Below are 70,311 nucleotides of genomic sequence, written 5' to 3'. Positions count from 1 at the left end.
GCAGTGCCCCCTTTCAGCCCTGCGATGCTGCGGGGAGCTGGGCCTGTGGCTTGTGCCAGCTCTCAGACCTGCTTTCTCACTTCAAGGGAGCTTTAGGGCCAGCGTGGCATCCACACCTTAGGCCTACCAGGACAGCTGGCACCCAGAGGAGCTGCAGATGAGAACTCCATTCCCACCCTGTCTCGGGTCACAGCCAGTAACTAAACTGCTGGCTGCAGAGGGCCAGGCTGGGACCTCCCCAGTCTGAGCCGGCTGCAGAGGGCTGGTTGGCTGGTGCCCTTTTCTCAGAATCAGTGTTTTGCGGGACCACATCGATTTCACCCCATGTGGTCGGGGGCAGGACAGGGCTGTGGGTTCGAGTCCTTTCACTTTGCCTGTCATCAGCCACCCAAACAGCCCCTGAAATCACTCCCAGGGGACACAGAGGAGCTGAGCCCATGGCAGTGTTTATAACTCCAGCCACAAGGGCCAGGTCGAATGTGTGTGGGGGGTGTGTCTGTGTGAGAGAGAGACTACCACACAACTCCATGTTAACTGCCGATAATGGGCCACATCCATCCTGACTGAACAGACCTTGTCAGCTCTGGCCCTCCCCTTGACTGAGACCCCTCTTTAAAACCTCCTCCAGAACTCCCACTCATGCATCCGACCACGTGGGTCTTTGCCCACGAAAGCTTATGCACCAAAATATCTGTTCGCCTATAAGGTGCCACAGGACTTCTTGCTGTTTTTGCAGATACAGACTAACTTGGCCGCCTCTCTGATACTTGCCACAGCTGGGGCCCCTTTGATGATGTTTCAGGCTGTATGGACCCCCCACTCCTCCCCCTGCAAATGTCAGCAGATCACCGAGAATAGCAATAGGGACAGTGAATGCATCCTGGCCGCTTTCATAGTGCCGCTGATGGCCCAGCCGTGAGCATTGAGCACTCAGTTCTCAGCTCCAGCCATGTTCAGAGCCCCAGGACTCTCTGTGTTTGGAAGCTGCTTCCTGCAGAGCTGCGAAGGGCTGCATGGAGCAGTGCCTGAGGCAGCCGGCCCACCGCAGGCGACCCCCAGCTTCGCCACCTGTGCGGCGGCAGGAGGAGGATGTGATGATTGGCAGCTCCCTTCTCCCAGCCCCCCTCAGGAGCGACTGCCAGGGGGTGTCCTGCAGAGCCAGAGGAGAGGATAGAGCTGGCACCTGGCCAGTTGCCTGAGGGGGTTTCTTGGGTGAGTGTTGTGCACAGGGTTGGCCTTAGGAAAAATGGCAAATTTGCATTTTGATGCCCTCAGCCCCCATCTTCATGGTGCCCCCCCATTGCCCAGGTCCCCATAGGCTCCCCACACTCCCCCCCACATCTCTGCACCTCCCTCACAGGGCCCCACCCCTGCACTGTGCCCCTTCACTCCTACCCCTTGCACCTCCGGCTCCCCAACTCCTGCAGCCATGTGGGGAAACTGACCCACCTGGACACACACGGCAGCTGGCACTGCTGCTTGACCCTACCCTGGACGGCTGCTCCTGCACCTCAGGCAGCCCTGGGGGTGCCTCAGTACAGCCCAGGTGGGGAAGTGACCTGGGTGCAGGGAGCCTGGGGGCCGTATTCTGGGGGCGGGCGAGAGGGCTTATTTCCAGGTGGTGGTTACATTATTTTAAGATCTGTCAATTACAATGTGGAGGGGGACTTGGTATCATTTTGGGCACCACCAAAAATTAGACAAACCGGCCACCCTGGCTGCATCATCCCAGCCGTCAGCGCTGAACCCCAGTGGCTTCCCTGGGTGCCAAGCTGGAGAGCAGCTCCCTTGCCCAGCCGCCTGTGTGGGCAATGCTGGAGCCCTCTCTCCCTTCTTCTTCCCTGGTGCCCGCCTGGTCGCTGGACCAGGGCTGGTAGGAGCTGCTCTGGCTCCAGCGCTGTCCTCTTCCCCCATGTCCTTCGCCCCTCGCTGCACCCCACGGCGCTGTGCCCCATTCGCAGCACTGCTCTCTGGGGCTCTCCAGCTGCCACGTGGGTAATGTGCTCCCTCACATGCTCAGTACAGCCCCTAGCACAGCTGTGCCCCTGGGGATGTCATCACTGCCTGCCTCTGCAAGGAGAAGGAGTCAGTCACCCAGGGAAGGAGGCACCTCGCAGCTGGGAGGGAGGGACGGGCAGCCAGGTGTCTCTGATTGAAAGCTCTCTTTGACTTAGAAAAAAAAAATCTCTGTACAAGCAGATACGAAATTCCCAATTCATCTACAGCAAGACACAGGTCCTGCCCCAGCTGGGACCGGGGCCCCGCTGTGCCTGGCACTGCCCAGACACAGCCAGAGACAGTCTGGGATGGGCTGGAACCCCCTTGGGCTGTCACTTGGTGTACCGAGGCACCTCTGTGTCTGCTTCGCCTGACAGCCTGGGCATCAGCCTCGTGGAGTTCAGCTCTTCAGCCTGCATCAGCTGATGCACATGGACACGGCCACAGCCCCAGGCTGCAGAAACAGACGGAAAGCAGGACAACACCTCTACAGGAGCCGAATCCTCGCTAACCCCGTCTTATGCTGCACAGACATTGATACGGTGTACGCTCATGAAATTCCCCCTCTGTCTTGACATAAACAAAGCCAGACACAAGGAGCCTGGACTCCCGCAGGTAGTAATTCCTTACACTCGGTTTATTACGAAGCAAAAGTGATTTTATTCAGTAGAACGTGGTAAGATTGAATTGGCCATGAGTGGCAGCAGACACAACAAAGGAAGCAACGGTGCTAAATAAACAAACATGCAAGAAAAGGTTCATGCACTGCAGAAAGTGGTAACAGAGAGGAAGCTGTGCTAGTCTATACACTATCAAAACAAAAAGCAGTCAAGTAGCACTTTAAAGACTAGCAAAATGGTTTATTAGGTGAGCTTTCGTGGGACAGACCCACTCCATGTAAGATCTCACCCTACATGCGGTTCCAATGATCTTCACTGGCTGGCACCCTCCAGCCTGGGCCCAGCCCCTTCCGCCAGTTCCGCCTTCATTGTTTCCAGCCATCACCTTGGGTGGAGTAGTGGGGAGACCTGATGACCAGGGTTACCTCCTCTTCACTCTTCCATGGGATTTGCATAAGGCTGGGGTCCTTTCTTCGTGAGTTTGATCCTGTTCCAGCTTCTCATGGGAAAGTACAAACTCCCCGATGGATTCCAGTATCAGGTGACAAGGTCACAGGTCTCCGTAGCCATACATCCCAGGCTGACCCACACGCATCTTGCACTGAGCACAACTCCGTTATGATGTAATGCCCTCAGGAGCATATTTTCAGAACCCTTTGGCACGTCCATCACACATCCCGTGTCCTGGGTCACTCACAGTCCAAAGGCACCAGACGGACAAAAGCCAGGCAGGTCAGTGGAGAAAGACTGAGCCCAGCCTCAGCGAGATCCTGTGGCAGTGAGTTCCACAGGCAAATGTTGGGATTATGCGAAGCACCATTCCCTCAGTTCCAGCTCAATGGGTACCTGTCGGCTCCATCATGTCCCCTTGTCCTTGTGCTGAGGAGCCAGGTGGGGAGATGTGTTTGCCCCTCAACCACACTCTCTGCTTTGTTTCCAGCCCATGATGCTGTCTGTGTTCTCCAGAAGAGAGAGCGAAAGGCAGAGGCTCGGGTGTGCCAGCCAGGCCCTGTACAACGCCCTGCAAGGTTGTGTCTTGGCCACCCATGTGCTGCTTCATGTACTCAACCAGCACCTTGACACCAGCATGTCCTTGGAACTGGTGGAGTCAGCGTGGGGCAGAGCCTGGAGTGCCTGCTGAGGGTGGTGTGGGAGATGCCTGCTGTGCGAGGTGAGAAAACCCCTCTCTAGAGCCCAGGAAGACACGCTTGGGATGACTCCATATGGGGTAACCCCAAGGTCTTAACACTCCCTCAGGACAGAGCTTGAAAACAAAGAGGGAGAAATTAAGCTGCAATCCAATAACTGATCTTTCAGTCTTAGGCATTGGTATCCACAGACCCTTCTCTAGGACACAGGAATCTAATCATTGCCTTTAAACGTATCCGGGTACAACCCCCTTACTGTAATACATTGACACCCCTTAATGTAACTAGATTTACCCATTAACTTGGGGCACAATGGTGGTACCATCAAAACAACACTATCCATCGTGCTATCATGCTCAAGGAGGAGGGAGAAAACTTGTTCTTCTTGGCCTCTGAGGTTAGAACAAGAGGCAATGGGCTTAAACTGCAGCAAGGGAGGTTTAGGTTGGACATTAGGAAAAAGTTCCTAACTGTCAGGGTGGTCAAACAGTGGAATAAATTGCCAAGGGAGGTTGTGGAATCTCCATCGCTGGAAATATTTAAGAACAGTTTAGATAAATGCCTATCAGGGATGGTCTAGACAGTACTTGGTCCTGCCATGAGGGCAGGGGGCTGGACTTGATGACCTCTCAAGGTCCCTTCCAGCCCTGGCACTCTGTGATTCTATGCGGTCATTACCTGTCCCTCAACTTGGGTGGGAATGTACCTGGTGCTAAGCTGGTATCTATGGGGCAGGGATGGGGAGCGCATGGTACTAAGCAGGATGTGTTTATGTGAAGCACTAAGTGCCTGGCTCTGGGTGCTTTTAGGCTCTGTGACCTATCAGCTCTGTCTCTTCCTGCTTTCCTGTGGGCAGAACCTACCTAGCCCAGTTTTTGCTTTAACCTACTGCTGTTCAGTCTCAAGGCCTTTAGCTTTGCTGTATGTTACCAAAGCACTGACTGTTGTCCTCGGCCTTTAGGCTCACACCAAGCCTCTCATTACTACAAGTGGATCCATCTTTTGATCCACTCTGTCAACCAAAGGGCCTCCGGAGCTTCTCCACAGCTTTTTTGTCAGCAGCTTCTGTCAACAAAACACATTTTGTGTGTAGATGCTCTGTGAGTTTTGTCTACAGCATTCCAGTTTTTGTCTACAAAGCTCTCTGGTGCAGGCGTAACCTTACTGAATTCCTTAAACCCTGCTCAGAATTAAACAGCTCTGTCTCTCTCCTCTGGCCACGCCGAAGAAAGACCCCTCGGCAGGTAACTGCTTCAGTTCAAAAGACCCCTCTCCCTTCCCATTGGCTCACCTCTCTGCTTGCCAATAGAGAACCCCCTCTCTCTGGATTTAACCCTTCACAGGCATTCTCCCAGCAGCCTGGTTCTGCTGAAGAAACTGCTCATTTTTCCTAGGTCACAGGCGGAATCGGTGGCAAATTTGACACCAGTTCTCCGGGATCTCTGAAAACCAAGGCTGGCTGTCATCAAGGTCTATAGCACAATAAGGATGTTACTGAATACTGCCCAGCACACTACAGCCTGCACACCAATGACCGTGATGTCAAGCTGGCACCCCCTGCTGTCATCGACAAGTACGTGCAGTCCCTGATGCTGGCCATCCGGTGTCCCTCCCGGCTGGGAGCTGCCTGGTGTCAGGGTGAGGAATTACCACCAGCTGCCCCCCCCGGCCCAGGACTGGGAATACCACCAGGGAGGTGGGAAGGGATTGTTATCTGCTATCCAGGACCGGCTATTGATTATTACTGACACTGTCGTTGTTCAGGATTGAGGCTTGTATCCAACAGGGTACAAAGGATTATTGTCTATTAAATTATTGATCTTCCAGTCTATGGATCATTAATTACCTGGTATTTATTGCCCATTGCCTATGACAATGATTCTTATAATGAATGCAAAGTGATTATATGTCAGTCATCCTTTGTTCCTGACTCAGGTCAATATTAATAAGAAACTATCAGTTACTGATTATCACCCACGCTGTGTCACTGACAGTGATCATTACTAAAAATGATCATGAATTATGTCTGTGAACGTTCACATTAGTTATGGGCTATCAATCATACTGATTGCTATTGATTAGAAACAATCACATAATCGTAGAACATAGAACTGGAAGAGACCTCAAGAGGTCATTGAATCCAATCCCCTGTCCTCCCAGCAGAACCCAGCACCATCTACCATTTCCCAGCAGACACCCATCCAACCTGTTTTTAAATATCTCCCGATAGAGATTCCACAGCCTCCCTAGGCAATTTATTCCACCCTGACAGTTAAGATGTTGTTCCAAACGTCTAATTTTAACTCCCTTGCAGCAATTTAAGCCCATTGCCCCTTGTCCTACCACCAGAAGTTCAGGAGAACATTCTTCTCTCCTTCTTGTAACACCCTTTCAGGTACTGCTATCATATCCCCTCTCAGTCTTCTCTTTTCCAAACTAAACAAACCCAGTTCTTTCAGTCTTCCCTTATAGGTCATGTCCTCTAGACTTGTAATAATTTTCATTGCTTTTCTGTGGACGTTCTCTGATTTCTCTACATATTCCTTGAAATGTGGGGCCCAGAGCTGCACACAGGACTCCAATGGAGCCCTAATCAGCACAAAGTAGAGAGGAAGAATTACTTGTTGCGTCTTGTTTATGACACCCCGTTAATGCACCCCACAATGTTTGCCTTTTTGAAACAGCAGCACACCGTCAACACATTTATTTATCTACCAGCTGATGGGCCCAACCTTGTTTGGGTCTTTAACTGAAGTACGTTTTTGAAAGTAAATGAAAAATGTATGCTCTTTTTTCCAATGCCACTACTTTTCAAAACTGCAGACAAACGAAGGCTGGAGTGAGCGTTTGGGGGTAAAGAAGAGGGGCCAGGGATGGCTTAGGGCAGACAGTTGGGAGGGTGTGTGGCGGGTTCAAGGCAGGGGAGGGGCTCAAGGCTGGGATGGGGGTGTAGAAGTCAAAGCAGGTGCAGGAGTTGAGGCAAGGGTCTCAGGACAGGGGGCTGGGAGGTGTCGGGGGGCTTTACTCAGGCCACACGTGGCGATGAGGGTGGCACTAAACCAGTGACAGCTCCTCAGAGGGGGCCAGAGCCTTGCTCCCTGGCCAGTGGTTCCTCCTGGCACAGAGGAATCTGGGGTGTAGGCTTGTCGGCCGGGGGCTGAGGCTCTGTGGGCTGGACCTGGCAGGCACTGGGGGGACAGCCCCCAGCCTGCTGCTGCCCCTGAGGCCTGCAGCTGCTCCAGAAGGTAGTGGCCATCCCATCTGCATCCTGTTGAGTGGCAGATGAGCTCTGCATATTGACCCCCACCTCCAGCTGGTCCGCCCAGCCCTGCACTGGTCTTGGGGGCGGAAATGCTTTGGGGTTACTCCTACTTCAGCAGCCCCTCCGTCCTTCGGCCTGTTTGGTGGGGCACTCCAGGGGCTGGCTAGGCTTGGGGGGCTGCCCCCCACATCCATTGCCCCCTGCAGCCTACAGGCTATCTGGTGGGGGCGCCAGTCTCCAGGGGATGCCCCTCCCAGTTGACCCTTCATGGTCTGCATGCTGTCTGGGGGCTGCTCCTCTCCAGCAGTTCCCCCTCCCCCCGTAACCTATGGGATCTCCATGGGGGCAGGGACAAGCTCTGGGTTTGGGTCAGGGGAGATACTTACCCAGTCTTCATAACAGGCAAAATAGTGGAGTCCCAGCCCTGCTGGTATCTCTCTTGGTGCTGCTGCTGCCCCCAGTGGCCATGCTCAGTATCACATCCCTCTGTGTGTATCCCTCCCTTTCTCCTCCCTCTGCCCCCTCCCTTTCTGTGTTCCAGAAAACAGCTCCATTCCCAGCACATCCCATTATCCAGGCATAAACAAACTCTGACCTTGGTTTAATTTAGGGTAAGAGGAAGCTGCTCACCAGATTTCGTAGCTCTGATGGTTTAAGAGTTCTTGAACAAGCGTAGCACCAACAGAGACAGACAGACAGACTCTAAAATATAAGATAGATAGACAGACATATAGATAAGATACATAGACAGACAGACAGAAGGGGGTGGAAGGGGATGAATGGATGGATAGAAAGATCCCCCTAGATTCCCTTTTGCAATATTCCTTCCTAGACAGTCCCTTCTCATTTCGTACGTGTGCAACTGATTGTTCCTCGCTGAGTGCAGTACTTTTCATTTGTCCTTATTGATTTTCACTCTCTTTACCTCAGACCATTTCTCCAGTTTGTCCAGATCATTTTGAATTCTGACCCTGTCCTCCAAGTCACTGCAGCCCCTTCCAGCTTGATATCATCTGCAAACATAATAAATGTCTTCTCTATGCCAGTATCTAAAGCGTTGATGAAGATATTGAATGGAACTGGCCCCAAAATTGATCCCCGAGGAACCCCACTCACTACGTCCTTCCAGTTTGACTGTGAACCGTTCAAATCACGCTCTGAGACCATTTATCCAACCACTTATGCACCCACCTTATAACAATCCCATATATGTTGTATTGCCATAGTCATTTGATAAGAAGGTCATTCAAGACTGCGTCAAATCCTTTACTAAAATCCAGGTGCACCACATCCATGGCTTCTCCTTTATTCCTAAGGTTTCTTACCCTATCAAAGAAAGCTACCAGGTAGGTTAAACATGATTTGTTCTTGACAGATCCATGTTGACTGTTACTTATCATATTATCTTCCAGGTGTCTGCAGATGGATTTCTCTGTTATTATTTTGCTGGCACAGACGTGAAGCTGACTTCTCTGTAGTTTCCTGGCTTGTCCTTGGTTCCCTTTTTATAGATGGGCACTAAATTTGCCCTTTTCCAGTCTTCTGGAATCTTTCTTGTCTTCAGATATCACCTCAATCTTCATTCCATTGCAGCCAGCGGCTCCTCTGCCCTCCCGCCCACGGCGGCTCCTGGCACGGCGATGCACAAACCACCCAAAGTGGCTCCCCACGCAGCACCTTGCCCAGAGCATATTGGAACCTCCTGCATGTTTGATCCCAGGGCTGCTGGATATCAAAGAGTTTATTGTATTTCGGGATGCATTTCATCAGGCCCTGGAGACTTGAAGACATCTAACCTTTCTATGTAATTTTTAACTTGTTCAATGTGCTATTTGGTACAGCTATTGAAATGGTCCACTAATAAATAGCAATAGATTATCCACACATTGATTATTCTTAATTAGAAACAATTTGCTTTTAATTAAGATTGCTAACAGTGCATCTCCATTATCAACTAACTGCTGCATTGATCACTATTAGACACTATTTCATATTAATTTTGGTTGGTAATATTGCCCATTAATAACCAAGGGTCCATTTTATTGATCACAATACATTAGAAATTGTTTTGTTAATTGTATCAATTAATGTCACCCATTCATTATGGATTACTGATTATCCATTACTTTATATTAATTAGAAGCAGCTATTAATTATAAATATTAATAGTTCCCATTAGAAACTATGTGCTCTTAATCATGGCAGTTAATGTTGCCCATTAATTATTGAAAATAAATTATCCATTACATTGGTCAATTTTAATTAGAAGTAAGAACATAAGAATGGCCATTACTGTGTCAGCCCAAAGGTCGATCTAGCTCAGTGTCCTGTCTGTCGACAGTGGCCAGTGCCAGGTGCTCCAGAGGGGGTGGACCGACAAGAGTGATAAAGCAACTTGTCTCCTGCCATCCATCTCCAGCCTCTGACAAACAGAGGCCAGGGACACCATTCCTACCCCCTGGCTAATAGCCTTTTACAGACCTAATCTCCAACAATTTATCTCGCTCTTCTTTGAACTCTCTTATAGTCGTGGCCTTCACAGCCTCCTCTGGCGAGGAGTTCCACAGGTTGACTGTGCGCTGTGTGAAAAAGAACTTTTTTTTATTAGTTTTAAACCTGCTGCCCATTAATTAATTACCATGTAAGTAGTTAACAGCAACTGGCAATCGATTAATACCAGGAGGAGGGGGGAGGGATTTGCCCTCTGTTGTGGCAGACACAGCCAGCCCTGTTAAGGGTGAAAAAGGAGGTGAGGGCCCTCTAAGCTGCGCCTTCAAAACAAGCTCCTCCCATCAGAGAATAAGAGTCCAACTGTTTATATTCCCAGGGTGTGGCTCTGGAGTCAGGGTTGGCCGGGGGAGCCCCCCCCCCCCAGCAAGGGCTCTCTACAGACTCAGGCAGCGACAATGACATTGGGGCAGTGACCCTCTAGGCCTGTGTACCTGCCCTGCGGGTTCCTTTGCCCCCAGATATGCCCTGGCTGGAGGGTCTCAGCCCAGCCCTATCCCTGCAGGCCGGGCACAGTGGGAATTTTGTGTAGTATTGTTCTTTGTCACTGTATTGCTGGGGAGTACTGGTCAGGTGAAATCTGCAGGGTGTGGGGGAGTGGGGGCACTGGCTGAGGGTGCAAGGCTGGGGGGATGCGGTTGTTGCAGAGCTGAGGGAGGAGGCCACACACGAACCCCAGGTGTTCAGGACCAGAATTGGATCCTGTTGGGTGGGGCAAATTGGGGCTCTGCGGGGGGGGAGGGGGCACAGCGAGGTTCTGGGATGGCTGTGTAATCTTGGGGGGCCTGCCCCACTTCAGGGGGACAGAGCGAGATCTTGCGGGGGAGCTGCCCCACTGCAGGGGGGAACAGCGGGATCATGGGGGGCTGCCCCATGGCAGGGGCACAGAGAAAGATCTTGGGGGGAGCTGCCCCATAGCAGGGGGACACAGCGGGATCATGGGGGGCTGCCCCACTGCAGGGGCGCAGAGCGAGATCTTGCGGGGGAGCTGCCCCATAGCAGGGGGGCACAGCGTGATTTTGCCGCCGGGAGCCCGATGCGGGTCTCCCGGAAAGCCGGGGCCTTGCACGCGGATATGCAAATAAGCTCATTAGCTCAGCCCCAGGCGGCGCACGGGGGGCAGCGTAACGTGGAGAGGAGGTGACGTCATCACGCGCGCGGGTGTCCGGGGAATGGAGCGCGTGAGCCAGGTATGCGCTGCAGGGCCCCCGCCCCGCCTCTGCGAGTTCCCCCCACTGACCGTCCCCCGGGACCCCGCCTGACCTCTCATTGCAGCCTCCCCGTCCCTCCCACCAACCCCCAGCCCCTCCCCTTGCCAGCCTCCCCTTAACCCGCCTGCACCCCTCTTGCAGCCTCTTCCCCCAACACCCCCAGTCCCTCCCCTAGCAGCCTCTCTCCACCCCCTCCCCACCCCCAGCCCCACCCATTGCAAACTTCCGCCCCCTCGCCTGACGCCTCCTGTGGCCTCTCCCCAGAAAATGTCCGGCCTCCAGCTCAACCTGGGCCCGCTGAAGGAGCCGCTGGGGTTCATCAAGGTCCTGGAGTGGGTGAGTGCTGGGGGAGGGGTGCAGGTGAGGGGAGTGTGCAGAAGCCGGGGGGGTTGGGTTGCAGGAGTGGTAGTACATGGGGTAGTGGCTGCAGGTGAGGGTTGTGTGTGGGGGTGTGGGTCAGCAGTGGGGTGCTGGGTTCCAGGGCTGGAGGGTTACCGGGTGCTGGTGGAGGGGCAAGGGGTATGGGGGTGGTGCTGGTGGTTGTGAGTAGAGGCTGTGGGTGAGGGGTGTGTGTGTAGGGGGTGGGGAGGAGGTGCTGAGTGCAGGGAGGGGCTAGAGCAAAGGATGGGGGGCACTGGGTGCATGTGAACACGTGGGAATTTGGGCATGTCTGTAGTAGCTGGAGGGGGGCAGGGCAGAGGCGAGGGGACAGTGGGAGGTTGGGTGCGTGGGAATTAGCGAGGGGTGGGGGTGCCAGTGATTGGGGTATTGTCTGCAGGTGATGGGGGCGTGTGTGCATGCAGAGGTGGGGAGGGGTTGCTGGATGTGGGGGGGGAGTGAGGAGCAGTGTGGTGCTGACAAGGACAGGTGGTCCAAGGGTTTTGGGCACATGGGAAGTGGTGGGCATAGGGGGTACCAATGTTCGGGGTGGGGGCTGGGGCCATGGGGCAGGGGTGTGGGTGGGGCAGACAGCAAGACGGGGAATAGGGAGGGCAGGGGGTCAGGGTGCGGCGGGGGTGACCCATGAGGTGGGGAGAAGCGAGGGAAGCTGTCACTCCATTCTGTCAACACCAGCAGGATCACGACCTGGATGTGGCCATTGCTAGTTCTTGCTATGAGTCGCTTGCAGATGTCTTCTGGATTTGGGGCATAAACCCCTGCGTTGCCCAGGGCCAGTCACCATGAGATTGGGGCCCGGTCCTGCTAGCCACTGCACATATACACAGTGAGAGACCCACCTTCCCCTGGCTGGGATCAGAGCCCCACTGTGCCAGGGAGCGACCGAACACACACACACACACACACACACACACACACACACACACACACACACACACACACACACACACACACACACACACACACACACACACACACACACACACACACACACACACACACACCTTGCTACAAAGAGCTCCCTGTGCGAATAGACAAGGAGACTGAGGCACGCTGCGACAAAGGGAGTTATCTAAGGTCAATCAGCATGTCTGTGGCAGAGTCAAGGATAGAACCCAGGAGTCCTGGCTGCCAGACCCCCCTCCTCACTCCAACCACTAGATTTCACTCTCCTTCCTGAGCTGGGGAATAAACCCAGGCCTGGCTCCCTGCCCTGCCAATTTCTAACCCATTAACCCACATTTTGCCGGACAGAGGACTTTTTTGAGCACTCTCCAGAGACTTCAGCTCATTCCCCTGTGCACTGATGCTAGTGTGCCATTTACACAAGTGCTGGCTGTGCACGGACGTGACTTTGGGGCTGTACTGCCTTCCCTGAGCTGGGTAGAGAACCCAGGTGTGTCCTGCCTCTCATTCCAACCCCTTCTCTGCTGGGCCATGCCAGCCTGTCCTTGTGTACCTTCATTAGTGCCAGCCTGAGGACTGCAGAGAGGAGTTGGCGATCGCAAAGGGGGCCACAGAGCTGGCTTAGATTTGCTGGGGCCGAAGCCCTGGAGCTGGAGTTTGGTCCCCCTGCCCAGAGAGGTGGGGCTTGGGCCCCCTGACTCAGGGCAGTGGGGCTGAGACAGGCTCATGCTTTGGTCCCCTTCCTGGCTTTGTGAAATAACTTTTGGTTGCAGTGCAAAAAAGTTTGAAAGCCAGTGGGGAGTTATCGGGGGGAGGGGAAGCACAAAGGGTCACCTGCCCCCAAACCCTGGGAGGGGAGGGGCAAGGAACAGATGACGTGGGTCATCCTGGGCCCCGCACCCTCGAGGGATGGCTGTGCCCGAGGCTGGGGATGACGCAGGAGGAGTCACGTAGCTGGCAGCACCCTTGTGCCCTGCCAGCAGTCACCTATGACCCCTGCTGTAGTGGGAGTTGTGGCTGTTGGTGGATTGCTGGTGGTTTACTACGACTGGGTGTTAAAGCAGCAGAGCTGGTCAAGGGCAGTGCTGGGGCTGGTGGCAGGGAGTAGCTGGGCTCTTCCACCACTGTGGTCATTTGCTGTGAACCCCAGATACGGGCTGGGTTCCCTCGTTATTTCCATCCATGGATGGAATAAATTTTATGGACTTGAAGTATGTGCTGATGTGCACCACCCATAGAAACACAGTCTGCTGGCTGTGGGTGCTCGTTAATCAGCTGGGCAGCACCTGAACCTCTTGGGCAGCTGCCCAAGCACTCGGCTTACAGGGAACACCATCTAGGAGCTGGGGTTCCCGGGGTCTAGTCCCAGTTCTGGGGAGTGGGGTGCACAGGGACAGTTTTCAATCTTTCCTCCCCAGTTTGCCATCTTAAGTGTTTTAAAACATCCCCAAAACCCCCAGATTGTCCCTGGAGGTCGTCCAATTGAGGCCAAAGCTGGGTGATTTTCCTGCTGCCCCCCGAGTTAAGAACATAACAGCCTGAACTGGGTCAGACCAAAAGTCCATACAGCCCAGGGTCCTTTCTCTTGCCAGTGACCAGTGCCAGTTGTTCTCCCCCATCCACTGATGTTGGTGCGTTCCCCAAGGCTGAGAACACGTCCCTGTTATGCTAGGGGCTGTACAGACCCTGGAATAGAAAGACACACTTCTTCCTGGAGCCTTCCTCTAGCCTGAGATTGCCTGTCTACATCCCAAATCGTTTGCCAGTGGCCGGTGCCAGTTGTTCTTCCCCATCCAATGATGATGGTGCGTTACCCAAGACCGAGAACACGTCCCTGTTACGCTAGGTGCTGTACAGACCCTGGAACAGAAAAACACACTTCTTCCCAGAGCCTGCCTGTAGCCTGAGATTGCCCATCTGCATCCCAAACCATTTGCCTGCCCACCATATCTCTGCTCACTGATTTGACAGCTTTGGGGCTTTTCGATCATGAAATTGTAGCCTCTTTAGAGGTCTGTGCAGCATTCAGCAGGGGAGGGGGTTTCCCTACCCATTTCTCCTGGGTTATTTTCTGCCTTGGTGCTGGGAGTCAAAATACATGTCACATAGACCTGGATGAGACCTTAAGAGGTCATGAAGTCCAGTCCCCTGCCCTCACAGAGGACCTATCACCATCCTGAAAGATTTTTTTTTTTTTAATCTAACCTGCTCCAGAACCTTGAAAGGCCACTTCAAGGATTGAACTCACAACCCTGTGGCTGTGTCTACACTTGCATTCCTCTTTCGAAAGATGTATGCAAATGAGGTCAATTGAAAATGCAAATGAGGTATAAATTTGCACATCTGACACCTTATTTGCATATTCTTATTTCAAAATAGCTTCTTTCGAAAGAAGAAAACCAGTGTAGACACTGCTCTTTCGAGAGTAAACCCCATCTTCGAAAGAATGCTTCTTCCCTTTTTCTGATGGGAAGAAGGAGTCTTTCGAAGACAGGGTTTGCTTTTGAAAGAGCCCCGTCTACACTGGTTTTCTTTGTTTGAAAGAAGCTATTTTGAAATAAGAATATGCAAATTTGTACCGAATTTCCCTTTTTGATTTACCTCATTTGCATACCTCTTTCAAAAGAAGAATACAAGTGTAGACGCAGCCTGTGCCAGCAAGGCCAGTGCTCTAACCACTAAGCTGTCCCTTCCCCAGCTAGCTGCTGTGTTCTCCCAGGGCCTGATGGCAGCTGAGAGCGATGTTATATCCATGCACGGAACGACTTTTGTTATGTGGGAGACACAGGACGATATGTCTGGCACGTCCACCTCCGTATTGCTACTCACAGCAGAATTCATTCCGCACACGGCCGGGGTGGGGCAGAGGGGATGAGAGAAGGGGCTGGGGGTGAGGGTTCTTGAGTGGGTTCGGGGATGAGCGATCTGGGGTGCAGGTTGCCTTTTGGGGGTGAAGTCTGCCCCAGCCATCTCTTGCCACCGCAGCTCTGGGCCAGATGAGATGTGCTTCTGACCTGGCTTCAGCAGCTCTAGTGGGGCCACGCTGGGGGGTGTCACTCCACGGCTGCGGCATGGGCTGGGCTGGGTGAGGGTCAGAGTGCCTCTACCCCAGCAGTGGCAAACCCTCAGCTCCTGCAGGAATCTTAACGGGCAGCGTAGAGGGAACTGGGCCTGAGAGGGACAGTTGGCTTCAGTTCCCTGTCTGTCTCCTGCCGCGTTGGAGCCGCTGCACACTCAGGAGGAAGGGGAAAGGCCCCCATGAGGTAGAAAAGTTGCATGTCAGGTCTGGGCCAATCGCCCCTTTGGGGCGTCCGGGGAAGAGGAGCAGAGCCAGACCTGCTGCTCTGAGCAGCGCCGGCCTCGTCCAAGCCACCGTCGGCCTCCCCGAATCCTGAGACTGGTGTAAAAACTCACACGAGTGACTCGCAGCGAGGCTGAATCCCTGGGACTGGGTGTTTTCAAGGGGAAGGTTGGGGCTGTCTCCTGACTCCTGGAGCTGGAGATTTGTGACCACGCAGCTCCCGCCCCCCCACGCAGAGAATGGTGTTGGGAATGTCGCTGGAGGGGGCAGAGTTGTCATTTTGCTGATCGCAGCCCTCCATCCTCCCCCGTCATAACTGAGCTGAGTCGAGGGTGTCTGTGTAGCGCTCGGCAGGGCAGGAATCCCGTTATCTGCCAGGGCTGGGAGCTGCGAGTCAAGGGAGGGCAGGGCCATGAGACCACCTGGCTGAGCAAAGCCCCTGTATGGAAGGCAGCAGCTGGGCTCACCGTGCTCTCAGGGCCCCCGACTCCGCCCTGCTCTGCCCAGCCTGCTGGAAATAAGAGCCAGCAATGTCCAGTCACTACCGTGCCTGGTCTGTTCAGCGCCCACCGTGATCCCGCCTGTATTTCCCCCCCCGAGCGGAATGAATTTTGTGACGTGCAACGCACGCCTTCACATTGGTGCTTGTCACAAAAGTCATGTGGTGGGGGTGGGGCCTGGGGTGCGGCGTGTGCGAGGGGGCTCAGGCTGGGAGCAGAGGACTGGGGAGCCGGGGGTGTGAGGGCTCTGGGATGGAGTCAGGGCTGAGAGGTTTGGGGCACAAGGAGGTGGTGCTGAATCTGAGGGCTCAGGAGTGGGGCAGGGGATTGGGATGCAGGGGTGTGAGGGCTCTGGCTGGGGGTGTGGGCTCTGGGGTGGAGTCAGGGCTGAGGGGCTTAGGGTGGGTCAGATTTGGGGTGTGGGGATGAGGGGCTTGGGGTGCAGGAGGGAGCTCCACACTGGAGAGGGGCTCAGAGCTGGGAGCTGGGGTACAAGCTCTGGCTGGGGGTGTGGGCTTTGGGGTGGGATGAGGGATGTGGGGTTTGGGGTGCAAGGCAGGTGGCTCTGAGTGGGGGGGGGCCTCAGGCTGGGGGAGGGGGTTTGGGCTTGGGCTTTCCTGGGCAGCAGCGCAGCATGGCAGGGACGAACAAGAGGCTCCACAGCCCTGTGGTCCCCCACCCAGAGCCGGCCTGTCCGCCCTGGCCACTCCCCTGCTGGGAGCATGGAGATCTTCCAGCTGTGGGAGGGGCCCCTCTCCCCGCCCACTGCTGCTCCCTCTGCCTGGGCCCAGCTGGCCCCCGCGGAGCTGTGCAATAGAGGGTGTGCAGCCTGGGCTGTGTGGAGACTGGGCCAAGCCCTGGCTCAGTCCTCCAGCCTGGGGCAGATCGTTTAGTCTGGTCCCTGCCTCGGTTTCCCCAGCAGCCAATAGCTGTACTGCAGACATGATGCTAGGCCCTGAACGCGTACAGCCAGAGGAGACCTGTCCCTGTCCAGCGGGGACCGGGCTGTCGGACAAAGGCCAGATCAGTGCCTAGACTGGGATCTTCCTCTGCTAACTGGCGCTGCTGGCTTCCGGCCCCAGAATGCTGGCATCTCTGGGTGCAGCTGGAAACCGTGCCCATGGGAAATCTGCGCTGTCTTCGCCTGTCTCTGCCCCACTGGGCTGGGCACAGCGGCTAGGAATGCCCCAGCTGCTGCTTAACGTGCTCCAGAAGGAAAAGACATTTGACTTTTTCCCACAGTGGAAAGTGGTCAAAATCCTCCCTCCCCCAGTGGAAAAATTGGGGCTCAGCCAGGGGAGGGGGTGTTGTTACAACACAGGGCATTTTTGGCAGGCAGGCCGTTTGCAACCCTCAAACGTTTGCATCATCAAACGCTCCCCGCCCATTGTGATCTGGGTTGGTTGCCAGCTTTTAGTGGCTGCTGCTTCCACTCTGCACTGGGTGTGAGAGGGGTGATGTGTCTGTCTTGGAGAGGCGAGGGGGAGAAGGAGATGGGTGGGGGTTGGGATTGGCCTCCCCAACCTTATGTGATAAAAATCCACTGGCCTTGTGCTTTCCCTTGCTCTGAGCCCCCTGTAAGCGCAGCTTCTCCTCTGGACTGGATTGTTCCGCCCAAAGCTGGGTGCAAAGGGGAGATGGAGGGGTCCGCACCTGGCATGGCAGGTCCCTGATCTCACTCAGGGATGGTCTGTGCCCTGTCCGGCATGACAGGGTCCCCCCCAATGTCGCTCGCGTGATCTGTGCTGTGTCTGACGTGGCGGGGTCCCCGAATGTCTTTCGGGGTGGTCTGCACAGTGCCAGGCGTGGTGGGGTCCCCCGATATCACTCAGGGACAGTGTGTGCGGTTTATGGCCTGGCGGGGTCCCCCCATCTTACTCCAGGATGGTCTGTGCAGTGCCTAGTATGGTGGGGACCCCCAAGGTCACTCATGGACGGTCTGTGTGGGGTATGGTCTTGTGGGGTCCCCCCAGTGTCACTCAGGGATGGTCTGTGCGGTGTACGGTGGCGTCCCCCCGATGTCGCTCAGGGACCGTGTATGCGGTGCCTGGCCTGGCGTGGTGTGGCGGGGTCCCCGATGTCACTCAGGGACAGTCAGCATGGTGCCCGGCATGGCGGGGTCCCCCCGGTGTCACTCAGGGATTGTCTTTGCGGTGCCCGGCCTGGCAGGGTCCCCACTCCATGTGCCATCCAACGTGATGCTCCCCCGACCTCCGGCAGGACGCAGGTGTGTGTCCGGCTCCCAGCATGACATTCCCCCACGCACCCAGTTGGGATCTGTGTAGTGCTGCGCCCGCTGCAGGGTGACCTAGCTACTAGCCTGGAAAGAACTACTGCTGAAAGCCTCCCGCCGGCTGGGATCACGGAGCCTGGCGCATGTCACAGCAGAGGCGTCTCTGTAATTGCTTCACTCAGCTTCCCTGGCTCTTAGCCAGGCCCAGTGTGGGTGAGGTCCCAGCCAGCTAAGCCATCCCACTCCCCGGCCACCACTGGCACATGGTACCAGGTTCAGCTTCGCAAGCTTTCTTAAGGGGGATGACGGCTGGCGGCTCCCCCACCGAGAGGGCCAAAGACTGACGCTGCTGTGTGCTCACGCCGCCTGGATTTGGCATCCGCTGCTCCTGTAGCAGCTATATCTGGCTCTGACCTTCGAGGCCCAGAGCCAGATCCCCCGGCCTTCTGTCCTGGGAGTACACACACAGGGTGATGATATGTTCACTTGGATTGCATTGCTCCTCCACTCTGGGGTGTCTGACAGCTGTGCAGGCAGGCTCTGGGAGAGTCAGAATGCTTTTCCTGGGGAAAATTTGGAAGTTGTTTCCAAAGACTTTTGTCTTGAGAATTTCATGGGAGAACCTGGTTGATTTTCCTGCTCCATGAGGTTCTGCTGTGGAGCACAGCCTGTGTTAAAAACGTTTGGATGTTGTTAAAAATCCAGTTAGCCAGACATGAAGGTGTTTAGTTTTCAAAAAAAGTGAACGAAAGTGTTTCCCAAGATCAGTTTTTTTGTGACTCAGACTAAGATTAACGAACGGATGTCATTTCCCCAAGCCACAAACGTTCTGTTCGCTGCAAAAAATGAAAAAATAAACCGAACAGTGCAAACATGCAGCTAAACCAATAACTTTTTAGGAGAAAACGTTTTCCTGAGAGCAGATTTTGGCAGAAAGGGTGGTTTTGAAAAGTAAAACTCAATTTGTAAAGCGAAAACAAGAACATTTTTAGTGCAAACCGCAAACCTTCACCTCAAAGTGCAAATTATGGGGTAAAAATGTTTTTTTTTTTTTAAATTAATAATGTTTACCGAGAATGGTTTTCAGTTGGAAGTTCCGATTTTAGAAACACTCAATTTTTTAAACACTAATGTGTTTACTTTTTGTTTTTGTTTTTGTGTGTAGACTAAACCCGACCATTTTTGTGACATGTTTGGTGGGGGAAGGTGTTAGATTTTTTTTTTGCGAACAAAATAAAAACTTTACGTTTTCCATAGTACTGAGAAGTTTCAGAGGGGTAGCCATGTTAGCCTTGTAACTTGAAAAACAACAAGCAGTCCTCCGGCACCTTAAAGATTAACACATTTATTAGATCATGAGCTTTAGTTGGCAAAACCCACTTCGTCACATGAGTTGGAATGGAATTTACAGAATCCAGGGCGTATGTACAGCAGTAAAATACAAATGACATTACCTGTTAGTAGGACAAGTTAATGAAGCAAATTAAGCTGGATGTGTTTCATTCATAGCGTGTGAAGTAGATTTGCGAAAACCAAGGGCGGTTCTACAGGTTGAACCTCTCTAATCTGGCACTCTTGGGACATGGACTGGTGCTGGATAAGAGAATTTGCCGGACCAGAGGAGGTCAATATTGTCTAGCACATCACGAACACTTCCAGTGCTGACTGGGCTCTTAGAAGACATTAGGGGTAAATTCCAGCTAACGAACAGCCCAGAACGCTGAGAGCCAGAACTGGGGGCTGGAAACAAATTTTATGGGACTGTGAGAAACTTGGGCAGACCCAGTTGAAGTGGTTGCGTGGCTAAGTAAAATCATGCCAGGTTATGGATGTTGCTGGAGGAGAGTGTGCCAGACTAGAGAAGTTCAAGCTGTACTAAAGACAGGTAACTTCTTTTGTGTTTTGCTGCCACACTCTCTCTCTTTCTCTCTCTCCCTGCTGATTGTGTAATTTTCACGCCACTTCCATCTGATGAAGTGGGTTTTATCTGGGAAAGCTCCTGAACACTCTCATCTGGCAAACTCCATGATCTGGCATGATTTTAGGTAGCTGGGCAACTGCTTATCATGGGTGCGGCCAAATTTTCTGCGGTCCCACAAAGTTTATTTACATCCACCAGCCCTGGCTGTGTGTGTTCTGGGCTGTTCTTTAGCTGGAATTTACCCCTAATTGTCTTCTAAGAGCCCAGTCAGCAGTGGAAGTGTTGGTAATGTGCTAGACAGTATTGACCTCCCCTGGGCCGGCAAATTCTCTCATCCAGCACTGGTCAGGTCCCGAGGGTGCCAGATTAGAGAGGTTCACCCTGTAGTAGTGGGAGTAATCCCCTACTGGAACAAGTTGTGAATGGTCGTGGTAGGTTTTCTTCCACTGACCATTTTAAAATGAAGTCTGGGTGTTTTTCTAACGTCCGTGCTCTTGGGGTTATTGTGGGGCAGTTCTTTGGCTTCTGTTAGACAGGAAGTCAAACAAGATGATCACAGGGGTCCCTTCTGGCTTTGGAATCTGTGAATCATTATTGTTTCTAAGCAGAAATATCATTTTCATGGTGGGGGAAAATGTTTTGAGGAAAATAGTTCAATCACCATAAATCTGCTGGGAAACAGCCAGAAAAGAATTGGTTCTCAAGCTGTGGGTAACCTCCTCCTCCTGTTTGTCGCTAGCTTGTGAACGGGCACAGAGAATGAGCAGTAGCTCAGGAATTAGATGGGGCCAGGTCCCCAGCTGGCATGAGTCAGCTGCCATTCTGTTGCAGGGATAGGTTGGTGGTTTGTGCATTGGCCTGCTAAACCCAGCGTTGTGAGCTCAGCCTTTGAGGGGGCCATTTAGGGATCTGTGGCAAATGGGGGTGGGGAAGGATGTTGCTTGGTCCTGCCAAGAGGGTAGGGGTCTGGGCTCAATGACCTCCCAAGGTCCTTTCCACCTCTTATGAGATGTGTGTTTCCATATATTATTTTTATTATCCCTTAGCTCATGATCTGACCTCTTCGGGTTTCAGTTTTAAGTAGATCCATTTTCAACGGGCTGGGTGACAGCAGGAATTGACCTTGTTCCGATTAAAATCGTGGTGAGAGTGACTGTCTCATACCAGCCCAGCTGCTGTTCCACTGGGCGAATGATGGCAGGGAGCCCCGGGATCAGAGGATCACATACACCGCTGGTGTTTCTTAACGGGATTGTTCTCATGCTGGCGGGAATGTCTGTGTTGAGCATGAAATGGAGCTGGGGCATTGAGAAGTTCGGGGCCAGCTCGACCAACAGATAGGGGCTGGATGCAGAAATGTTTAGGAGCAGATCTCAGGCCTGGAGGACAGGTTAGATGGGCCTGAATTCTAGCCTTGAAGTCTCAGACTTTAACACTGTCTCTCTGCGTATCTCTAGATCTTCTCCATCTTTGCTTTCGCCACCTGTGGTGGGTACAGTGGCTATACCTCCATTAAAGTCAGCTGTACGGGTGGTAATAATGAGACCCTCGAAGCGGAGTTTGGCTATCCCTTCCGGTGAGTGCAGCCCCGGGCGGGCGAAGGGCTGAATGTGTGCTCACAGTGGGATTCAACGGCCAACAGGGCTGATACAGCGTGGGGACATGTAAACCCAGGGAGGTCATTGTACCTGCAACGCCGGCTGCGATCCCGTAGCCAGTCCTGATTCCTGCAGTTCCAGGACTTTGGTGTTCCCAGGAATTAGTTCAGGGCCATGCTCTGGCCAGTGTGACGCAGGAAGGCTGGCTGGCTGATCACAGGGGACCCTCATGAATCGTTCCCACATGAATCTTTCTTCCTCCTCTTCCTCCATGCGTTCTCCCAGCCTCTGGGATCAAACCACTGGCTAAAGATCATGGGTTGTTGTTAACAAGCAGCCAACGTCAGTCTGGGTTTGTCCTCCTCCTGCTATTTTAGCTTCCAGGGGTCTCATTTCCTACCCCGCATAGCCTGCTACCATGAAGACGAGAAGAGTCCTCTGAGTGGAGATTCCGATGATTCCAGGAGCTGGGGTGGAAGGACAAGCCCCGACTATCATGAGATGCGCAGTTGGATCTAAAGGGTTGTGTCAGTGGTACAAAATAATGTCCCTCCCCAATGCCAAACTGAGGGTGCTGGAGACTGCACCCAGCTCTGCGGGGTGGCTTGTCAAACAAGACATTAGCCCTATGTCTACACAAGCCCCTTCCTTGCAGAAGGGGCGTGTTAATGAGCGGGTTCAAAATATGCTAATGAGGTGCTGCTATGAATATGCAGCACCTCATTAGCATAATGGCAGCCATGGCAATTCGAAATTGCGGCTTTTGGATTGCACGCTGACCGTGGAGATGGGGACCTTCCGAATGGAACCCCCTGTTTTCGAAAGCCCTTTCTTCTGATCTGGTGTTAGGAAGAAGGGGCTTTCGAAAATGGGGGGGTCCTTTCAGAAGGTCCCATCTCCATGGGCGGCACACGATTTAGAAGGTCACACTTTTGAATCGCTGCGGCCACCATTATGCTAATGAGGCACTGCATATTCATAGAAGCACTTCATTAGCATATTTCAAACCCGCTCATTAACATGCACCTTCTGAAAAGAAGGGGCTTGTGTATACACAGAGTAGGAGTGCAAGGGGGGCTCAGAGAAGAGTGAAGGGCATAGATAACCTGCCTGAGTTAAAGGAACTTGATGTAGTAAGTTTTTTCTAGAGATGATTCAGAGGGAAGCTATCCCTGGACTGTCAAAATCTCCCTAGGGAGCAGAGGACTTTTTAATCCAGGTGACAAAAGCAGAGCAAGAACCAGGACTGGGGGATGCAGCTAGACTGGAAGTAAGATGGGAGCAAATTCTTAACGAGGAGGAGAATTAGCCTTTGGAATGACTGTCCCAGGGTGGGATGGATTCTAAAGCCAATGAGTCTCTCCGAGACCTGGCATCTCTCCTTGAAAGCGCCCTTCTAGCTCCACCATCAGATATGGACTTGAAATCTACCAAGGGGCAGATTTGGGAGTTATAGCTCAGTGGTTTGAGCATTTGCCTGCTAAACTCAGGGTTGTGAGCTCAATCCTTGAGGAGGCCATTTAGGGTTTGGGGCAAATAGATATCGGGGATGTTGCTTGGCCCTGCCAAGAGGGGAGTGGACTAGATTAGGTGACCTCCCAAGGTCCGTTCTAGGAGATGACATCTCCATTATTTTATTTTTAAGGGGATGTGTACGAGTGGGTGGAGTTAAGGGTGCTCGGGTGCTCCACTCCCCAATCTGGCCTGGAGGCAGGGATCTCTGAAGTAGTTTCTCTGTATTGGACTGTGCAGGAGGGCAGAGTTGATGGACAGAACTGACTCTTTCACCCCGAAAATGCAAAACTTTCTGTCACGCTGGTGTCAAGACAAAAGTCTTTGAGCTTCACTTTGTCTCCCTTTGCAGGCTGAACACGGTTATGTTCAAAAAACCGGATCCCTCCAAATGTAACAGGACGTGGTCTGATACTCATCTTGTGGGCGACTTCTCCTCCTCGTCCCAGTTCTTTGTCACCTTCGCTGTCTTCGTCTTTCTCTACTGCATGGCGGCACTGGTTCTGTACGTGGGATACCTGCACCTTTACCGCGGTGCGGGCAAGCTGCCCATGGTCGTAAGTGATGTGTAACTTTGCTCTGGCAGGGAAATTGGGGGTTGTGAGAGGAGAGAGAATGGGCCAGGCCTCCACTGGAGTCAGTGGGGTCAGATCCTAGCTGGGGTCAATGTGCTGGGACTCCATTAGAGTCAATGGAGTCAGATCCTAGCTGGTGTCTATGGGCCAGGGCTCCATTGGAGTCAATGGGGTCAGATCCCAGTTAGGGTCAGGGGCCGGGGCTATGTCTTGGCTCTAGTTAAGAGGCTGTGAGGCTGACCTTTGGCGCAAGGCCCTGGCTCTGCGGTGACATGTGTACCAAAACTCTCGGCTGTGGCAGGCAGAGGGGCTGCAAGTGGGTAAAGATGGTTGTTAGCTGATAAACAGTTGCCCCTTTTCTCTTCTCTCCCTGCTGCGTCGGCTCCCCAGAGGGCTGGGAAATGCGGTAAGTGGCTGGGTGTCTTTTGCTGGTCTCGCATTGGTGCGGACCTGCCTGTTGGACAACTTTTTCAAGGGTAATGGCAAAGCCTGGCTTCCAAGCGTGATGTGAGGGGCTTAATGGGGTGGGGAAAGCCAAAATAGACATTACATCCCCCCAAGCTCTGATGTGTCCCCCAGATGGAGGGTGGCAAGCTCGGTGGGATGCTCTCTTCAGCTCCCGGCATTCTCCGATGCAGCTAATGTTGCAGCAAAGGCAGGGTTTGCCAGGAATAGCCTCCCTTAGCGAGGAAAGGGGTGAGCTTAATGGTTAGAGAGAACAAGCTGGAAGGCAGGAGACCAGATTTCAACACTCAGCTCTGGATAGAGTTTGGATATGTCACGGTCCTGTTCCATGCCTCAGTTTCCCTGTCTGCAGCATGGGGTGAAGATCATTCTGTTGTCTGTTGACATTGTAAGTTCTTCGGGATACAGCTTGTCTCGGGAGCGCTTGACACAATGGGGCCGTGATCTGAGCTGGGGCAGGGCCTGTCTCTGGTTTTATCCAGGCATCACCTGCTGCAGTGGAGCCCTGATATGACCTGGGGCAGAGCTTGTCTCTGAGTCTGGGCAGTGCCTGGCACAATGGGGCCCTGATCTCAGCTGGATCCTTTGGATGGTGCCGTAACAATACTTTAGGAATAGTGCTGCTGAGACAGGGTTAATTTAATCACTTCACTTCTGTCAGCAGCTGAAGCATTTGCAGCAAGTGGCATTTTCAGTCCAGCTTAGGGCCTCCCTTAGAGGCTCGATCTCCTTGGGAAATTCTGTGACTTGAGATCCATTGGGAACCCCGGCCCGATGCCAGAGTCCGGACCCTGGGCAGCGTGCATGTAGCTTGTACGTGTAGGTCCCCCTCCCGCGTCACAGTGCCAGCTCCGGCTGCTCTCCTGGGCTACTTGTGGGAATGCCTTGGAATCCTCCTGGCGCTGTCCAGAGAGGACCAGATCCCAGCTGGGGTCAATGGGCCATAGTTCTGTTGGTGTCCCAGGGACTAGATCAGGGGTCTGTAAGCTGTGGCTCTTTAAGGACTTATCTGTGGCTCCAGATGCTGTAATTGCAGTTTAAAAACAAAACAAAAAGCAAAGCAAACAACCAAACCATTTTGGTTGTCAACTCCTGGGTCAGACCCTAGCTGGGGTCAATGGGCCACAGCTCCCTTGAAAGTCAGTGGGCTTGGGAATGGGCTTGGGAATGTCAGTGGGTTTGGGTATGTGCTTGGGAGTCTCTCCCCTCGGTTGTGTTCCTCTCTCCTGCTAACCTTGGGCTAGTAACTCCCCATCCCCTCTCCCCCTCATGCAGGACTTTGTGATCACTGTGGTGGTGGCGTTTCTCTGGCTGATCAGCACTTCGGCTTGGGCCAAAGCCCTGACTGATATCAAAGTGTCCACCGGGCCTGAGGTCATGTTGGCAACGAAGTTCTGCCATACTTCTGGAAATACCTGCCGGTTCGGTGGAGTCAGCAGCATGGGGTCACTCAACGTATCTGTGGTAGGTATAGTCAACCCCAGGGTTCCCTCTAAGTTTTGCCATCCGTGGGTAGAATAAATTTTATGTGCACCAAGACATGTGGATGTGTACCACCAACAGAAACACTTGCTGCCAGCTGGGGTTGCTCTGCTAATCAGCTGGGGGGCATGTGAATTTCTCCTGGGTGGCTACCCAAGCGCTCAGCTTACAAGGAACACTGGCTAGCACTCCCCTGCCTTGTGCTGCTGAGATGCGGGGTAGGGCATGCCTCTCTTGAACCAAAGGGGGCATTGTTTGCATTCTGTGCTTGGCTCAGATCCTGGGGATTTTGTCTACATGGGGACATGCAGGAAAATGAATTTGAACGAAGCATCTAAAGTGGATTGGTTCCTGGAGGGCATTCATCAGTTGGAGAGGGTTCAGAGCTGGAGGGGAAAGGTGGTTGTAGCTCTAGGTTTGGCACTGTTGTGACCCGTATCTGGATCTGGTGTCTGTCATTGGAGAAGGGGGCTAATGAATCTGAGAGGGCTCAGAGAGGAGCCACAGGAATGATTAAAGGGTTGGAAAACCTGCCTGCCAGCGATAGACTGAAGGAGCTCAGTCTGTTCAAGGGAAGTGTGGTCCCAGTCCAACGGCACCTGCATGTGATCATGGGTTTTCCAGTCTGGCAGAGGGTAGTCTAACTAGATCTAGGGTCTGGAATTTGAAGGTACAGACAGAGTGGAGAAAAGTTGTACGTTATTAATGGTCAGAGGAATTTACCATTGGGCCACCGTTGGCTGTAGCTCCAGTGGAGTCAATGTATGGTGGATTCTCCATCACTGATGCTGTGGAATCCGGCTTGGGTGATCTTCTAATCGACCTGATGTCATGCAAATGGGAGTCAGTTTGGGGAAGTTCTCTGGCTAGTGTCAGACACGTGGCCAGACTAGGAGGTCACAGGTGTTTGTTCTGGTCTTAGAAGCTATCCGAGTGGGTTTGACTCCTGGTAAGTATGCAAATGTAGCAGCTCAGTCTGTGCTGTTTCTCCCAGGGAATATTCAGAGGAGGTTTATTCCCAATCTGTCAGCACCTTTGCAGGGAGGAGATTTTGGGGAGTAGACGGCTCTTTAACAAAGGCAGAGTGAAAACCGTCAGCTGGGGGATGAATCCAGACAGACCCAGATGGCAAAGAAGGGGTGAATTTTAGCCATGGAATGACTGCCCTGGTGATGGGATCAATTCTCCATCTCTTGGAGAATAAAACCTCCTCTGGAGCTCAGCCCACCAGATCTGGATTTGAAATCTACAAAGGGGGCAGAGTAGATGGCATGCAAGGGGGTGGAATTAAGGGTGCTCTAGCTCAGCTATCAGATCTGGGCTGCAGGAAGGAATCCCCAGGAAAGGTTCTCCATCCCAGAGCTCTGTAGCCGTCTGAGCTGGGTGGGCAGGAATGGTCCATATAGAGCTGGAGATGGCTTCTCCCAGCCGAACCAGAAGCTGACTCTGGAAACGAAGATATTTTGGCTAACCCCTCCTCCTCTGCACCCCTTAGGTTGTCGGCTTCCTGAACTTCATTCTGTGGGCAGGCAATGCTTGGTTTGTCTATAAGGAAACCAACTTGCACAATCCCCCGGATGCCCAAGCCCCTACAGCAGGCCACACTCCAGCTGGGATGTGAACAGCCCCAGTGCCAGGACGCACCAGCGCCACGCATGACCCCCCCTTGACGGCCACTTGGTGGGAATGCAGCTCGGCCGTCCTCGTTGTAGCCACCATTTCAACCAGCTGGGGGCGGAGGGAAATTGCAAATATAGCTCAGATCTCAAGGGCGAGCGGGTGCCTTTGAGTTTTGAAGGTTTAGTGAAGATCCAGGGTGTGGCGGTGGTGGGTTGGGTTGGGTTGTTTTTTTGTTTGTTTGTTTGTTTGTTTTTGGCTTTGTTGTACTGAAATACTACCCTTCTTTGTGGGAATGGCAGGCCGGCAAAATATCCGGAGCTAGGGCTCCGGTGCTGGCATGAGTCAGCAACGCTCCTGCTGAACCAAACAGCACTGTGGGCAGCAGATGGGTTTGGCCTAGCAAATGACCGGTAACAGAACATGTGATTGAGTTGCAAACTGGCCCAGAAAATGATCTGTTGGCCTGCTGTAATCAGGAGATCTGTGCTGATTGGCCTGCCTCTTGAGCCTGTCAGTATCAGGGTGCTCATGGCTGCAGAGTGCTGCTGTTTCCTTTCAGCCGATTGGCTGGCCCCACATTTCAGGAAGTGCGTTTTTTCCTTGTTTACCCCTCTGATGGGGAAGGGTTTGTATCTGGAGCTCATGGCGAGAGGCAGGGGGCAAAGCTGCCTTTGATATACACTACTCTCATTAGTACATGACACACAACGTCGTTTGTTCTGAAAACCTGCCTTAGCACCAGGCTGCTACTGTCACTGGACTGAACCAATTTTTCATTGCAAAGACGATCTTTGGAATCTTGGCATTCGCTCCCCCAGGACAAAGCCAGTTGGGAGTTTTTTTGACCACGTGTTTTTAATGTGGGCTGGAGAACCTGCCCTGAGGATTCATTCCGGCAGTCCAAATCTGATAGTCAAGCTACAATACCCTTAACGCCACCCTTCTCAATACCCTTTACTCTGCCCCCCTTTGTAGCTTTCAAACCCAGATTTAGTGGCTGCTGCTCTTCCCCCCCCCCCCCCCAAAAAAAAAACAAACAAACCAACCCCCAAAAAAGCATGCTGACTTGTCAAAACAAACTTTTTCAAGTCAGGAGATTTATCCAAACGGACCTGAACATGCCACCATCTCAGTTGGGAGGAATCTCCTGAGCTGGAGATTTAGATTTAGAGAGTTAGAAACTGTCCACACCTTCAGCATGAAAAAATGTGGGGGTTGAAGATGATGAGTTTGAGTTGAAGTTTTACAAAGAGTGGGCTTAAGAAGAGCTGAACTCAAAATGACACTTAAAATCACAGAAAGCAAATGCTTTTGACCCAACTGGAAACTTTCTGGATTTGTGGTTTGCCAGGATTGTTGAGATCTGGGTTATTTATCCCAATTCAGGACAGGAAAATTTGTTAATCTCAAAAATTCCCTCCATGCTCTATGTATCTGAACAGAGGTTTGTAGAACTCTGTTGCATTTTTATTTGTGGTTCAGTCACTTTTGTATAACTCCTCCTACACCATTAGCTTCTAGGCTTCCCCTCCAGTACTGTTGTTAGCAGTTATTTTCCCTGAAGTTTAAATGTCCCACCTAGCTGATTTGAAGGAGAGCTCTTGGCCCAGCCTCTCTGTTTGCAAGTACACTCTCCTTTGCATTTATCTCTGTTTTATACTGAATGATTGCTTCCAAGAGGTATGCCCTGTAGAACAAAAGCATGTTCTGTAATAACTCCATGTGAGTTCCAGTTTATACCTGAAGGAATCTGCTAACTATATTTTCTCATTAGCCGGGTATCACGCATTTGTGCGCAGAGTTAAAGGGATTCTATCTCAACCTACAGATCTGGGCTGGAGACAGAGATCTCTGTGGGTCATTCTCTGGCTTCTGCTATGCAGGTGGTCAGACAGGATGACTAGCTGAATTAAGAGCTGGTTAGAAAATGTTCCTCTAAATTGTTTTTCATCAGAATATGTGCTTTGAGCAAAACAGATTTTTTTTTCCTGAAATTGCAGGAATTTTTCTTACAACATTTAGGCTTAAAAAGTTAAAAATGGCAGGAGAATTTTGCAAATGTCCAAACCTCCTGTCTTGTCACATCGCAAAATTTCTATTCTTCATCTGCACCCTTGAAGTCATTTCTTTTTAAATGCACGCGAGAGTGAACAAATCTGCCAGGGGTCATAAGGAATCCTTGGAGGTGAGCCCAAAGAAGTTTAGCTCCCAGAATTTAGTTGCTGGAAGATTTAAAAATCTTGGCTGTTTGATTGAGATGGGGTGGGAGGTATTGAAAGTTTGAAAATTTTTGGAGGTGGAAACACACCAGTCATATCTTTCCCTCCTTCAAAAATTTTCAAACTTTCAGTACCTCCCCCCATCCCCTTCCAAAACCCAAGGTTTCCAAAACTTTCATGCAACCAAATTTGGCAGCGAGGACTGGTTGTTTTTTGGGATCGAGGTTTGAAGTTTGGCTTGAAGGTCCCGCCTGGTGCAAGCTGGGCCTGGCTTTTCATTTTTTTTATTTGCCTTTTTTCATATGAAACATTTGAGAAATATGTATGTCTTGTATGCCACTGACTTGATAATAAAAAACTCAGTTATCTCAGTGGAGTTGTTTGACCTCTTCTCCCACACCCCCACGGCCGATAGTCCTGGCTAGATCACAGGCACAGGCTGAGGTGTCCAGACGCCATGGTGATGGGAGCTAGATAAACCCTAGGGTACATCTACCCCAGTGTTTCTTAAACTATGTTCTGCAGAGTGCTGGTGTTTCATGAACAACTCGCAGATGGTTCACGAGCGTCTGACACGGATGGTATACATATTTTCTGTTATTAAAAACCAGATACAGTATTACTGTTTCATTGCTATGATACCTGATTAAATTGCTTCCTTTTGGTTTTGCTGGATATGTTTTTTGAAGAAAATTTTCATAGGTGTTCCACATAAAAAATGTTATCGTTTGGTGTTCCATGGTCTCAAAGCTTAAGAAACACTGATGTAGACTACCCGGTTGATCGACTCGTTCAGGGTCAGTCTTCTGGAGTTTGATTTTGTGCGCCTAGTGCAGACACGTGAAACCGACCTATCAGGGCAACAGTCGACCCCTGGACTCAATCTTGCGAGGATTAAAGGAGGTCTCCACCTCCCTCAGCGAGGCCGACCAGGTAAGCTATCGTAGATAAGTTGATTCCAGCTTCGCAAGTGCCATAGCTTGACTTGCATGCCTATGATTGCCTTTAAGGTCTAGTGTGGACCTGGCCTTAGCTGGTTCATTGAGGCTGGGTCTACCCTCGCAGTGGAAGATCGAACACTTAGGTACGATCTTCCAGGATTCCGTTTCACCCATTCCGGGGTCAGTGTAGATACCGGAACTCCTTGCAAGCTGCAGGGATTAAGGAATGCTGGTCGGAAGAACACTGCCATTGGCATTCTGTGGTGAGGACAGGGAAGAATTTCGACAGCTGCACAAACGATTTTTGGTGCACAATTAGCATACCTTGAATGTTGATGGCTGCTATTCAATTTTAGGTAAGTGTAGACGCAGCCTGAAAGCGAGCCCTGGAGGGATCTTTTCCCCACTAGGTGTAGTTTTGAAGGTGTATTTACGCATAGCAGAGGGCTGCAGGTTGGGGTTGATGAGCGGCTGTGGGTCAGTAGTGAGGGAGGGCACTGTTGGAGCTGAAGGGTGGGGAGCAGTGTTCCCCCGGATTTATCCCATTTAGGGGCAGAATAAATTTTACGTGCACAGAGGCAAATGTGGATGTGCACCACCAGTAAAAACCTGCTGCTGGCTGTGGGTGCTGTGCCAATTAGGTGGGAGGCACCTCAATCGTAGGCAGCTGCCTCAGAGCTAAGCTTACAAGATGGGGAGCCTGGGGCTGCGGCTCTGGAGGGAGGCCCCCTGGCAGAGCTGGGTGCAGGGGGAATGCAGGTCTGGGTTATCAAGGCTCTGGCTTCTTGCAGATGCAAGGGACACTGCGTGCTATGTGTCTGGTTCAAACAGCAGCTGGGGCCCAGTGTGGGAAGACACAGGAGCTGTTGGCCGGAGGAGACACCAAGCCATGGAGACATCTGCTCAGGCTTTATTATGGGTTCTGCCCCCCTCTGCCTGCCTCAGTTGTTCTGCATGGTGCTGCGGATCCATCCCACATACTTGCAGACCTTGGTGTAGACGCCAGGCCGGTTGGGCTGGGCGCAGGTCTGCAGCCCCCAGGACACGATGCCCTGGAGCTGCCCTTTACAGGTCAGGGGGCCGCCAGAGTCACCCTGCGGGGAGAGAGCACCTTGCGTTATACGGGCTCCCCTCAGCTGGGCTGAGGGCACAGGGGGCTGCAGGTTGCGTGTGAGGGGCACAGTGAGGCCCAATTCCTGACCCCCAGCCCTGTGGGGAGATCGCATCATCTGTGGGGCTCTGGGCCCCTGTGTAAACCCAGCCCCCCAGCTCTTCCCAGGTGGGGCCCTATCCCCCTCCTGCTGCATCTTGGCTCCTCCCCTGGCATGTGACCCATCCCGTCTCCCTTTGGCCACCGGGTCGGAGGTGGGGAAGAGCCCCACATGGCCCTTTACCTCCAGAAGCCAGTGCCTCCCCCTCCCCCCGCCTACCCCAAGCCTGAGGTCTCCCCACACAGGGGAATGGCAGAGACCTAGCGAAGAGGTGTCCCTCTCTCCCCCACTCCCCTCACATGGTTCCCCGGCCCTGCGCCCTCACCTGGCAGGAGTCGATGCCCCCGCCAGTGACGCCAGCACACAACATATTCCTGGTGACCCGGCCGGGATAGGAATAGCGACAGCTCTGGGACGAGATGATCTCCACATCGCCGCACTGCAGGTAACGCGGGAACATGGCTGGGGAACATAGTGCCAGTGAGCGCGCTCCCGAGGGACCCCGCGTGCAACGGGCTGCCGGGGAGCCGCTCCTGAGTGACCCTGCCTGGAGCCAGCCCCAGGGAGTCACTCCAGTTGTTCCCGGTCCCTCCCTGGCCGGGGGCTGTCCCCATCCTTACCTTGGGGGCTGGTGATGGTGCCCCAGCCCGAGATGAGGCAGGTGGTGCCCATGGCTGCGCAGTACCTGGGCAGGGTGATGGGACGGGCTGTCTGGCCGATGGTGACGGGTCGATCCAGCTTGAGCAGCATGAGGTCGTTGTCCAGGGTGGCGTGGTTGTAGCTGGGGTGCAGGATGGCATGGACCACGACTCGCTCCTGCTCCAGCCCCTCGTGCACCAACAGGTCGTGCTCCCCGAGCCGCACCCGCAGGTTGCTAGCCGCATGGGACAAGATGGAGCCGCCTCAGTCAGCGCTATGCAAACATCCTGCCCCTGCCTCTGCCATGCTCCTGGAATGGGGCTGAGAGCAGAGGGGGCAGGGCCCGATCCTTCCCGCTGGGCGCGACACTCACGCACACGCGCGCGTGCACGCGCACACACACACACAGACCAGGGTCCAATCCCTCCCACTGGGCGCGACAGACACACAGAGCAGGGCCTGATCCCTCCAGCAGGGGGCACCAGTCAGAGCAGGGCCCGATTCGTCCAGCGGGGGGCAACAGAGACACATACACACAGCAGGGCCCAATCCCTCCAGCAGGAGGCGACAGAAACACACACAGACCAGGGTCCGATCCCTCCAAGTGGGGGCGACAGAGACACGCACAAGTGCACACCTCAGACCCCACCCACCCCAGCAGGGGGTGGCAGAACACGTGTGTGTACGCATGTCCGTGTGCGTGTACACACACACACACAGTAGGGTCCAGCCCTACCAGCATGGGGCAACAGGACACACACCCAATGGGGCAGCAGGCCACGTGTGCATGTGCACACACTAACAGAAACACACACAGCGTAAGGCCCAATCCCACCAGCAGGGGTGGCAGGGCGTACGCATGCAGCGGGGTCCAGCCCCACCAGCAGAGAGCAGTGGGATGCACATGCAGAGCAGGGCCCCAGGCCTGCAGAGGGGGGCGCACACACGCACACACACAGAGCATAGGGCTCAGCCCCACCAGCAGGGGGCAGTGAGACACACACTTACACTCTGTAGCAGTGAGCCGCGGAGAGCACCCAGCTGGCGTTGACGAGGATGCCCCCGCACTGCAGTGGGCCGTAGATGAAGGCCTGCCAGGGCTGGGAGTAGCGGGGGCACATGTACCCCCCAATGATCCGGTCCCCTTCCTCCTGGGCAGACACTGCAACCCCTGTGGGCAAACCCCACATGAGTACCCAGGGGAACGTGTGAGCAACAGAGACCAAGGGCACTGGGGTCATGGTGGATCTCTCCAGCGGTTGTAGAGCAAGAGGTGCCAGAGCCTTAAATCCACAGCTGCTGGCTCCAAGGCCCCAGGGGCTCATGCTTCCCTGTGAGTCAGTCCAGAGCTCAGGCCCTATGACTGATACTTCCCCCACCCCCCAAGGGCAAGGGTCAGGGTCCAGCTCCCCTCAGAAACTGTAGCTGTGCACAGGCCTCCCCTCAAAGCCCCTCCCCGCTTCCCCACCCCATTTCCTACAGCTCCCCAGCCCCCCCCCAGTCTTACCTCATTTTCCATCCCTGCCCCCACACTTCCCCTCCCCCAACTGCTCGCGGCCCCCACTTCTCCAGACCCCCAACCTCTCCCTCCTCCCACAACTCCTCCACACATGCACCCACCCAACACCCCTCCCCACCATGCACACACAGCTCTTCCTGCCCCACAGCCTTCCCCCAGGACCCACCCCACTCACCTGCAGCCACCAGCAGCAGCACGATAGCCATCAGCTCCATGGGGTGTGGTGAGACCCGGGCTAGCGGCGGCTGGCTCTGGCAGGGGTGGAAGGAGGATAAAGGAAAATAACTGATTACTGCCCCTGTCCCCTCCATGCAGGCTCTGCTACTGCCATCCACCAGCTGCTCTGGGTCTGGTAACTATTCATCCCTAGTTACGTCTGTCCAAGTTCCCATCCTGGTACCACCTCCATGTATATCCACCACCTCCCCAGCCATGTCCGTCCATCACCAGCCACATCTGTCCAAGTTTCCATCCCAGGACCACCTCCATCCCCAGCCACATCCGTCCCTCTGTCACCAGCCACGTCTGCCCAAGCTCCCATCCCAGTACCACCTCCATGCATATCCACCTCCATCCCCAGCCACGTCCGTCCCTCTGTCACCAGGCACATCCGTCTCCCACTGTTACCTGCCACGTCTGTCCCTCTGTCACCAACCACATCTATCCAAGTTCCCATCCCGGTACCACCTCCATGCATATCCACCTCCATCCCCAGCCACGTCAGTCCCTCTGTCATGGGCCCCATCTGTCCAAGTTCCCATGCTGGTACTGTCCATCCATCCCATACTATATCTTACCTTAGTTCACACTGGAGACCACTCAAAGGTTACGCTCAGATGTATTTTATTAAATGCCACTGTTGGATTCAAGGAAAAGGGGAGCTAGCTTTCAAGCACACACCCACACACTCAGCCCCTCCTGCACTCATACACTTACACAGACCAACTCACACAGGTGCAGCATTGCACAGGGGCAGCCGAGGCACAGTGGGGCTGGTGTGTCTGGCTGCAGTCATGAATCTGGGGCAGCAAGCTGACTGTATGGCCCCTTTGTCCGCTTGTGCTCTCTTGCCTGTGTGGCATTCAGGAGCAGTCAGTACCATCCACCTTTGGGTGGCCAGGGCCAGGACCTCCCCAGCCAGCTGATACTAACTCCTGCAGAATGGTGAGGGCAAGAACTATAGCTTTTCTCCCATCTTTTTATGTGTTCCATTTACAGTTTCCATGGCTCTTGTCCTGTCGTACTGGCCCAGGATTCTGTGGCTACGGCTACGCTGCAGTCTTATTTTGAAATATTTCAAAACAGCTATTTCAAAATCTCTTATTTCAAAATAACACAACCACACGCAAAATGCTTTTAAAATACCATTTCCAGGCCCATAGCGCTATCCTGAAATAGTGACACCGGAGGCCGTCGTTGCTTACTTCCAAATTGTGCTATTCTGTGTCTTAATAGCACCTATTTCGAAATAGCGATTTTGAACGAGGCGTTATTCCTCTCACTTTGAGGGTCACCAGTTTCAGAACATCATGCCCTCTATTATGAAATTATTTCAAAATAGCGTGTGCCTAGTGTAGACGACTGCTTGGTTATTTCGAAACAACTAGGCAGTGTAGAATTGTGTCTACACTGGCATTCCTCTTTCGAAAGAGACCTGCAAATGAGGGAAATCGACAATGCAAATGAGGTGCAGATTTACATATATGACACCTCATTTGCTTATTCTCCATGGCCGTTTCTACACAGGCCACTTTCTTCGAAAGTGACATGGTAATACACGGCCTGAAATATGCTAATGAGGTGTGGATGCAAATTCCCTGCGCCTCATTAGCATATGGTCACGTGATTTGGAGTCCAGAAGACCATTCTTCCAGATTCCAAAACACCATTTAGATGTGCGGCTCCTGGGGCGTCTTCAGGAAGGAAGTCCTTCTTCTGGAAGCCCCTTCTTCCCAAAAATTTTCAGGAAGAAGGGGCCTCCAGAAGACGGACTTCCTTCCAGAAGCTCCCCTGGGGCCACGCTTTTAAACGGCATTTTGGAGTCCGGAGGAATGGTCTTCCGGGCTCCAAATCACGTGACCGTATGCTAATGAGGTGCAGGGAATTTGCATCCCTGCCTCATTAGCATATTTCGGGCCGTGTATTACCATGCCACTTTCAAAGAAAGTGGCCTGTGTAGAAATGGCCCTTTTGAAAGAGCTTCTTTCGAAATCAAAAAAAGCAGTGTAGTCAGGGCTCTTTCGAAAATAAACCGCATCTGCAAAAGAACCCTTCTTACCTGAAACAAAATAGGAAGAAGGACTCTTTCGCAGGTGGGGTTTATTTTTGAAAGAGCTCCATCTACACGGCTTTTTTTTGCTCTGAAAGAAGTTCTTTCGAAAGGAGAATATGCAAATGAGGGGCAGATATGTAAATCTGCACCTATTTCATTTTTGATTTCCCTCATTTGCATGCCTCTTTTGAAGGAGGAATGCAAGTGTAGACACAGCCTAGCCATGGCCAGCATGAACATGAGTCATCACCACTGGCCCAGGACTCTGTATGACCATGACTCATTAGCTAACAGCAAATCAGACTTTGATCTTCTCTTGATGGGGCCTCTTTCTCTTTCTTGGGTGGATTCTTTTGCAGGGCTCAGCTCCTGTTATTCTCTGGCCATCCAGGTCCTGCTGGCAGTTGGTCATCCAGACAGGCTGGCTCTGGGACTGATTCCATTGCACACACCCACATTCACACTTTCCTCACTCACACAAAGGAAAGCTCACTTCCAAAAAAACAATTTCATGTACAAAGGGACAGCCAGGATTTCTTACAGACTTGTGGTATCCCTAAACCATTTCTTAGTGACTTGGAATATTTCATGTATGCCTAGGAGCTGCTACAAAACAAAGCTTACAGAAAGTTACAGGACTGACATCTGCATTGTACTGGACTGAGCGGAGACTTTATACAACAATCTTCACCCCCCCGCATTTCTTCAGCTATGTCCGTTGCTCTGTCACTAGCCCCGTCTGTCTATGTCCCCTTCCCTGTATCATCCATCCGTCCACTGCAGTACATACCCACCCCCATCTCTCCATCCCCAAACATGTCCATCCAGAGGAGACTGGCGCCTGCAGGGAAGGGCTGCTGGGCAGAAGAACAGGGAGCAGGTATGTGGGGGCACCCCATTTAGCAATTGAAGATATGGCTTGGGTTTAGGTAGGTGGTGCTCTTCCCAAGTGCTACTGTGAGTCACCTGTCTGTCCGTCCATTCCTCCAGCCACAGACATGTCTGTCCATCCATTCCCATCCATGTCCATCCATCCAGTCCTCTATCGCCATACATGTCTATCCATCTACCCCTCTGACTCAAAATGTCTACCTCCCCAACCTTAAACACATCCATTCCTCCAGCTCTGCCTCCATATACGTCCATCCACTCACCTTTCTACCCCAAATATCCATCCCTTCATGTCCATGTGCCATCCATCCACCCCCCATCAGCAGGAACATCCATCCATCCACCCACCCTCCATCCTCAAACATCTCCATCCACCAACCTCTGAACCCCCAAACATGTCCACCCACCCGCCACCCCTCCATCCTTAAACATCCATCCTTCCATGCCTATATACTCTTTCATCCCCCTACACCTCCATCCATCCACCCCCCCAATCACCAGAGACATCTCTCCACCCACCCCCATCACATATATCTTCCACGTCTGAATGCCCAAACATATCCACCCATCCCTCCCCAAACATATCCATCTACTCTACATATCTACCCTCTCCATCGTCAAACATGTCCATCCCTCTACCCCCCATACCTCCATTAACATCCAGCCACCCACCCCATCCCAAAACATGGCCCTTCATCATCCTCTCATCTCCAAATGTGTCCATCCAGCAACCCTGAATTCTTACACAGCCCGTCCCTTGATCCTTATACATGTGTGTGTCCATCCACCCCTACAGCCTTAAACCCATCCATCCATCCAACCTTCCAGCTCCAAACATGTCCAACCACCCACCCCTTCAACCACCCACTTCCATCTATCTCCACCTCCCCATGCCTCCATCCCCAAACACCTCCATGGGCATTCCAGATCCACCCCCCAAACACACCCATCCACCTCCTCAGCATTCCCAAATTCATCCATCCATCCACCCTACTGTACCCATCCCCACACACATCCCTTCCTCCATCCACTCCATCCCCATACACCTCTCTCTCTCTCTCTCTCTCTCTCTGTGTTCAAAGCCCTCTAAAAGAGTTAGGTGCCAATGTTCCCTCTAATTTTTTTTTCCATTCATGTGCAGAATAAATTTTATGTGCACTGAGGTATGTGTGGATGTGCACCACCAACAAACACATGATGTTGTCTGTAGACACTCTGCTAATCCACTGGACAGCACCTGAATCCCCTCTGGAGAGTTTCCCAAGTGCTCAGCTTACAGGCAACACAGTTAGATCTACTTCTCGGAGAGCCTTTAATGAGATGGACCATCGAATCCCCCAAGACAGCTGCAAAAGTCTCTGCCAAAGGATTCACCCATATCCATCACCCCAGGACTGAAGCAGAAGAGGGATCAGTGTCTCAACGTTCCTCCCTCTCCCACCTGGACTGTTGTTGGAAAGCAACACCAGAGGAACACCTGTTGCCTCTGGTGCTGGGTAGCACCACCTGCCACTACTAGCTCCTGTCCAAAAGAAGGTCGGTCAGCCCAGAGTCAGCAGGCTGGCAATTTTCTGTGCCCATGACTCAGATGGACAGACTGGAAAATTCCTCTCTGGCTCCACACCCACCTTGGGCCACCTGAAATCCCCAAACAGGGTTCCCAAGTCAGGGAGCCGTGGGGTTTTTTAACTGACATGCAGCATTACTGGGTGTCAGGCACCTGCACCCTTGGGACATTAGCACCCCAAAACCTATGGTGAGAGATACTGCATACCTCCAATGGAGAATCACAGAAGTTCTGGCTGGCCGAAAAAATGACCTATGTTGCTGGAGTATGTGTCTGTTTCGGTGCTTGTATCCCCTGACTCCTCGTTGCACTCGGGGGGTAAATCACAAACCACCCCCCACTCCAGGCTTGTGTGGCCTTTTCCCATCTTCCACTACATTAGGACTCCCCTGTGCTCCTATTCTCGTCTCCCCATAATTGGGGAAGGGTGTGGCTGTCCAGCTACCCCTCCATCTGTGTTTGCCCTCTGCAAACGCAGCTCCAATAAGTCGTCTTGCCCTCACAGTAAAATCTACGAGCCCTCCCCTCACGCCATGCTGCCAGGAAATTTAGGACATCTCTTAAGTACAGTATTATGAAGGCTTGTGATAAGAAAGCAACAGGGTCTCCTAAGCCCTCCAGCTGCATCTGGGGCAGAAGAGAAAAGCTACTGACAAAAGACTTTGGAACACACCGTGTGGACGCAGCTGTAGCTGTTAGCCAAGAGAGCTTCCCTGTTCAACAGGCTGCCTGCAATTGGTGTGGCCACAGGAAGGGTTAAAAGAATTAAACATCAGAAATTTTGGGGAAAAAAACCTCAAGTTTTGAGGGGGAAAAATTCAATTTGGGAGAAATGGCAAGAATCTCGAGCAAAAAATTAAAAAAAGTTTGGGGAACGTTCCAAAAACAGGAGAAATGTTCAAAGTGTGGAGAGGATTTTCTAGAAAAATTTGTGGAAGCCGTTATCGAATTTTTAGGAAAAAGTCTAACTTTTGGATGGGAATTTCAAGAAATGGGTGGGAAATATTTCAAAACATGGTGGAACGTTTTGGAGATGATTTCAAGAATTTGTACGAAGATATCAAACATTGGGAAAAATTCAAGAATTTAAGAGAAATTTTTGAGAATTTATGGGAAAATTTCAAATAGTGGAAAAAGTCAATTTTGGGGGAGAAATGTCAAGGATTTGGGAGAAAAATTCAAGTGACAATGCAGACTAATTAAAAAGAGAAAAATCAGGGGTGTTGGGGAAATTAGAAAATGTTTTGTGGACATTTCAAGACTGACATTTTCAAAATTTTTGGAAGAATAGGGGGTAAAAGTTTTTTTGGAGGATGAAGCATTTGTGGAATGCAGTGATATTTTGAAGGGAAAATGCAAGACGGGGTAAATTTTAAAAACTTGTAATGAGTTTTCATTTATTTGACTTCCAAACTGAAACTGATTTGCCTCATTTAAAATATTTCAAGACAATATTTCACTGACATTTTAAAACAAGTTCTTAACTTCTGTTTCCAAAATAAACACTTTTTAAAATAGACTATAGAGGGTGGTCTATTAATAATATAATATAATATAAAATTAATCTCTAACCAACATTTTAAAAATAACAATCTCAGAAACTTTCAACCCCAGAACATGGTAAACCAAACCTTTTTCAGTCTTAAAAGGCTTTTTGCGTATTAGCTAACGAGCTTTGAAAGCAGAATGAATATTTAACACTCCAGTGTTGCACAATATGCATTTGTTCGATGGAATTATTCTTAGTGTTAAATCTCAGGATTTTTCACGCCTACCTCGTGATTTTCCTAGATTTGCCAATTCTAACGCCAGAAGGGAACCTCTGGGATCATCTAAGCCGACGCTTTGTGTTTTTAACTGAATGCCAAACACAAATTCATCATCAAAGGGCGAATGATGGCGTCTCCATTAGTGGCAATTTTGTAATTACAAAGTGTGAGGGTTTTGCCAAATGTTCTGTTCTGGTTCCACGAGAAATTAAGCGAGGGAGATTATGCAGCCCGTGTCATACAGGAGGGTCAGGATAGATGATCACGGTGTGCCCTTCTGGCCTTGGATTCTCCAAATCTGATAACAGAACAGACTCAGAGCAGTGCCCTGGAGCGTTTGATCCTGGAATTCTGGCAAGCGGAAGCCGCGTGAATCATCCACTGTGTGGTTCCCCTTCTGTGTGCGCCCAGATGAAGCAGAGGCAGCGTTACCCTTCGTCATTCTATACCAGCCACCAACCCATCATGGGGTCTCTCTCCACCGAGGGCCTCCCAGATTAGCTCGGCCCAGAGATCGACCAGAAATCTGCCCTCACCGAAGCTGGGTGTTCCATCCACTGAGCTTCTTCAGCAAGTGGTGACACGTTGGGTGGTGTTCACAGATTTGTCTGCTGGCTCTTCTGTGTGCTTGGCTTATAACCAGCCTTTGGCTCCGGAGGTTGCTGTCCCCAGGGCAGCGTGCAGGGTGGGGCTGGCCTATGCTTCTCACCCTGTCATTAAACCTCCAAGGCTTCTCTCAGCCCAGCTTGGCATCAGCTAATGCCTGGTGTCAGCGGCAGGAGGGACAAGGGGTGTGACCAGGTCCTGGGGATTAGGGGCAGCTTGTGCGTCCCAGATGTAGGAGAGGGAAGCCTGAGTAGTTGTGGTTTTGGGGTTACACCAGGCAAAGTGGGAATAATTTGTGTAGGTTTTACCCAAATTAGAGGGCCAGGCTGGTGCTTATGGAGTTCCTGGCTAGTTTTTTGTGGCAGGGAGTTAAGAGACTCAAGCAGGACAGTAACAGAGAAATAGCCGTGTTAGTCTAGATACTATCAAAACAAAAAAGCAGGACAGTGTGTGTGTGCGCTGGAGAAGGGCCTCTCCCTCAGTTTGGGTCTGGGCAGTGCCAGCGCAACAGGGCCTTAATCTTAGCTGGAACAGGGCCTGTCTCTGGCTGTGTCTGTGCAGATCCTGGCACAACGGGGCCCTGATCCCAGCTGGGGCAGCTACAGTAACATACATATGAGATGTTGCTCACGGTGGGGCAGGCTGATTTGGTGTTATCACCGACTCCTAGCACGAGACTCAGGCCCCGAGTTTACTATCACTTTGTTCCTCTTCTGCTGTGCTCCATAGGGTAGTGCTTTTATCCACCGTGACACAGAGGGAAACAGAAGCACAGGGGGAAACCAAGGCACAGTGAAACTAAGTGACTTCCTCAAGGTGGCACAGGGAGGCCAGTGGAGCCTCATCCTTCCTGTCCACAGGTCCGGGGTGCCACCTTCTAGGTGGGGCAGCATTGTTGGGTTTTGGCCAGCCACAGGTGGAGAAGCCATCGTCCGCCCTTTGGTATGGAACAAGGCGGCGACTGTAGATTTGTGTTTCATATTTGATTAAAAATATGAAGCATCAGCTCAGATGATCCAAGGCTTTATGCTCGGGAAAGCTAGGAAAATTGTGCAACTGGTATGAAAAATCATGAGATTTAACCCTCGTAATAATTCAGGCTAACAAAACCAGATTGTGCAAAACTGGAGAGTGAAAAAAATTCATTCTGCTTTGAAAGCTCTTTAGCTAAGATGCCAAAAGCCTTTTAGGTTTGGTTTACCACTTCCTGGGTTTGAAAGTTTCTGGAATTGCTCTTCTTAAGATGTTGGTTAAAGATTGTGGCTTCATTAATAGGCCATCCTGCACTGTCTATTTTGAAAAGTGCTGGAAACAGGTATCAAAGGAGTGGCCGTGTTAGTCTGTATCTGCAAAAACAACAAGAAGTCCAGTGGCACCTGATAGACTAGCAGATTTTTGGAGCCTAAGCTTTCATGGGCAAAGACACACTTTGTCAGATGTGACATGCATCTGACAAAGTGGGTCTTTGCCCACAAAAGCTTATGCTGCAAAACATCTGTTGGTCTATAAGGTGCCACAGGAATTCTCATAGTTTTTTGGAAACAGAAGTTAAGTAATGTTTTAAAATGTCAGTGAAATATTGTCTTGGAATGCTTTAAATGAGGTGAATCTATTCCAGTTTGAAAGTCAACCAAACGAAAACTGGTTTATGAGTTTTCAAAATTTACTCTATGTCTTGCATTTTCCCTCCCTGCTAGTCCCCAGAGCATGTGATGGACTTGCCTAACCCAAAAGGACCTTATCTCCACTTGGAAAAGCATCTGCTTGGAGGATGGTGCTTCGAGTCCCAGCCTGGGACACTCTGGCAAGTTAACTCTGTTACCCACCAAAGGCAAATCAAAATACAAAATGTATTGTGGAAATTTCAAGAATGGAGCTAAGGTCCTGTTGGGTTAGAGAGGTCCCATCACAGGTTCCAGGGTCTGGTAGAGGGAGATAACTCCCCATCTCAACAGGTGCCAGAGACCCAGTGCCAGGCAGAAAGCTCTCCTGTTCCCTGGCTGTGTGGGGGGTTGAGGAGTGGAGGGGGGAATTCTCAGCTCCTGTCCCCCAAGAGCTCTCAAGAACTTCATGATGGGAACTGTCTGGATCTAGGAGGCTGGAGGGCCAGGATAGTGTGGCCTGGTGGCTAGAGGACAATGGATGAAAGGTAGGTCTGGGAGCCAGCATTTCTAGGTTCTAACTTGGCTCCAGGAGAGGAGTGATTTCTAGTGGTTAGAGCACAGGGAGGCTGTGAGCCAGTTTGCCTCTGTTCATGCCTGGTTCTCAGAAGGAAGTTGGGACTCAGGACTCTGAGATCTTTCCCTTGGCCTGCCCTGTGTGTGCCTTTATTAGTTTCTCTCAGCCTTTGTCTATAATTACTGTATATCATGACATTTCTAGGGTTGGGAACTCTACCACAGGGCTCAGAGCAATGGGGCTTTGGGGCATTGTTGCATTAGAAATGCTAGTTGCTGCATTGCTGCTGTTTTGTTGTGAAGCCATCTGGGATGCACGCACGTGCCTCATCCCTCATCACCCCAGGATCTGGAACATGAAATTATCTAATAGTACAGCTGTAGCTCACGCCTTCCCATGAGGAGGTACGGCAAGCTTCACTCTGCCCTCCTGCCCTTAACTCCACCCCCCTCAACCTTAACTTCATCTCCCACAACCTTAACTCTTCCCTCAACCTGATCTTGACTGTCTCAATTTTAACTGTTCTGCCTCAGCAGTGACACTGGCCCTTTAAACTTAACTCCACCCCTTCGACTGTAACCCTGTTCCCCAACCTTCCTTTTGCATACCCTTAACTCTGCCCATATAGTATGCCGGGGTAGTGGAGCATGTAGCAAGTGGGACAGTAGGCAGGAAATGGTATTTGGAGGACATACCAAGTGGGGTCAATCACAGAGGGAGCCTTGGGGGGTGTACCAAGTGGAATCCGTAGTGGAGGGGTGCTGAGGGAAGTACCAAGTGAGGTCCATAGCCAGAAAGGGTAGGGAAGATGTACCAAATAGGGTTCAGGACAGTGGGGGAATGTACCACCTGGGTTCAATAGTGGAGAGGGGCAGTTGTGTACATACTAAACAGGGTTCACAGCTGAGGGGGGCAGTGAGGGATGTACTAACTAGGGGACAATGGGGGGTGTACTACATGGAGTTAACAGCAGAGGGGAATAGTGGGCATGGACCAAGTGAGGTCCATGGAGGAGGAGGGTCGTGAGGGGCATGAACCAAGTGGAATCCATAGCAAAGGCAGTGGGGGGGCAAATGAAGATGTACCATATGAGGTCGAAAGTGCGGGGAGGATCTGTACCAAGTGGGGGTCCATAGTGGAGGGGGAAAATGCGGCATGCACTATATTGGGTTAATAGCAGAGGAGAACAGTGGAGCATGAACCAAGTGAGGTCCATAGAGGGAGAGGGGAATGAGGGGCATGTACCAAGTAGAGTCCGTAGCAAAGGGGGGCAATGGAGGTTGTACCACAGGAGGTCAATAGCGTGGGGGGAGGAGGAGTGGGGTATGTACCAAGTGGAGTCCATTGTGTAGGGGGGCAATGGAGGGTCACTAATGGGACAGGCACCTTCTGTGTTTAGCTAAGGAGGCTGCTAGGAGTTAGGGGTTGCTGAGCAGAGGCTCATGGGAAGGGCTGGGGAGGCACACAGAGGTTAGTGCCTGGTACTTCCCAGCCCCAAGTGGCATTGAACTCAGCCAGAAGTGCCGCCTGGCTGGGGGGGGCGGGGGGCGAGGGAGGATCCCACGCGCACACTGGATACCAGGTCCCCAAAGAGATCATTGTTACTCCCCTTGGGCCCAACCAGGTGAGCGCAACACGATGGGCCTGGAGTGTAGCCCGTGGTGGCTTTTGACCCCACAAGCCCTCCCACCTGGGGGGCAGAGGAGGGGCCAGGCCCTGATTTAAGCTCAGTTTTGCAGGTGGCCCTTTGCCAGTGATGTTGGGGCCTGATGGGAGCTGGTGCCCCCTAGAGGGGAAAGACCCCATGTCCCACTCCTGGCCCCCCCTACACCACCCAGCCCCTCACCCTGGGGCCAAATGGCAGCTGGTGTCCCCTAGAAGGGAAAGGTCCCAGGCCCCATTCCCAAGGACCAGAAACGCTGCCCTACTGAGACAGGCCTGGCAGAGCAGCCGGGGCCGGAAAGGTGCAATTCGGATGATTTATTGAGTCTCTCCTGCTCCTGAACCCGGCTCCGCACTGCGGTCAGTAATTAGCCCTTTGGCTCCCACTGACCCCAGTCACAGACCCTGAGGGACTCACTCCCCCGCCATGGTTTTGTTGATCCAGCCGAGGTACTTGCAGATGCTGGTGTAGACGCCAGGCTTGTTGGCCTGGCCGCAGGGGCTATCTCCCCAGGAAACCAGGCCCTGCAGCTTCCCATCACAGACCAGGGGGCCCCCGGAGTCGCCCTGAGGAGATGTCACAGAAAAACCATAGGTCAGCCATGGCATGTGGGGCCACAGAGAGGCGTCACTCAGAGCCAAGGTGTGCCCTGTCCCCAGCCCTTCCTTCCCCTCACAGGAACCCAGGAGAAGCCCCCTCACCTGGCAGGAGTCTTTGCCCCCTTGGGGGACCCCAGCACAGAGCATCTTCTCAGTCACTTTCCCTGGGTATATGGCCTGGCAGGCGGCGTTGGAGACAATTTCGACGTCCACGCACTGGGGGGTGTCGGGGTACGTCTCTGCAAGGGAAGGGGTCACAGGTCCCCATCTGGGCTGGCCCAGGGAGTGGAGGAAGGGTTGAATCATCCTCACACCCGACTCATAGCCCCTGGATAGCCCCCCAACGCTGTCAGTGTCCCCCGCACCCAATCCACATCCCCCTGCTAGCCCAGCCCTGCTCCCCAAGCTTTGCTGGTGCTCCTCACTCCCAACCTGCAGCCCCTTGGTAGCCCAGATCAAGCCAGGGGTCTACTACCCTGAGGGCTGGTGGTGGTGCCCCATCCCATCACGGTGCAGAGGGTCCCATCTGAGGGGCAGACGTCAGTCAGTGCCAGGGGCTGAACGTAGCTGCTGTAGACGGCCAGGGGTGACAGGCGGAACAGCATGATGTCGTGCTCGTAGTTCTGGCTGCCGTCGGTGGGCATCTGGAAGCAGGGATGGGGGATGATGTCCTGAGCAGCGGCAAACTGCTCGTGGCCTGAGTATGTGCCCCGGCTGTGCTCCCCCAGGCGCACCTGGATGTGACTAAGGACAGAGAGGAGAGAGAGCTGGTCTGCTTGCCAGGCCCCGTGCCCCACCACCCCTAGAGTCCTCCCCAGCCCCTGACAACACCAACCCTGCTGGTCCCACACCTCCCCTGGCCCTGCAGCCTCCCTGGTTCTTCCAGGTCCTGCAGCCCCCTGTGACCCCAACCCTCCAGCTCTGCAGCCTCCCCCCAGCTCCCCAGAGCCCTCAAACCCTCTCCAGCTCCAACTCAGCCCTCCTGACCTCCCCGCTCACAGCTCCACAACTCCCCTCTGGCGCTCGCTCAGCCTTCATTCCTCACCCAACCTTGGCCATCCTTGCAGGGTCTCTGCAACTCCCCCCAGTGTAGCCAGTCAAACAGCCTCGGCTTGTAATGCTGGGAATTGGCACCTCCCCACCGACTGACCTCCCACCTACCTACCGACAGCCACCCGCCTCCCTACTCTCTTATTGCCCTACTTGCCTGCCTACTGACCTCCTGACTGACCCTGTGCTGACCTACCAACCCACCAACCCCCTCCTCACCGACCGACCCACGTACTGACCCACACAACCCACCAACCCCCTACTCACCGACCGACCCACGTACTGACCTACCAACCCACCAACCCCCTACTCACCGACCGACCCACGTACTGACCTACCAACCCACCAGCCCCCTACTCACCGACCGACCCACATACTGACCTACCAACCCACCAGCCCCCTACTCACCGACCGACCCACGTACTGACCTACCAACCCACCAGCCCCCTACTCACCGACCGACCCACGTACTGACCTACCAACCCACCAGCCCCCTACTCACCGACCGACCCACGTACTGACCTACCAAACCACCAACCCCCTACTCACCGACCGACACACGTACTGACCTACCAAACCACCAACCCCCTACTCACCGACTGACCCACATACTGACCTACCAAACCACCAACCCCCTACTCACCGACCGACCCACATAGTGACCTGCCAACCAGCCTACCTTCAGTCTATCCCCACATATATCCCAAGCTACATATCATCTGCCCATCCCTTCCTCACACTAGATGGCTGAAATGTATTTTGATTAGATAAGTATCGGAGGGGTAGCCATGTTAGTCTGTACCCACAAAAAAAAAAAAGAGAAATCCTGTGGCACCTCATAGACAACCGATGTTTTGGAGCATGAGCTTTCATGGCAAAGACCCACTTTGTCAGATGTGACATGTATCTGACAAAGCGGGTCTTTACCCACAAAACTTACACTCCAAAAAATTTGTTGTCTATAAGGTACCACAGGACTTCTTGTTGTTTTTGATTGGATAGATAGAGGAGGTGTGTGCGGATAGATAGATAGATGGGGTGGATGGGTTTAGATCGGTGTTTCCCAAACTAACTTAGCACTTTTGGACTTGGAATGTATCAAAGGAACACAGACATGTTGGTTGGTGGGTGAGAAGGGGGCTTTCTTACTGAAAAATTGATACATGTAATGCTCAAAAATTGATTTAAAGAGTTAGTTTTTTTAGATGTCTTTTATTTTACAAAGATTAAAAAAATTAGAGAAAATCATCTGAATGAACAACTAATGTCTCTGATGGGAGAATAGTTAGCAACCCTATAATTAAGTGTAAACATTAAAAATTAAGTATGAATTAAGTACAACCCCAAAACAAAACATCAGTATAGCCACCGATGGAAGGATGGTTAGTATCATTCTTTTGTACAAGAATAGAAAGGACAGTGTTGTCCAAAAAAGGACCGTCCTTCCTTAAAGTTTAAAAAAAAATTCCTTTATGAAAAAGAAATGCAAAACAAATTAGGTATGGAAAAATACTTTAAAGTTAGTGTTTTTGTAAATTTGTTATTTTTACAGAAGAGTAGTGGAAAATAAATATTAGTAACATTTGGCAGTTTTTTTTTGAGCCCGGGAAGAATTTTTTTGCATCTTTTGATCACAAATCTGCTTAGTACAGGTTGAAGCTCTCTAATCCAGAACTCTCTTGTCCATCAAACTCTGTAATCCAGCATCATTTTAATTAGCTGGACTACAACGTGTCATGGGTGTGGCCAAATTTCCCAGTCCCATAAAGTTTGTTTGCAGCCACCAATCCTGGCTCCTAGTGTTCTGTGCTATTATTTAGCTGTAATTTACTCCCAAATGTCTGCTACAAGCCCAGTAAAAAGCTTAAGTGTTGATGATGTGATAAACAATATTGACCTCCTGTCATCCAGCAAATTCTCTCGTCTGGCCCCAGTCAGGTCCCGAGCGTGCCAGACAAGAGAGCATCAGCTTGTGTTAGGAGTGATGCTGGAGAGCTGGATCCTCATATCAGGGTTTCTCTGAATACAGCTCTTGCCAAAACGATCTGAATCAGCTCTGATTGTTTCTGCACGGATCTCGTAACAACTATACTACGATGAAGGCATTATAAGTATGAATATACCTACACTCTAAATGCTGTTCAAATACCCTAGTCTTTTTGATACACACATACTTTTTTATTTAATCTTTTAGAAGCAAAAATATTAGTAGCGTCAAAATTTCCACAGAACACCTATTCACACTGTGCGGGAACACCAGTGTTCTGTGGAACACAGTTTGGGAAATGCTGCATTAGACAGATAGATAAATAGATAGATAGATAGATAGATAGATAGAGGAGGTGTGTGGGGATAGATAGAGGAGGTGTGTGGGGATAGGTAGATAGATAGAAAAGGTGTGTGGGGATAGATAGATAGAAAAGGTATGTGGGGATAGATAGACGAGGTATGTGGGGATAGATAGATAGAGGAGGTATGTGGGGATAGGTAGATAGATAGAAAAGGTGTGTGGGGATAGATAGATAGGAAAGGTATGTGGGGATAGATAGAGGAGGTATGTGGGGATAGATAGATAGAGGAGGTGCGTGGGGATAGGTAGATAGATAGAAAAGGTGTGTGGGGATAGATAGATAGAAAAGGTATGTGGGGATAGATAGATAGAGGAGGTATGTGGGGATAGGTAGATAGATAGAAAAGGTATGTGGGGATAGATAGAGGAGGTATGTGGGGATAGATAGATAGAGGAGGTGTGTGGGGATAGGTAGATAGATAGAAAAGGTATGTGGGGATAGATAGAGGAGGTATGTGGGGATAGATAGATAGAGGAGGTATGTGGGGATAGGTAGATAGATAGAAAAGGTGTGTGGGGATAGATAGATAGAAAAGGTATGTGGGGATAGATAGATAGAGGAGGTATGTGGGGATAGGTAGATAGATAGAAAAGGTATGTGGGGATAGATAGAGGAGGTATGTGGGGATAGATAGATAGAGGAGGTATGTGGGGATAGGTAGATAGATAGAAAAGGTGTGTGGGGATAGATAGATAGAAAAGGTATGTGGGGATAGGTAGAGGAGGTGTGTGGGGATAGATAGAGGAGGTATGTGGGGATAGATAGAGGAGGTGTGTGGGGATAGATAGAGGGGGTATGTGGGGATAGATAGATAGAAAAGGTGTGTGGGGATAGATAGATAGAGGAGGTATGTGGGGATAGATAGATAGAGGAGGTATGTGGGGATAGATAGATAGAAAAGGTGTGTGGGGATAGATAGAGGAGGTATGTGGGGATAGATAGAGGAGGTATGTGGGGATAGATAGATAGAGGAGGTGCGTGGGGATAGGTAGATAGATAGAAAAGGTGTGTGGGGATAGATAGATAGAAAAGGTGTGTGGGGATAGATAGAGGAGGTATGTGGGGATAGATAGATAGAGGAGGTATGTGGGGATAGATAGATAGAGGAGGTATGTGGGGATAGGTAGATAGATAGAAAAGGTGTGTGGGGATAGGTAGATAGATGTGTAGGGGGCTGGGTGGAGGAACAAGTGGTGGGTAGGGGCCTGGGGGAATGATGTGGTGTTTGTAGGGGGCTCGGGGAGGGATGAAGGGTGTGTTGGTGGCTGACCAGAGGGACGGTGGCTCTGTATGTGGCTGGGTGGAGTGATGGCTGTGTGGGGCTGACCGGGGTGGAGGGGTGATGGCTCTGTGAGGAATAGTAGGAGGGGTGTTCGCCTTGGGGGGGGACTGGGCAGCAGATCTCTCTTGTGCTCATCAGGGCCTCTGTAGCCCCTGCAGTGCTGTGCTGGGGTGTGGGTTCACTCCCGGGGGGGGCTCCATGTGGGATTGATGGGTACACTGGGGACCCCTCTGCCTGCCTCTCCAGGCCTCCTGCACCCACCGTCTCCCTCTCCCCCGCCCCCTCTGCCTTGCCCCCCACCTCATCTGGCAGTGGGCCGCAGTGACCACCCACTCCTGGTTCAGCAGGATGCCGGAGCAGTAGTGCTGGTCGAAGTAGTAGAGCAGAACGAGCCAGGGGTGCCCAAGCTCTGGGCACTCGGTGCCCCCAATGATCCGATCGTCTCGTGAGGAGGCTGGAGGGTGGGAAGGGCAGAGGTCAGTGTGGGGGATGTGATTGGCAGCAGAGCTATGGCCCATTGACCCAGCTGGGGAGCAGTCCCACTGACTCCAGAAGACCTATGGCCTGCTGACCCCAGATGGGGTCTGCCCTTTTAACGTCAGCGGAGCTAAGGCGCATTGACCCCAGCTGGGATCTGTCTTATTGACACCAGTGAAGCTATGACAGATTCACTTTACACAAGAGAGATAACCATTATTCCCGCTCAAACACAAGCACATACAGACCACGTGGGACCTGAACCCGAGACAGACAAAACATACCTGCCTCCCCAGCATCTATCACCTCACCCCTGGGAAAACACACCTGCAAGGGGTGACTGCCCCGTCCTGTATTCACACACACACAAGGGGGACAGGTCTCCCCTCTCCTGCAGGACACACACTGCATGACCTCAGACGCACTCTGCAAACACCTCCAAACACTGCACACTGGCCCCGAGACAGCAGCCTGCCCACGGCAACACACCCTCAGCCGCTCACAGCAACGACTTGGCTATCCACAAACAGATGCAAAACGCGGGTGTGAGCACACAGACAGCGCCACAGCCTGGTGGTAGCTCCTGCGGAGGAAGAGCGCCTTCTCCTGTGGATGTGCATGAGGAAAGCCACGTTGCCGTACGCACTCCCATGCAATGTACGCGCGCGCACACACATGCATATGGGAGCTGGCACAGTCCCTCTACCCCAGCTGCTGCCACACACCTACGGCAACTCCCAGCCATGCTTACACACACACACACACACACACACACAAAAGCACACAGTTCCCCATGCTCAGGCAAACATAGACCTGCCCAGCATTACCTGCACATAGATAACACATGCCTTAGGCACACAGCCACACCCTCTACACAGAAAGGACACACACACACACCTTGCACAACTGTCTCATGCGTTAACCTGCACACACAGCGCACAGCCGCAGCGATAGGCATGTGTGTACACAACCCACACAACACATTTTCACCAATCTGCACACCCTCACAAGGCTCACAGGGGCACACACCTGCATGCATAAGCCCCCTACAGGCACACCCAGATACACACAGTCACAACACCCCCATAGCTACACACACACACACACACACACACACACACACACACACACACACACACGCAGAGGCCCTCACCCGCTGGCAGCAGAAGCAGCCACAGCAGGAGCCCTGCCCGCTCCATGGTGTTCATGGCAGCCAAAGCCCAACGTCGGGTTTTCATAGTCTCTCCCCAGCTGGTGCTGGGGGCCGGCAGTCAATGATTAATGGGTCATGAGGAAAGCAGCCCCCCCGCCCTCCTCCCCCTGGGAAGCCCTGGCTTGTTTGGAGAATGCAAAGGTCACACAGCAGGTGGCAAATTCTCACCCACCTCCTCTGCCCCTCCTGCTGGGCAGCCCTTGGGGCCAGGGCAAAGCCACCCTGCAGAAGCTCACCTGAGCAGCAAATCCCCCCAACCCCTCACCCCGAGCCAGCCAGTGCCCTGCCCTGGAGCTGGATCAGAGCTGGCACCTCTGGAGAGGAAAGGCCCTATGTCTCCTTTGCTACCCCCCACCCCCATGCCAGCCAGTCCCCTGCCCGGAAGCTGAGCAGGGCTGGCACTTCCCCATAGTGTGTAATTTACCTGGCGGTGCCTGGTTCCCAGAAGCCCTGTCACTCTTTTCAGGCTCCTTTGTAAACACAGCCAAGGCCCCTTGCATTCCTCTCTCTCGGCAGGGGAGCCCGGACCTGGGAGCGACAGGGGAGCAGCCCTGGTTCCATCTCCAGGTCCCACCATGGCTTGGCAGTGGATGGCAGAGGGGCAGGGGGCTGTGCACTGCTCAGCCTTGTTCCCCTACACCCTGTGGACCAACGTGCTGGGTTAGAAGGGGAGGACTGGGGGCCAGGACTCCTGGGTTCTCTCCCCAGCCCTGGAAGAGGCGTGAGGTCTAGTGGTGGGGGCAGAGGCGTCAGGATGCCTGGATTCTGTCCTAGCTCCTGAAGAGCAGCGGGGTCCTAGTACTAGGCTTTGATCCAGGACTCCTGGGTCCTATCCTCGGCTCAAGTAATTTCTGCCACCTTTTGCCTCAGTTTCCCCATCAGTCCCATCCCCCTTTATTCAGACGTGCCCTGCGCTCTGGAGAGGGATAATGCTCTAAGGGGGTGCTGGGGAGCCCCTGGTCCATGGTCCAGCTCTGGACTGCAGCTTGGCTGGACATGGATCCTGAGGGGTGGGATACAGTGTGTGGCATCTAAGCCGTGGCGGGATGAAAGTTTGGAGCCTTGAGCCACATGGGCAGATCTGACAAGCTGCAGTCCAGAGCTAGTGCCGGGGGTGGGGTGCACAAGAAGCAGCTCCAGAACCATTGTCTTTCCCCCATGCGGCCTCAGCGGCCTACCCGGAGGCTTTCTGCTGCTGCTCTGACTGGCCAGAAGATGGAGCTTGGGAATGCAGGGAGGGGGCAGAAATCCATAGGTGGTGGGACATGCTGTTAAGGTGAGCTTAACCCCCATTGCCCAGACCCTGCGCTCGGCATCTCCTTCCATCCAGACCCCCCATTTCAACCCCTTCCTGTAGCCTCCCTCCCACCCTGATTCTGCACCCACACCTACTCCTGCTCCCTCCCACACCCCTCTCCCCCATGCTGAGCTCCCTTCCAGGCCCCAAACCCTCCTGCGCCCTTCCTTTTACCTGGACCCACACCCCCAGATTGCTCCTGCACCCCCTCCCACCCCGACTCTCACCCAACCCCCACCCACAGCCTACCCCTGCACCCCCACCCCCGTCCTGATCACCCACTGCAGCCCACTCATAACCCCTCCCTCCTGCCCAGACCCCCCAATTCCCAACCTGCCCATAGATGGCGACCACATCATTTTTTTTCCCTTTGCTTCTCACTTCTGTGGCCCTGACTGATTCGTCTGCGGGTTAATGGATCCCAGCCCAGAAAAGGTTCCCCACCCCTGCTCCACGCCCTGGGTATCAGCACCATAATGCTACTCTGTTCCACCCAAGGGCACAGTGCGCCTAAGCTCCCAGGGGAGGGACACAGCCCTTAAATAACCCTGGAAGATTTGGCCAGGGCTCAGAGCACTTATCTGGTGCTTGACTTCCAGCCCTGCCACCATAACTGTCTACAAGCCTGTGGCTTGGGAGTCCTTAGATCCCCCTGGAATAGGGCTTGGTGTGTCCCTTGGAGGCCGGCCTGGGTGGCTGTCAACGGGTTTGAACCTGCAGCCTCGGGTCTAAGACTACTGGCCTGGGTTTGCTACAATCGCTTCTACCCTTGCGTGGCTCCCGGCTGCCACTGGGGGGAGAGAGAGCGCCACTGTGTGTCCCAAACCTCCGCTCTAACCTGCTAGACACCCCTTAGAGAGGAGGGGACCCAGGAGTCCTGCCTCCCAGGCCTGCCCTGCACTAACCACTAGACCCCACTCTGCTCCCAGAGCCGGGGCTGGGACCCTGGCGTCCTGCTGTGAGGAATGGGGGAAGGGTGCTCTTTCTATTGACTGCATGACTGTGCCTATCCCCTGGGCATCACAGACCATACGAGGGGCAGGGAGGGGGTCATTGATGGGCTCGCCAGGACATGGAAGATCAGGATCAGTTTCAGGGAACCCCCCCCCACTCAGTGAAGGTCAGCTGACTGCCCACTGTGCTAGGCAGGGCTGGTGAATCCCCTCAACACTGAGATTGCAGTGGTGGGTCTCTACTTTCACTGTGGATTTGGGCTGTAACCCAGGCTCTGGGACCTCTGTAATCCCGTGCCCCAGCCTGCACCTGACTGTCCACACTGCACAATCATAACCCTCTCCCCAGCCAGAGCCCTGGGTCCCCTGAGTCTGCTGTGGGGCTGGCAAGGCTGTGTGGATGTCCCCTAATCTGCTGGGTTGGGGATCCCCCCCTCAGCTGCCTCGGGGGGTCCGAGGATCACATCTGTTGCATGTGGCTGCCTGGGTTCCGTGGCAATTCCTGCTCCAAGCCTGGCACGTTAGAGGGGTCAGGGCATGCTTCTACCCGAGGCTGGGCTTGTTTTGGACAGTCCTGGAGCGGGATGGGGAGGGCGAAAGGCTCGTCTGTGACGTCATGAAGTCCTGGAGGGTCTGCTGTTGAGGAGTGGCGTGGTACTGGGCTGGTAGACTGACGAGGAGCACCCAGGAAAAAGGGGCAGAGACCAGCTCCTGAGAATGCGAGATCCATGTCTCCCAACCCCCTCTGCTCTAACCATTATACTCTACTGCCTTCCCCAAGCCTTCATGCAACCCAAGACCCCTGCCTTCTAGCACCCCCCCCCCGTGCTCTAACTACTAGACACAACTGCCCTCCCACAGCCAGCATGGAACCCACAGAAGCTGCTCCCATGGCAGGGCAGGGTTGAGCCAGACACTGCCCCCCCAGCCAGTCCAGGGACAGCACAAGGCGTTTAAAGGCCTCCCCAGGCAAAGTCTGTAGGGCAGCTCATGGTGCTCCACGCCTCTGCCCTGACTCAGTTATTCCCAGCCATCGCCCCGGCTGATTGAGCCAGTGCGCAACGCCTTCGCCCCACTTGCCCCGCTGGCGGGGTGGGAGGGGAGGAATGTTGCTCCTCCATTCTTGGAGGCCATGACCCCCATTTGCAACACAGCTCTGTTGCTGAGCCTGGCTGACTCACCCTGCCAGACACATCTTTCCCAGCATCCACCCTGCTACCTCTGACCTAGCCCTGGCCCCATCTCCCTCTGCTGCGCCCACAGGCCCTTGCCCCCAGCAGCCCAGCCACACACACACAGGCGAAGACCAGAAGCCACTAAAGCCTGGCACCCATTTTCCCAGCATCCCATTGTGCCAAGTGCCACACAATATTAGGTGTATTACGGTAGGACGCAGGGACCCCAGTCATGGTCTAAGACCCTCTCCCCACATTGTGCTCTGCGCAATATGTTACCATTGCTGTCTGTTATGGTAGCACCTAAGCACTCCAAACATGGGGTGGCATCCCATTGTGCTAGGTGCTGTACATTATTAGGTGTATTACAGTAGTGCGAAAGCCTGGTGTTGAACCAAGATCCCATTTCTGTTTGGTGGTGTATGTTATTGCTCTTTATTAGATGTATTACGGTAGGGCCTACGAACTCCTGGCATGGTTTAGGAGAACCCTGTTGTGCTCAGTGCTGCGCATATTACAGTAGTACCTAGGAGCTTCAAACATGGGCTCGCATCCCTTTGTGCTAGGTACTCTATATGATTAGGTGTAGAACAGTAGCTTGGGAGCCCCCGGAATGAACCAAGAATTGCGTTCAGAGTTGTCCAATGCGCGGCTCTTTATTAGGTGTATTATGGTACTGCCTAGGCTCCAAAAGCCAATTACGCCAGGAGCTGTACCAGTACAAAATAACACAACAGTCATGCCTTCCCCCTCCCCCAAAGTTTACAGGCTGAGTTTTTCATTGACAGTCAGGCAGTATAACCCAGGCCCCTTCCCGAGGAGGTGTGGGGCATCTCGGATTTCCTCTGTTAAATAAAATGAGAAAAGCTCCCGATTCTGCCGAGAGCCTGAGCCCATCACTGGGAAAGCTGGGAGTACCCTTGACCTAAATGGTAAAAAAAGTGCTGCCCATTCCAGTGGATAGCAGGGGAACATGGTACCTGGAGCCTCACACACCAGCAAATGAACAAACCCAGCCCGGGAGGGATGATTTTTTTAATAACAGCTCTGGAATTTTTCAGCCAACCTTTGTGATTTTCCCTCGCAGGAATTTTCAACCTGCGGACCTGGCGACTGTGCAGCCGTAGCATCTCTCTGCCTCCCCTAGTGGGGCACTGGAGTCCAGGCACCTCGGATAAAGCCCAGTTGTGCTGCAGAGGCAAGTCAGTGCCTTGGTGCCTCAGTTTCCCCACCTGTTTATAAAAGGCGGGGGGAGGCTAATTCAATCCTTCTTCAAAAAGCAGGGAGGTTGTGAGGGTGCTCTGAGGTGCAGGGGGGAGTCTTGGTAGGTGGGATGTGGAGGGAGTAGATCATAGGTAGCCAAGCCACTCTCGGACAACCTTTTTCTCTCAGGCACTAGGGCAGGGGGCAGGTGGCGGGAGTTTGAGACTCCATTGCTGCTGGTCATGGGCCACGGGTACAATCCATTGGTCCAGCCTGGTTGCCTAGATGGATCCATGGAAAGTCACAAAAGGTTCAATTCAGCCAGCCCTTGGGCAAAAGCTGAATAAGCCTCTTTATAGCCAGCCCAATTACTGACACAGTGTTATTAGGGTGACGGAAAGCCCCAAATGAGCCCTGTGCCCCATTGTGCCTGGCACTGTCCAGATACGCAGTGGGGAACAGTTCCTGCCCCAGCTGAGCTCAGGACCCCATTGTGCTGGGCACTGCCCTATCCCAAAGAGTTCTGTGTCTAAATTGCACTGGACACGAGGAGACAGAGAAGCACCGAATGAGACGGGGACATGCCTTAGGCCATAGAGAGCCTCACAGAACTAAGAAGAAAACCCCCAGCCCTCCTGACTATGATCCGGCGCGTCCTCCACACCCCTCGTCATGCGGAGCAGATGCTCATTTCCCTCCTGCTGAATGTATTTTTCTTTCTTCTCCGAACTTTCCAGGCTTCCTCTGTCAGCTGTTGGCTCTCACCCTGCCTTGGGTTCTGTCTGTTCCACAAAATCTCCCCCGGGGAGGTGCTGACAGTCACCCCTTCTACCTTCTTTGGAAGAATCAAAACACTTTGTGCTCCTCTGACATCTTGTTGCAATTATAACCTCTCCTGGCTCTTATTCTCAGTAAGTCTCAAAGCATTTTACAAAACTTATCTCCATTTACCAGAGGCCCGAGGGAACAGCTGAGCTGCCATTAGCGTCCCCTACTCTATCCGCTAGGCCTCTCTGCCTCACAAGCAGGCCTTTGATTACCAAAGGCTGGCTCGTAATCTTGCCCGTCAGGAATGCCCCTAGTGCAGGGGTCAGCAACCAAAATAGCAAGAAGAACCATTTTTTTCCAATTTGGTAAAAACTCAGTAATGCAAGAACCACAATGCAGCTGAATGTGGGACGGCCCTTAATAAATAACGTCAAACCGTGCTTTTTATAACCCCTATTTTAAGAACAGTGCGCACGCAATGATTTGCAATGTGATCCACATTTCCTGCAGAATGTTCACAAACTTTTTACATAGTCTATTTCTTCCCACTTTACACCTGTGTGTGGGTACCACTGTCTTCCTGACTTTCACTCCTGCATCACTTTAATGATGCCAGTTTTACTTCAGGTTTAATTTCAGTTTTCTCTCTTAAAATGCGTGTTGTCCTTCATGGCTGGAATTCTGCAAGCTCCCTTTTTCTTATCAAAATCAAGAGTTTATTAGCAACAGGCTCAAAACATAGGTACAGCATTATATAGAATCACTGAATTATAGAATCCTAGGTCTGGAAGGGACCTCAGGAGGTCTTCAAGTCCAGCCCCCTGCCCAAAGCAGGATCAACCCCAACTAAATCATCCCAGCCCGGACTTTGTCAAGCCGGGACTTAAAAGCCTCTAGGGATGGAGATTCCACCACCTCTCTAGGCAACTCATTCCAGTGCTTCACCACCCTCCTGGGGAAATAGTTTTTCCTAAAAACCAAACCTACACCTCCCCCTCTGTAACTTCAGCCCATTGCTCCTTTTGCCATCTGTCACCACTGAAAACATCCTCTCTCTGTCTCCTTTAGAGAGATACTGCATTGGCCCACAAAGCACTGCACATATTAAAGGTCAGTTAGCCAACGTTTCGAGATCACATATCGTTTGCTATTTAGATATGAGTTGCTCATTATTGGGCTGTGAGACATTCTCTGTTTATCAAAAATAATCATTTGTTTGTTTTTTTTAGAGGGCTGGAGCATATGACACATGAAGAAAGGTTGAGGGAATTGGGCCTGTTTAGTCTGTAGGACCATTTCTACACAGGCCACTTTCTTCGAAAGTGGCATGGTAATACACGGCCCGAAATATGCTAATGAGGCACAGATGCAAATTCCCCACACCTCATTAGCATACAGTCACGTGATTTGGAGTCTGGAAGACCGTTCTCCTGGACTCTAAAACGCCGTTTAGAGGCGCGGTCCCCAGGGGGTCTTCTGGAAGGAAATCCTTCTTCCGGAGACCCCTTCTTCCCAAAAATTTTCGTGAAGAAGGGGCCTCCAGAAGAAGGACTTCCTGCTGGAAGCTCCCCTGGGGCCACGCTTCTACACGGCATTTTGGAGTCGGGAAGAACAGTCTTCCAGACTCCAAATCACATGACCGTATGCTAATGAGGCATGGGAATTTGCATCTGTGCCTCATTAGCATATTTCGGGCCACGTATTACCATGCCACTTTCAAAGAAAGTGGCCTGTGTAGAAATGGCCCAGAAGAGAAGACTGAGGGGGCACTTGATAACAGCCTTCAGCTTACTGAAGGGAGGTTGCAAAGAGGCTGGAGAGAGGCTGTTCACAGTGGTCACAGATGGCAGAACACGGAACAATGCTCTCAAGTTGCGGTCGGGAAGGTCCAGGTTGAACATTAGGAAAAACTTTTTCACTAGGAGGGTGGTGAAGCATTGGAATGGTCTACCCAGGGAAGTAGTAGAGTCTCCATCCCTGGAGGTGTTTAAATCTCGCCACGACAAAGCCCTGGCTGGGCTGATCTGATGGGTTTGGTCCTGCTTACAGCAGGGGGGCTGGACTCGATGGCTTTTTTAGGTCTCTTCTAGCTCTATTGTTCTGTGATTCTATGAACTTTGCAATTATAGCGTCAGGAACCACAAAGAAGTCCTTAAAGGGCTGCACGTTGCAGAGCCCTGCCCTAATGCATTGTGGGAGCAGGGCATCAACGCCCCAGCAACAGCACTGAGGACCAGGTGCCGGAATTAATAGCAACATATCAAGTGTCAGATATCCCAGTTCTACCTGAAAGCCAATGAACGCCGAGTGCCTCATTTCCTGGCTGATCAGCGGAGGATCTGCAATTCTCTGAGCCGCCGCCCTGAGGGTTTAAGTGTTTTGCCGGGAGGCCTTGTGCGGTTGCTGTGCTGGCATTACAGTGGAACTGGCCCTGAGCCCACAAGGGAGGAGTAGTCACGGGGATGGATCATCTCAAATTGTGGCTGAGTGGGTGTAAATGGCGGTGTGTGAGTTCACGAAGAGCAGAACGGGTTGGGTGGGACAAAAGGAAAGAAGTCGGGGGGTGCTCAATAGAGATCTTGGGGACAAGGGGTCGTGAGCAGGACTCATGGGGTGCTGGCTGCAAACCCTCTGCCCTGGGCTCCCTGTAAGGATTGGGCCAATTTTTGCTTACCAGTATTTATTTATGGCAGCTGACGCTCCCAGGCGGACGGCTGCAGCCTAGAAAGCAGCGATGGGAAGGACCCAGGAGTTCTGGTGGAATCAACTGCCCAGGAGCTCCCCCATGTGAGGTGGGGACTAAGAGCACAACCCAGGGCTGGGGAATCTGGTGATGACGAGCAGGAACCAAGGCTGTGTCTAGACTGCTGAGATCCGTCAGCCAGATATATGCTAATTGCGCGATGCACTTGTGTGTCTCCTGTTGACAGTTCCATCGGGCAGGGCTCTTCTGACATTTGAGCCATCTGCACAGGGCCAAAAGTGGGGAAAACTCCCTCTGCCGAGACATCTCGTCTTCTTCATGGAATGAGGAAGACAGGGATCTTGGCAGAACTCTCCTGATGCCACAGACTTCTGCCAAGAGAGCTCCAGTCTTCTGATGGACGCCTGCGGTCCCGTTGAGAAACAGCATCAGGGAGACCATAACTGGAGGCTGTGCCCAGCTCTGGCGTGCGGTGTCATGTCAAACGGGGTATTGCGAAGCCAGGGAAGGTTCAGAGAAGAGTATTGGGCATGGTCTAGAGGCTGGAAGACCTGCCTGATGGCAGAGACTGAAAGAGCTGGATCTGTGGAGCTTCTGCCAGTGAAGGTTCAGAGGAGACTTGATCGTGGTCTGTCACTGTCTCCTGGGAGATCAGATTTGAGTGAGCAGGGGGTTTATTAATCTAGCCAGAGCAGGCAGGGCAAAATCCAGCAGCTGCGATCTGAAGCCAGACCATGTCAGACTGGGAATAAGGGGAATTCCCTGGAAGAACTGCCCAGGGATGTGTTGGGTTCTCCACAGCGCTAGGGCATCTTTTGCTAAAACCTCCGTTCTAGCTCACTCACCAGATAGGGTCTGGAAATCTATGAAGTGTCAGAGTTAAGGGCACACTGGGAAGAGGTGGCATTAGGGTTATTCCTGTTCAATATCCAGATCTAGGCTGGAGGCAGGACTCTAGGAGGAGGTTCTCTGGCTTGAGCTATGCAGGAGAGCAGGCTGGGTGTCCAAAACGGTTTTGCTGGTTCTCAGAAGGTATCAATCTACCCCAGGGACAATATTAAGAGGGAAGCACAAGCAGTGGTATTACGGTAGTAGTTAGTGGCACCAGTCATTTGTCATATCATGTCAGGCGCTACACAAAAAGAGAAACTCTCCCTGAGTTGAAGAGCTTATAGTCTGAACAGAAATGGGCAGGACGGGAAACAGAGGCACAAGGAGAAGGAGGGGCTCAATCAAAGTCATACAGTGACATAAGAACATAAGAACATAAGAATGGCCATACTGGGTCAGACCAAAGGTCCATCGAGCCCAGCATCCCATCTGCCGACGGTGGCCAATGCCAGGTGCCCCAGAGAAGGAGAACAGAAGACAATGATCAAGTGATTTATCTCCTGCCATCCATCTCCTGCCCTTGTTATGAAGGCTAGGGCACCATACTTTATCCCTGGCTAATATCCATTTATGGACCTAACCTGCAAAAATTTATCAAGCTCTTTTTTAAACCCTAATAGAGTCCTGGCCTTCACAGCCTCCTCGGGCAAGGAGTTCCACAGGTTGACTGTGCGCTGTGTTAAGAAAAATTTCCTTTTATTAGTTTTGAACCTACTACCCATCAATTTCATTTGGTGTCCCCTAGTTCTTGTATTATGGGAAAAGGTAAATAATTTTTCTATATTCACTTTCTCCACACCATTCATGATTTTATATACCTCTATCATATCGCCCCTCAATCGCCTCTTTTCCAAACTGAAAAGTCCCAGTCTCTCTAGCCTCTCCCCATATGGGACCCTTTCCAAGCCCCTAATCATCTTAGTCGCCCTTTTCTGAACCTTTTCTAATGCCAATATATCTTTTTTGAGGTGAGGAGACCACATCTGCACGCAGTACTCAAGATGTGGGCGTACCATAGTTTTATATAGGGGAAGTATGATATCTTTTGTCTTATTATCGATCCCTTTTTTAATAATTCCTAACATCCTATTTGCCTTACTAACTGCCGCTGCACACTGCGTGGATGTCTTCAGAGAACTATCCACTATAACTCCAAGATCCCTTTCCTGATCTGTCGTAGCTAAATTTGACCCCATCATGTAGTACGTGTAATTTGGGTTATTTTTTCCAACATGCATTACCTTACACTTACCCACATTAAATTTCATTTGCCATTTTGCTGCCCAATCACTCAGTTTGCTGAGATCTTTTTGTAGTTCTTCACAATCCCTTTTGGTTTTGACTGTCCTGAACAACTTGGTGTCATCTGCAAACTTTGGCACCTCAGTGCTTACCTCATTTTCTAGATCATTGATGAACAAGTTGAACAGGATCGGTCCCAGGACTGACCCCTGGGGAACACCACTAGTTACCCTCCTCCATTGTGAAAATTTACCATTTATTCCCACCCTTTGTTTTCTGTCTTTTAACCAATTCCCGATCCATGAAAGGACCTTTCCTCCTATCCCATGACCACCTAATTTACATAAAAGCCTTTGGTGTGGGACCGTGTCAAAGGCTTTCTGGAAATCTAGGTATATTATGTCCACTGGGTGCCCCTTGTCTGCATGTTTATTAACCTCTTCAAAGAATTCTAACAGATTAGTTAGACACGACTTCCCTCTGCAGAAACCATGCTGACTTTTGCCCAACAATTCGTGCTCTTCTATGTGCCTTGCAATTTTACTCTTTACTAGTGTTTCTACTAATTTGCCTGGTACTGATGTTAAACTTATCGGTCTATAATTGCCAGGATCTCCTCTAGAGCCTTTTTTAAATGGCGTTATATTGGCCGTCTTCCAGTGATTTGGTACCAAAGTGGATTTAAAGGATAGGTTACAAACCACTGTTAATAACTCCGCAATTTCACATTTGAGTTCTTTCAGAACCCTTGGGTGAATGCCGTCTGGTCCTGGAGACTTGTTACTATTCAGCTTATCAATTAATTCCAAAACCTCCTCTAATGTCACTTCAATCTGAGTGAGTTCCTCAGATTTGTCACCTAAAAAGGCTGGCTCAGATTTAGGAACCTCTGTAACATCCTCATCCGTGAAGACTGAAGCAAAGACAGAGGTGGGTATAGCACCCAGGAAGTCTAAGTCCAAAACTACTGCCCTATGGCACCACCCTATGGAAAGTATCACCCTACCTCTTTCATAGCTGGGATATGAATTTTCCCAAAAAGCCCAAGTCCTATCTATCAAAGTGATTTAGAAACGGGTTGGTTAAGGTAATTAGGTGTTTAATTCATGGTGAGTTCCGGCTCCTAAGTCCATAGGTGCATAGGGAAAAGGATAATTACATCCTGAAAGCCCTCAGCTGGTAGGTCTTGGACAACGATAGATGAGGACAGCCTGAGCTGGTACTTAAATCTGCCCCCCTTCGTCTGCAAGAGACAAGCAGGAAATTTTCCAACCCTCCCCCATTCTTTCTGTCCAAAAATGCCTTTTCTGCTATTTTCGACTTGATTGCATATAGAAAAGAAAAATAGAAAGAAATAAAGAAAAGCATTCTGACGGGGTGGAAAGAGAACACTCTTTTCCTTCCATTTCAAGTGACTTTACCTTTGGATGTCAAACTGATTTTAGATTCGACTGTCCATAAAACCAACACTTTTTCATGGCTATTTTTAACAAAAGTCACAGACAGGATGTGGGCAAGAAAAATAAATCTGGGAAACCCGACTTCTGGGACTGACAGCGGATATCCAGCCCCATGGGGATGAAGCCGAAGCCCTGGCCTCTGGAGCTCACAGCTGGGATCCTGACATGCTGAAGTCACGGAAGTCACATGAAATCATGGAATTGATAATCGACTTGTAGCTTCAATCATCCATGATCATGCAGTGTAAATAAGGGGTAGGGGAGTCAGAGCTTGGGTGAATGTTTCAGTTTTTAACAAGGCAGAACCAAGTGGAATATCAGCATTTCCATGCAAATTTGGAAGAACACCTCCTTGCTGTCAGCATCAATGTCCTGGCCAAACCCAACTGAAATGTAGTGTTTTCTGTAGAATGTTTTCTTGTTTTCCTTGTGATTGAGAATAAAAGCATTTGGGTTTTTCCTTGAATCAGACATTCTGACTTCCAACTGGCTCTAACTTTTGGAGTATTTTAACTCAGGTCTTGAATCAGTTGCTGTCTGGAATGCTCAGATGTTTCCTTCAAAACAAAGCAGCAGAAATGAAATACTTTAAACACTAATAAAATTATTTATTCGGTGATGAGCTTTCATGAGACAGACCCACTTCTTCAGATCAATTTCGTTTCCAATCCAGACTGACATTTATAAGTACAGAGGACCAAAAAAAAAATTGCAATAAACACTGACAAATCAAATAGGATTGAAGGAAAGGGGTGAGGGTGCGGGGGATGTTGTCCCACCCTTTGCCCCCTTACTTCAATCCTATTTGATTTGCCAGTTTTTACTGCAATTTTTTTTGGTCCTCTGTACTTATAAATGTCAGTCTGGATTGGAAACGAAATTGATCTGCTGAAGTGGGTCTGTCCCATGAAAGCTCATCATCGAATAAATCATTTTGTTAGTTTTTAAAGTGCTCAATTTCTACTGCTTTGTTTTGGGGGAGTACAGACTAACACGGCCACTTCTCTGTCACTAGTCACGTTTCCTTGTTGTAGATGGGTCGCAGAACCCAGCACTGCTGGGTTAGGAAAGGATAAGTTGGGTGTGAATGGATGGGATTGGGAAACGAGAATAGTATTGCCCCAGCCCTGGTCTATTGCTCACTGGAGGGAGTGGGCAGCTGATCTTACACAATGTCTTGTGCTTTCTGGGGCACAGATAACAGTGCCAGGAATATTGCACAAAGGATTTGTGCAGATCAGCTGGTGGGAATATTTTTTCCTTCCCCGTACCAGGCCCTAATTCAGCCTGTCCCCTCCTAGTCATTATGACAGCCTGCCTTGGGCAGTGCCATCATTTGTGTGTCATCTTGCTGAGATGGATCACTTGTGGTGATGGTGCTCTGTCACAACTCAGCTAAGGTGTTGTGTAAAAGGTCAGTCTCAGGTCAGCTCCCTGCTTGCTGAGCAGTTTTTGGTTCTCTGCAGACCCAGGCATCACAGCGACCGTGGTTGCACTGGGAGCAGCTCTCCGCTTTCAGTGCAAGGGGCTCAGGATCCCTACTCCCAGAGGGAAAAGAGACCCTTGCCAATGGGTAAACCCCCAACAAGTGGTCGGGGCTGTCATGTAGAATGAGGCCACAGCAGAAGAAGGAACGGTTGCTTGCACTTTCCTGCATCCAGCCCGTATCTAATGGTCGAGCTCGTGTGGATCGTCTAGAGATGCCCATTTTCCAAATGAGGGAGAATCCCTCCCTCCCCTTAAGGAGGTTGACCTGTTAGTTAGTTGGATGACTTTGGGCTAGTTCTTTCCCTGCTCTGAGCTTCAGTTTCTCATCTGCACAATGGGGAAAATGGCCCAGCACTCCTTTATAAAGTACTTTGAGAACTGCTGGTGAACCACAACATACTATTACTAAGGAGTCCTCTAGGGGAGGGGTGCGCACAGTGGGGTGCATGGGAAATTTTGTAAGGAGGGGGGCGCAGCACAATTATCCCCTGGCAGCCTCTTCACAGCTACAGCATCCCTTGCCGGGTTGCATTAGGAGAGCCGCCCAGCCCCAGCAGCACTACAGAGCCCTCCCGGCCCCCAGCTCCTCCTGGCCTGTTCATGCCCATGCACAGAGGGTGGTGCCCCTGATGCCCACTTGGCTTCATCCAGGTGCCCAGCCTGCGCTGCCGTTTGTGCTGCTGGCGTGCGGCGCCTATCCTAGTGGCAAAGACGGCTTGCCCAGCTCTGCTCTGAGGGATACTGGGGAGCGGGGCTGGCATGGTGCCCAGTGAAGTCCCACAGGCAGCTGCAGGACTGGGAAGGATTAAGGGAGCTCTCAGCTTGCATGCTCATTTTGCAGCCCTTCAGTCTCTGTTAATGTATCTGTCGTCCCTTCCTAGGTGTCTACCTGAGTCTGGTACAGTTTGAAACGGGGGAGAGGCAAAGCTTGCTGCCTGTACTCAGCAAGGGAGGATTTGGCCCTTTGGGCTGATTCCTTGTTGTTAAAGCTGTGAAACGGCAGGAAAATGAGTTTAACAGCTGTTAAAATTAGTGCCACCTGGGAGAGTAATAAACGAAAGAGGATAATAAAAGATACAATAAAGAGTTGACACTTCCTAATAATACCCTTGGGATATGGGACAACATCCGATAGGTGCTTTTTGCCTGATGCATCAGATGTGGTAGCCTTGAGTAAGGTAATCACATTAACGAGACACAAGGCTCCAAAGCCATCCAAGCTTGTTACGTCTGTGTGGTCTGGCAGGCAGCAAGGAGTGAGTTAGTGCATCTGTCATTATTTAGAGCAACAAGAAGTCCTGTAGCACCTTATAGACTAACAGATATTTTGGAGCATGAGCTTTCATGGGCAAAGACCTGCTTCACCCCTCATGCATCTGAGGAAGCGGGTCTTTGCCCCCGAAAGCTTATGCTCCAAAATATCTGTTAGTCTATAAGGTGCCACAGGACTGATTGTTGTTCTCGAAGATACAGACTAACACAGCTCCCTTGGTGATTCTCGTAATTATTTAGAAATCCATTCGCTGAGGATCACCATTCCTGGTGAATGGGACCTACAGGATGCAGCATTCCAGCCTGTGCCCTTCCTGCTGCTCCCACTCACCGGGAAGGTTTGATTTAGACAGGCCGAGGTTCTCTAGGGCAAGGATAAGCAAACTTTTTATGTCTAGCTCCACTTTTTGTCCCTGAAACGAGCAGCCCCCAGCTCTTTGCACAGCCTGTCTGTCTGATGCAATCCAAACCGATGGGCATGTTGGTTACGGTCATGTGACATGAAATGAAACAAAACCAAACCCTTTCAGCAAGTGTAAGAAAATAAGTCTGTCGAATATAAAACCTGTATTAATCAGAATATAAATATGAATACACAGATGTAAAAACAGGAACAGATTCCAACATGTTTAATGAGATGCATGAGCCTGAGGCCCAGCAGCCAACTGTGTTGTGCCTCCCTTACCAAATTTCATATCCCCACCAGGCAGTCTGCCCCCCGACCTTGTGCACCCCTGCTCTAGGTTCAGGTTTGTTAGGTGGATTGGAAAACTTTAGGCATAGTCAGCTTGGCCTTGACCTGTGCAGAATGGACTCAGAGGCAGGACTGGGGAGCAAATATTTCTCCTGTCCCATAAGAATGTGCAAGATTGCAACCTTTCCCCCTAAAATGGGCTGAAAAATCAACCCGCTGGGTGAACAAACCCAATGGAACCATTTCATGGGGCTCGTTTCCAACCGGCCTGTTTGGAGTTCCGCTGGTTGTCACCGTTTTCGCCTGGCTTCCTTGTTGTCCGGCGATGCAAAAGTCATGTTTGAAAGGGAAAATGGTTCCCAACTGAAAAACCTGACACTTTTTGCTTAGAAAAAGCCAAAATATTCTTTCCGCATTGGGTGGTTTGGCTCTAATCTCATGTTTAATGAATGAGCGTTCTTTTCTTTTTTCTTGGTGCAAAAAAGTTTTATTGCAAAAAATCCTTCTCCGGCTGCCTGCTCCTCCTGTACCTGCCCAGCTCCATTGGCTTGTAGAAGCAGAGAAGGAACAGCATGTGATTTCTTCTTCCTTGAAAGGATTAAGGATGAAGGCTGGCACGCCCTGCCACCAGCAGCAGCTTCCTGTTTCTGCAGGCAGGACTTGAATAAAAGCTGGCGATGGAACTGAGATAGCAGCTGGTTCTTTGAGAGCTGGCTTGCACCAGGGCTGTCAGCCAAGGGAGAGAAATTCGTTTGCGGGGAAGGGCAGAACAAAATTACCCGCCCTGCTACTGCTTCCTGGGCCAAGTTATCCCTTAGGCAAAGCTCCTGGAGGCGTTGGGAGGGTCCAATCTGCAGATCTCAACGCAGTGCGATCCCCAGCGTTGAGGCAGATTTCACAGCCCAGGAAGTCCCATTATAAAGCTACGCTGCACCTGGGCCCAGCCGCACATCGCATGAGGCTGCCGCTGTTGGCACTGAAGGTAATTCCCAGGCCCATCCTGCCTGGTTCTCTCCTCTTTCCCTCTGCTGCACAGGGGCTGCTTTCTGACCTGTCGGGGCGTGTTGGAGCCATGAGCAAAATGACATGCGTGGTTGTGACACAAAGGGGGTTGATTGCATGGGGGTGTGGGGGGAGTTGGTTTTCTTCCAGTGGTGCGAGTTGTTTTTAGATTCCGAGCCTCTCGCACAAACGCCTGGGCTGAGCTGGAGCGACTTGGGCCAATTTCCACCACACTCAGCTGGTGTAAAGCGGGAGTGACTCCATTGGTGTCAAAGGGGCCAGTTTCCCCCACACTCAGCTGGTGTAAATCAGAAGTGACTCCAGGGGTGCCAATGGGACTGATTTCCCCCATGCTCAGCTGGTGTAAATCAGGAGTGACTCCACTGGTGCTGATTTCCTCCACAATCACCCAGTGTAAATCAGGAGTGACTCCATTGGAGCCAAAGGGGCTGATTTCGCCCACACTCAGCCGGTGCAAATCAGGAGTGACTCCACTGGTGCCAGAGGGGCCGATTTCCCCCACACTCAGCCGGTGCAAATCAGGAGTGACTCCACTGGTGCCAGAGGGGCCGATTTCCCCCACACTCAGCTGGTGCAAATCAGGAGTGACTCCCATGGCGTCTCCACCCAGGAAGGGACATGCAGCCCATTGGTGCCCTGAGTGATTTCAGGCCTCAGCTGGGGAACAGGAGAAGACACAGCCACAAGGCCTAACTTGAACCCAGCCACCTCATGGGCTGTGGCTCCCTGGTCCAACCTGCTGCTGCCCCGTGACCAAAGCACCGTTCCCAGCTGGGCCGCGGTGGTGGCCCTGCCACACTCCCAGGGGGCGACCAGACATATAGCGTCCCTCGTGCCCTTCCCCCATTGGTCAGCACTGACAGCCGCCCGCATGAATCAGTGCGTGGGATTCCTGGCGGGGCAGAAGCTATCATGGGCAGTGGGTGGGGCTTGGGGCAGAGCCTGCTGTGGGGCAGGATTTATGGGCCATCTCCCTGGTGCTGATTCCCTTTCCTTCCCTCCCACCCCTTGGCACACAGGGACCTTCCTGGAGCCAGCAGCCCCCAGCACCCCGCCATGAAGTGTTTGGGCATTGCCCTCCTGCTGGTGACTGCAGGTGAGTGTGTACCCCTGTATTTGTCTCTCCCTGCTCACTTGGGGTGCCTGTCTGCACACGAGTATGCGCTGGTGGCCGTAGGCACGTGGCTGTCATGAGCGTGTGGTTGTGCGCTTGTGTGTCTGCGTGGGAATGTCTGCATGACCACTTGTGAACATCAGTCAGTGCCACCAGGCAGGCTCCCAGCTGGGACCTCTGAAGCTTAGGACAGGCGCGTCAACAGTTGGAGCTGGAGAGAGGCTGCAGAGACTCCGTCTTTGTCTGTGTGAGGGGTTTAGGTGCTGCTCCATGAGCCAGTGAATCAGACCTACACGTGTGGGTTACCTGTGCATGCTTGTGTTTATCTGCAAGCGGGTGTGCACATGACTCTGTGTGCACCTGTCTGGATCTAGGAGGAGTGTGCAAGGAAGACCTAAGGTGTATGTACACAGTGGGGTGTGTAGGAATCACAGCAATGCAGGGCTGGCAGGTTAGTCCAGCCCCTGACTCTGAGGCAGGTCTGAGTAGCCCCAGATCAGCCCCGACAGGAGACTGTCCAACCTGGCCTTAAAATCGCCCAGTAACAAGGATCTCTGGATGCTGATTCCTGAGTGGAACCCCCCTAGAAAGTCAGACATTTTCTCCCAATCTCTCTCCTCAACCTCCCTTGCTGCCGACTGCGCCATTTCCTTTCTCTGTCTCGGTGGACACAGAAAACAGTCGAGTCCTGTCTTCTTTAGAACAGCCCTTACTGTCTTTGCAGACTCTGAAGAGGTTCACGGTTGTGTGTGCACACCTTTGAGCGTGAGGACAGTTGTGTGCTCTGGCGGGTAAAAATTGTCGGTGACAGAGCGTCCTTGGGCAGATGCTCCAATGATTAATTATTTCTCCCAGTTAAAAGGCACGCTGATTTCCTCTCTGTGTGTGTGGCTGTGAGTGCTTTGCACAAAAATGCACACTGGTTTCCACTCTGCCTGCGTAGCTGTGTGTGCGCTTTGCACTTTAAACTGACACCAGCAAAGCCAATAAGGAGGGAAGCCCTTCTTTGAAATGATTTTCATTGCTAAAGGTCAAACAACTGGGAGCCGGGGAGGACGGTCCAGGGTTCAGCAGCCAGGCCCGCAAACTGGAAGATTTGGCTTTGGTTCTGCCCCGCCACAGGCATGGTGTGACCTCGGCTAAGTCACAGTGCTCCTCTGGGCCTCAGTTTCCCTTAGCGTACAAAGGGGACAGTAGCTCTGCCCAGCCTTGCAGCGGTGGCACCAAGGGGCACGGCACTAAAGAGGATGAGGCGCCCAGATGCTGCGGTCATGGGTGGCTAGCTCTTCAGTGTCACAGGGATCCCCTGCCCCAGTTGTGA

The 70,311-nt window shown here is 51.9% G+C and overlaps 3 protein-coding genes across 3 annotated transcripts in view; 2 read left to right on the top strand and 1 right to left on the bottom strand.

Moving 5' to 3' along the window:
* Positions 1–10,682: 10,682 nt before the first annotated feature.
* Positions 10,683–29,849, top strand: LOC142003814 (synaptophysin-like protein 1). The gene is made up of 6 exons (XM_074981107.1): positions 10,683–10,726; positions 11,012–11,083; positions 21,465–21,583; positions 23,470–23,674; positions 25,433–25,621; positions 27,135–29,849. Exons 1-6 carry the CDS (start codon positions 10,709–10,711, stop codon positions 27,258–27,260), a joined length of 729 nt encoding a protein of 242 aa, XP_074837208.1. The 5' UTR covers positions 10,683–10,708; the 3' UTR covers positions 27,261–29,849.
* A 1,496-nt stretch (positions 29,850–31,345) lies between these two features.
* Positions 31,346–51,785, bottom strand: LOC142004036 (transmembrane protease serine 9-like). Its single transcript, XM_074981457.1, has 11 exons — positions 51,647–51,785; positions 50,317–50,470; positions 45,809–46,077; positions 45,436–45,572; positions 45,152–45,300; positions 44,918–44,945; positions 33,964–34,039; positions 33,278–33,440; positions 32,251–32,504; positions 31,956–32,092; positions 31,346–31,513 (listed from the first exon to the last, which is right to left on the bottom strand). The coding sequence occupies exons 1-11, from the start codon at positions 51,729–51,731 to the stop codon at positions 31,361–31,363; spliced, it is 1,605 nt and encodes a 534-aa protein (XP_074837558.1). The 5' UTR covers positions 51,732–51,785; the 3' UTR covers positions 31,346–31,360.
* A 17,147-nt stretch (positions 51,786–68,932) lies between these two features.
* Positions 68,933–70,311, top strand: part of LOC142003503 (trypsin-like) — a 12,737-nt gene continuing 11,358 nt past the window's right edge. Inside the window, exon 1 of the mRNA XM_074980502.1 lies at positions 68,933–68,972. Within this exon, the coding sequence (XP_074836603.1) occupies positions 68,933–68,972 (40 nt within the window). The remainder of the gene's footprint in view (positions 68,973–70,311) is intronic.

This window comes from Carettochelys insculpta, chromosome 30 (assembly GCF_033958435.1).
Source record: "Carettochelys insculpta isolate YL-2023 chromosome 30, ASM3395843v1, whole genome shotgun sequence".
Taxonomy (NCBI): domain Eukaryota; kingdom Metazoa; phylum Chordata; order Testudines; family Carettochelyidae; genus Carettochelys; species Carettochelys insculpta.
Note: the sequence above shows the minus strand (reverse complement) of the source record. Positions and strands in the feature narration are given on the sequence as shown.

Coding starts and splice junctions, on each gene's coding strand:
- LOC142003814 (XM_074981107.1), top strand. Junction 21,584..23,469: donor GAGTTTGGCTATCCCTTCCG/GTGAGTGCAGCC, acceptor CTCCCTTTGCAG/GCTGAACACGGTTATGTTCA. Junction 23,675..25,432: donor CGGGCAAGCTGCCCATGGTC/GTAAGTGATGTG, acceptor CCCCTCATGCAG/GACTTTGTGATCACTGTGGT.
- LOC142004036 (XM_074981457.1), bottom strand. CDS start 51,731: ATGAAAACCCGACGTTGGGCTTTGGCTGCCATGAACACCATGGAGCGG. Junction 44,946..45,151: donor AACAAAACCATGGCGGGGGA/GTGAGTCCCTCA, acceptor TTTCCCTTCTAG/GGGACACCAGCTGCCATTTG. Junction 32,505..33,277: donor GCGGCTCACTGCTACAGAGT/GTAAGTGTGTGT, acceptor CCATGCGGCTAG/CAACCTGCGGGTGCGGCTCG.